This window comes from Coregonus lavaretus, assembly GCF_964263955.1.
Source record: "Coregonus lavaretus genome assembly, chromosome: 1".
Classification (NCBI taxonomy): domain Eukaryota; kingdom Metazoa; phylum Chordata; class Actinopteri; order Salmoniformes; family Salmonidae; genus Coregonus; species Coregonus lavaretus.
The window spans coordinates 21,300,334-21,372,422 of NC_139988.1; the positions used below are offsets into that span (position 1 = coordinate 21,300,334).

Here is a 72,089-nt window from a genome sequence, read left to right on the forward strand (position 1 = left end):
TAACCATGTTAGATGTGATGAATGGCAACGCCCCCTTTGAGGTGAATGCCTGGCGTATAATAGCACCAAGAGAAATAGCGTTTAAAACATAACTAAAACAAAGTTTGAAAGACATATTGATCTTGAATAAATACTGTACAAAATGTTTCTAAAAGCTATCAAACAGATATCGTCTACTATCCATGTATCCCATGCATTGCAGACATGATGGGATGGGTTGGTTCTCCCTTGACATTGCGTATTATGCGATATGAGTGTGATGCTTTAAGAGGGCAGTGCTTGGCTTACATGGTGTCCACCATACCACTGTATGTACTGAGAGGGAGTAGGGAAATTTCTCCCAAAGTGTGCACTCATGTACTCCTCCACATGCACATGCAGGTCTCGTGTAGCTCAGTTGGTAGAACATTGCGCTTGCAACGCCAGGGTTGTGGGTTCGATTCCCACGGGGGGCCAGTATGAAAACATTTATGCACTCACTAACTGTAAGTCGCTCTGGATAAGAGTATCTGCTAAATGACTAAAATGTAAATGCATGAAGGGAAGTGAACAAGTGCACACGTATGGCAGAAGGATAGAGAATTGGGGCACATAGAAAGAGTGAGGGGGTCATTTCTTGGTAGCGATGAGTGTCTGGTAGAGTGGCTTGACCACGATGTGTAGATGGAGGGAACCATCGACCAGGTACTCAGACATCTTGCGGTGCAGATCAGCATCCACCAAGAAGTCTCCAGTCTCCTCGGTGCTCTGGTGGAAGTTATAAACATGTCTCACCACCATCTTTCCCTGCTTCCTTGCCATCACCACCACCGTCTTCTGGAAGCTCACCCCGGCAAAGTCCGCACTTGACGTAGCGGGAGTAATAATGATTCGCAGGCGGCCTCCGTCAACGCGGGTCGGCTGCGTGGAGCCCTGTTCGGAGTACATTGGCCTCATGCTGAGGGGCAACCAACGGGGCGAGAACAGTGCGTTCCAGGTCACCCTCTTGTTGGCATCATGGCCGCTGGGTCCCAGCTGTGTCTGGAAGCTGGTGCTGCGGTCGTCCCTCATGGGGTTGTTGATGACCCAAGGACTCCCCCAGGCTGGGGAGAGGTAGTTCCTGGGCATGAAGAGACTGCAGTTCACGTCAAAGTACTTGGCCATGTGGAGGGGGGAGGCGGAGTGGAACTGGTAGGACTGGTAGAGGAGGTCCCGAACCGACTCCTGGTAGCGGGCCAGAACAGGAGACTGGGTCTGCAGGCGGAAGAGCTCCCGCGGGGGCATCATGGCGTAACGGACAGCTCTCAGAGCGTTCTCGGCTGTTAGAGCATCCGGTTCGTTCTGGTTGATCCAGGCTTCCAGTGCAGCGAAGAGCTCCATCTCACTCTGCAATTCAAAGTCACTTTTTAAAACATGATTGTTCCCACGGGCCCAGGAAATTCATTGTGCAGCCAGTAGTACATTAGACACAATATTTACTGTATACAAATAAACAAAGACACACAAGTTAAAACATTTTCAATGGTTCTGTACATAATCATAAGATGGAGTAGTACACAGGATTTACCCTGCTCCCAGATCGGTTTGTGCTGTATTGCCAACATAAACAGATCTGGGATCAGGCAGGCATTTGTGTGACAATGTGTGACAAGGAGTTGGCCAGACAGCTCAAGAGTGATTCTTCACGAAACCCAGACAAAAACAAGACCATGATTTTGGGGATTTTTATTAAATGTAATCCATAGAATAGTCCTTTTGACATTTGTATCTAAAAGCATAATTGAGAAATAATGTATCAAAGTTGGCATATTTATGACATTTTGGCCTTACCCAGGCCTCCTTTAAGACTCCATAGTGTTTCATCTGTATGTGCAACAAAGCAAGCATTGGTGTCATATTAAGTTTTTCTCGTTGCTCTGTAATATGAGTAGTATTTTGATTTCAATTACTTATTTTTTTACATTAATTTATGAATATTGTAAACTATAAACATGAATATTGATCAAATAAAAATGTGGATTAGGCAAATGTTTTAATATATTGTTGAACATAATATACTGTACGGGCATATCGTAGTTCCAGAGTGGGATCTCTGCTACTTTTAGAGTTATGATCCAATTTGAAAGCATTACCAACAGTGAATGTGAAAATTGATTCAAAATGGTCGCCCTCTGCTGGTGATTTGCAGGATGTGCAAAGATAGTAAAAGAAGGGCTGTGATTGGTAACATTAGCTAGGTTTCCATCCAATTGGCGACAGATTTTCATGTGAATATTCAAAAATCTGCATATAGAACATATGTGCATTTTCGCAACAGAGGTGTGTTTCCACTAAACAGTTTTTAAAAAATCAGTTACGAGGACATAGTGCACACAAAATGTACTTTTTCGCATATGTTTTCATGTACCGAATACAAATGTAAAGTTCAATGTGTTTCCATCACATTTTCAACAAAACTACTGATAGTTTTGTCACAAAAACTATTGCATTAAATAGCATATGTGCCTACTCTGGTGCGGGTAGCCTAGTCTACATGATGAGATTATTATGGATAAGATTATTATTATGGCAAGAATATTTGTATTTGTCAAACGGCGGTCAAGCATCAATCATCATGTCACCAGAATAAGACCCTTGATATTTATTGGAAAGAAGCATCAACATCACCGTGTACTTTCACCACACTGTGAAGACCATCATAATGTATGTAATCTGTAGCCTAATAAACTGCATGGTTTCCCGAAGCGTAGTGGGAGGACCACACACCATATCATCATGTGACTCCAAGTTTACTTTGATATGATATTACCGACACAAAAAGATCCCACCATGTCAAACAAACAAATGATCTGTCAGCATTTATAAAATTGTACCGAAACTTCCTGTTTCCATCACAGCTGTCATATATACGGTATGACTTTACTCGCATTAAAACAGTGGATGGAAATGCTGTTATTGCCTACCATGCCAATTTATCTGTATAAAAGGGGCCATAACCTTCAAACTAGCAGAGATCCCACTCTGGAACTTTGATATGCATCTAGATTATATTATGTTCAACAATATATTGTTGATTTGAAAAAAATTGTCAAATCCTAAAAATGTATATTTTCAATATTCATGTTTATATTTTTAAGTATTCATAAATGTATGTACAAACTTTTTATTGAAATTAAACACTACTCATCAGGGGTCGCATTAACCAGCATTCTCCGTTTTTCACACCGAAAAAAAATCTAAAACGCATACGAGATTTCTTGCTGCATTTTGTCATTTCTGCTCAGCTTAAGACTCATTTTACATTTACATTTAAGTCATTTAGCAGACGCTCTTATCCAGAGCGACTTACAAATTGGTGCATTCAACTTAGGATAGCCAGTGGGACAACCATCCCTTTTTTAATGGGGGGTGGGGGAGGGGGGGTAGAAGGATTACTGTTATACTATTCCAGGTATTCCTTAAAGAGGTAAGGTTTCAAGTGTCTCCGGAAAGTGGTCAGTGAATCCGCTGTCCTGGCGGAGCTTGTTCCACCATTGGGGTGCCAGAGCAGCGAATAGCTTTGACTGGGCTGAGCGGGAACTGTGCTTCAGTTGCACTTCTCCTCTCGGATGGACCAATCAAATTCCAGCATTCAAGGCACAGGCATTCTATCAGTAGACAGTGCTCTGACTGATGTAGCTACTTTTCTCAGATGACTTTTCTTGTACCTGTCCCCACGAGGGGGCTAAAGGGGGCTTAGCCCCCTCAGTTGAAACACTACCCCCTCAGTTTTAGTTTTACAGAGGTCAGATGTTTCTTGTAGTTGTTCACCAGGTTTGCACACATCTCAGTAGGGATTTTGTCCCGCTAGGCCACTCCAGGACCTTAATGTGCGTCTTCTTGAGCCACTCCTTTGTTGCCTTGGCCGTGTGTTTTGGGTCATTGTCATGCTGGAATACCCATCCACGACCCATTTTCAATGCCCTGGCTGAGGGAAGGAGGTTCACACCCAAGATTTGACGGTACATGGCCCCGTCCATCGTCCCTTTGATGTGGTGACGTTGTCCTGTCCCCTTAGCAGAAAAACATCCCCAAAGCATAATGTTTCCACCTCCATGTTTGACGGTGGGGATGGTGTTCTTGGGGTCATAGGCAGCATTCCTCCTCCTCCAAACACGGCTAGTTGAGTTAATGCCAAAGAGCTCCATTTTGGTCTCATCTGACCACAACACTTTCACCCAGTTCTTCTCTGAATCATTCAGATGTTCATTGGCAAACTTCAGACCCTCAAATCTAATCTTTGTTCATGCTTTCTCTTGTAAGGATGTAGGATCTTAGGATCTATATGCTTGGAATAATGCCCTGTAATGCTTGTTACTTAAGATTTATGCCCTGTATGTGAATCCACTTATTTTACAATGTAAATGAAATGTCTGCCTTTGATAAACAAAGCATTCAGAAAGTATTCAGACCCCTTTACTTTTTCCACATTTTGTTATGTTACAGCTTTAATCATCCTTTTTCTCCCCAATTTCGATCTTGTTTAATCGCTGCAACTCCCCAACGGGAGGTGAAGGTCGAGTCATGCGTCCTCCGAAACATGAACCGCCAAACCGCGCTTCTTAACACCCGCCCGCTTAACTCAGAAGCCAGCCGTACCAATGTGTCAGAGGAAACACAAGGAGTCGCTAGAGCGCGATGAGCCAAGTAAAGCCCCCCCCGGCCAAACCCTCCCCTAACTCGGACGACGCTGGGCCAATTGTGCGCTGCCCTATGGGACTCCCGATCACGGCCAGTTGTGATACAGCCTGGGATTGAACACAGGTCTGTAGTGACGCCTCTAGCACTGCACAACTCGGGAGGCCCATTACAGCCTAAATTGATTGAATTTTTTTCCCCCTCATCAATCTACACACAATACCCCATAATGACAAAGCAAAACAGGTTTTTATAACTTTTGGCAAATGTATTAAAAATAAAAAGCAGAAATACCTTCTTTACATAAGTATTCAGACCTTTGATATGAGACTCGAAATTGAGCTCAGGTGCATCCTGTTTCCATTGATCATCCTTGAGATGTTTCTACAACTTGATTGGAGTCCACCTGTGGTAAATTCAATTGATTGGACATGATTTGGAAAGGCACACACCTGTCTATATAAGGTCCCACAGTTGACAGTGCATGTCAGAGCAAAGACCAAGCCATGAGGTCGAAGGAATTGTCCGTAGAGCTCCGAGACAGGATTGTGTCGAGGAACAGATCTGGGGAAGGTTACCAAAACATTTCTGCAGCATTGAAGGTCCCCAAGAACAGTAGCCTCCATCATTCTTAAATGGAAGATGTTTGGAACCACCAAGACTCTTCCTAGAGCTGGCCGCCCGGCCAAATGGTCACTCTGACAGAGCTCCAGAGTTTCTCTTTGGAGATGGGAGAACCTTCCAGAAGGACAACCATCTCTGCAGCACTCCACCAATCAGGCCTTTATGGTAGAGTGGCCAGACGAAAGCCACTCCTCAGTAAAAGGCACATGACAGCCCGCTTGGAGTTTGACAAAAGGCACCTAAAGGACACTCAGACCATGAGAAACAAGATTCTCTGGTCTGATGAAACCAAGATTGAACTCTTTGGCCTGAATGCCAAGTGTCATGTCTGGAGGAAACCTGGCACCATCCCTACGGTGAAGCATGGTGGTGGCAGCATCATGCTGTGGGGATGTTTTCCACTGGCAGGGACTGGGAGACTAGCCAGGATCGAGGGAAAGATGAACGGAGCAAAGTACAGAGAGATCCTTGATGAAAATCTGCTCCAGAGCGCTCAGGACCTCAGACTGGGGCGAAGGTTCACCTTCCAACAGGACAACGACACAAAGCACACAGCCAAGACAACCAGGACTGGCTTCGGGACAAGTCTCTGAATGTCCTTGAGTGTTCCAGCCAGAGCCCAAACTTGAACCCAATCGAACATCTCTGGAGAGACTTGAAAATAGCTGTGCAGCGATGCTCCCTATCCAACCTGACAGAGCTTGAGAGGATCTGCAGAGAAGAATGGAGAAACTCCCCAAATACAGGTGTGCCAAGCTTGTAGCTTCATACCCAAGAAGACTCTATGCTGTAATCGCTGCCAAAGGTGCTTCAACAAAGTACTGAGTAAAGGGTCTGAATACTTATGTAAATGTGACATTTCAGTTTTTTATTTTCAATATATTAGCAAAAACTTATAAAAACCTGTTTTTGCTTTGTCATTGTGGGGTATTGTGTGTAGATTGAGAGAGAGAAAACAATTCAACACATTTTAGAATAAGGCTGTAACGTAACAAAATCTGGAATAAGTCAAGGGGTCTGAATACTTTCCTAATGTTCCAACTGTTCGCTGCTCTGGCACCCCAATGGTGGAACAAGCTCCCTCACGACGCCAGGACAGCGGAGTCACTCACCACCTTCCGGAGACATTTGAAACCCCACCTCTTTAAGGATTACCTGGGATAGGATAAAGTAATCCTTCTACCACCCCCCCCCCCCAAAATTGTAAAGTGGTTTTCCCACTGGCTATAGGGTGAATGCACCAATTTGTGAGTCGTTCTGGATAAGAGCGTCTGCTAAATAACGTAAATGTGCCCTTGAGCAAGGCACTTAACCCTAATTGCTCCTGTAAGTCGCTCTGGATAAGAGCGTCTGCTAAATGACTAAAATGTAAATGTAAATGTAATGTACTGTAGACCATTCTCAGACCAATTCTTGTTAGTCTACGTCAACTGATTGCCTAATGCTTGCGTGTATATTATAATTATTTTTATGGAGTCAGATAAACATTTTAATAGGTTAATTGCTTAGTCTTATTACAAATCACGTGAGGTATTTATAATATAATATACACTTTATACACACGTAAAACATTACTGCCCACTACATAAGCTAATTTAGCGTTGCATTTATGTTGTCATTTGATGAAAATGAAGTTATTTTCTGCTGAATGTGTTGCAATAATTTATTTTTTGTGAAGGAAAACTATGGTTGCACGCCCTTGATCACTCTATTGAAGAACATTTTTGACTTTCAATATAAAACGCATGTGAAATGGTTTAAAACGCAGATGTTTTGATGGCCTGCGTTATGAAAATGAGACCTCGTTTTGCTAATGCGACCCCTGCTCATAACAGAGCAAGCTGTAAAGCTTCATATGACAGCAATTTTTGCTTTGTATCATCTGCAGATTAAACATTATGCAGTCTTGAATGTCTGGGTAAGGCCAAAATGTCATAAATATGCCAACTTTCATTAATCATTTCTCAATTATGCATTTAGAAAGGACTATTCAATTTCTTGAAAATTCCCCAAATCATGGTCTTATTTTTTGTCTGAGTTTTGTGAGGAATGACTCTCAAACAGATCTGGGATCAGGCTACCCAGGAGTAGGCGTACCTGCAGGATGAGGTCTGAGCGCTGCAGCAGGGTCATGAGCAGGTCATTGCTGACGGTGGTCCACTCCCCACTCTGCAGCACAGAGGACAGGTTCCAGGACAAGTACTGCAGACAGCTGTCCCTCAGGGCCACGTCGCCAGTCTGCAGGGCGTACTGGTACCTGCAATGTTGTCAACAATAAGTCCAGACCATGTTTTCATGATACCAACCGATGCACTTAGGTAAGGGTACCTGCAATGGTTTCAACAATTATTTTAGTCAAGTATATGTTTTACAAGTTGAGCTAGTTGTTAACGAATGCAATCTTTATAGTAAAGACTAATGTATGGACTTCATAATGCATAGACTTCAGCTGAAAACTTTCTTCCTAGTTAAAAACAATTTACCTACTATATTTTTGACAGCAATGCCTTTAGTAAGTTCAACAAACTACATCAGACGACGCCTGACCTCCATTCTTATAACCATAACATATACAATACAACATAAAGGGGGAGGTTATATTTTCAAGGGAGATCTGAAAATACAGGTATCCCTAGGGAAAGACGTCTTCTGACCTCAGTGGGACTTCCTGGTTAAATAAACATTAATTAAATAAACGGTACAGTACCATTCCACCACGTGTCCAGAAGGGGAGTTTGTGGCCAGGTTCTGGGTCATGTACTGGGTGACCCCCTGCTGAAGGCCCTGGACGCGGTACTTGGTGGCCAGCTTGTGTAGATAGGTGGCCTGCTCCAGACACAGGGAGATCTCTCCACAATACAGGTACCTGGATAGAGAGAGGGGGAGATTAATATATATTCAGCAACTCTTAGTAGGACAATGGAACAACGAATATATGTTAAAACCAAGGCAGGGATACGCAGGGAGATCCTTCCATAATACTAGGAGAGAGGGACAGAGAGAGAGAAGAGCAAGGGTCAGATGATAGCAAAGAGTTCATTCTCTCAGAAACTAGGCAACTAGGCTAGTGATAAATACTATTTATGTTTGCACATTATGCAATCTATATCATAAGCCTTAAGCTGAAATAGTTCCTCTAACACACACAGGCAACATACAGTCTTTGTTCATCTAATATACACTGAACAAAAATATAAACACAACATGTAAAGTGTTGGTCCCATGTTTCATGAGCTGAAATACAAAATCCCAGAAATGTTCCATACGCACAAAAAGCTTATTTCTCTCAAATTTTGTGCACAAATTTGTTTACTTCCCTGTTAGTGAGCATTTCTCCTTTGCCAAGATAATCCATCCACCTGACAGGTATTTGTGTCTGTAATAAAGCCCTTTTGTGGGGAAAAACTCATTCTGATTGGTTGGGCCTGGCTGCCAAGTGGGTGGGCCTATGCCCTCCAAGGCCCACCCATGGCTGCACCCCTGCCCAGTCATGTGAAATCCATAAATTAGGGCCTAATGAATTTATTTCAATGGACTGATTTCGTTACAACTACTAATGACGGGTCGCCACTGATTGTTCTTGACACAGTGCCTTAGAAACTAGGTCAGTGATAAATATTGTTTACATATGCACATTATGCAATGTATATCATAAGACTGAAGACTGAATAGGTTCTTCCCCTATAACACACAGGCTTCATACAGTCTTTGGTCATTTCAATCAAATCAAAGTTTAGCAGATGTTATAGCAGGTGCAGCAAAATGCTTATGTCACTAGATCCTAACAATGCAGTAAAATGTTAAACAAGCACGCAAATAATTAAGAAAAAAAAGAAATTAAAAATAAAAATATAAATCAAGAATGTTGGAAAGAATCCAATTAACAGCCCAAAAAGCAAAAGTAATCAAAATGCAATGTATACGTATGTACACTGGAGGAAGTTATACATAGAGTGCCTTCGGAAAGTATTCAGACCCCTTGACTTTTTCCACATTTTGTTACGTTACAGCCTTATTCTAAAATGGATTCAATTGTTTTTCCCCCTCATCAATCTACACACAATACCCCGTAATGACAAAGCAAAAACAGGTTTTTATAAGGTTTAGCTAATTTATTGAAAATAAAAAACTGAAATGTCACATTTACATAAGTATTCAGACCCTTTACTCAGTACTTTGTTGAAGCACCTTTGGGGCAGCGATTACAGCATAGAGTCTTCTTGGGTATGAAGATACAAGCTTGGCACACCTGTATTTGGGGAGTTTCTCCATTCTTCTCTGCAGATCCTCTCAAGCTCTGTCAGGTTGGATAGGGAGCATCGCTGCACAGCTATTTTCAAGTCTCTCCAGAGATGTTCGATTGGGTTCAAGTTTGGGCTCTGGCTGGAACACTCAAGGACATTCAGAGACTTCCCTCGATCCTGACTAGTCTCCCAGTCCTTGCCGCTGAAAGACATCCCAACAGCATGATACTGCCACCACCATGCTTCACCGTAGGGATGGTGCCAGGTTTCCTCCAGACGTGATGCTTGGCATTCAGGCCAAATAGTTCAATCTTGGTTTTATCAGACCAGAGAATCTTGTTTCTCATGATCTGAGAGTCTTTACGTGGGCTGTCATAAATAAAATAAAAATAAATATGCCATTTAGCAGACGCTTTTATCCAAAGCGACTTACAGTCATGCGTGCATACATTTTCTTTTGTGTATGGGTGGTCCCGGGGATCGAACCCACTACCTTGGCGTTACAAGCGCCGTGCTCTACCAGCTGAGCTGAGGAGTGGCTTCCGTCTGGCCACTCTCCCATAAAGGCTTGATTGGTGGAGTGCTGTAGAGAAGGTTGTCCTTCTGGAAGGTTCTCCCATCTCCACAGAGGAACTCTAGAGCTCTGTCAGAGTGACCATCGGATTCTTGGTCACCTCCCTGACCAAGGCCCTTCTCCCCCAATTGCTTAGTTTGGCCAGGCGGCCAGGTCTAGGAAGAGTCTTGGTGGTTCCAAACTTCTTCCATTTAAGAACGATGGAGGCCGCTGTGTTCTTGGGGACCTTCAATGCTGCAGACATTTTTTGATACCCTTCCCCAGATCTGTGCCTCGACACAATCCTGTCTCTGAGCTCTACAGACAATTCCTTCGACCTCATGGCTTGGTTTTTTCTCTGACATGCACTGTCAACTGTGGGACCTTATATAGACAGGTGTGCGCCTTTCCAAATCATGTCCAATCAATTTAATTTACCACAGGTGCACTCCAATCAAGTTGTAGAAACATCTCAAGGATGATCAATGGAAACAGGATGCACCTGAGCTCAATTTCGAGTCTCATAGAAAATGGTCTGAATACTTATGTAAATAAGGTATTTCTGTTTTAATTTTTTATAAATTTGCAAAACTTTCTAAAAATCTGTTTTCATTTTGTCTTTATGGGGTATTGTGTGTCGATTGGAGAGATTTTTTTTTTTTGCCATTGTACAATAAGGCTGTAACATAACAAAATGTGGAAAAAGTCAAGGGGTCTGAATACTTTCCGAAGGCACTGTATATACACTGTACTAAGAATGATATGTACAGCAGTAGATATATTCAAGTGACCTATGTCAAGAATCAAGTATATATTACGTTACAGTCTCTCGTATTTCTCTGGTGGGAAAACCGTGCTCTGATCTCGCGAAGTTTATTGTCCACAGACTGTACATTAGCAAGTAATATACTAGGAAGTGGATTAGCCTTTTCCTTAATCGGACTAGTACTCCAGCTCAACTTCCCCTTCTCTAGCGGTGTCTTTTTAGAAAAAGGGCTCCCGAGATGAATGGAACTGCTTCGGGTAATCCAGACAAAGGATCCAGCTCCAAAAAAGTCACATTTGTGGTCATTAATCTCCGATCTGATGTCAACAAGTGCTTCTCGGTCATAGGAAATAATACTAGAAACCTTCTGATCAAAAAGTTAAAAAAACATTAAAATAAGCAAAAGACTGCAAAGTTGGTTAGGCGCTAGCTACAAGGCAACCATTGTCGACGCCATCTTGTTGATCTTTAACATACAAGTTAAGTTTTACTGAAGCAAATGACTGTCTGTTGTTCTTGACCCAGTGCCTTAGAAACTAGGCCAGTGATAAAGTGTTTACATGTATTGAAGGCCCATACCATTGTCTTGGGTCAGATAGAGTGAAAGCTTTCTGCACTGATCTGTTTGATAACCTGCAAATATTCATGGGATAGTTTGGGCTACAATATGCTGTCCTAACATTCGAAAATGTTACCAACGTGACATCGTCCACTGAGCCTCCTTTCATCCTCAAAAGAGTCAGCGTTAATCTGACGAGGGTCAGTAATATGCACAAGAATTAGCTAGTTAGCTAAGGTGTTAGCTAGCTAGTGTCTAATGTTAGCTAGTGTCCAGTTTCAAATCAATCCATATGAAACGAAAGGCAGGTATGCTAACAACGCCAGTTCACACACTCAATGCTGAATACTCCCTCTAGCTAGCTAGTGTAGTGAAGTGCTAGCTAATGCACAAATTTGTTCTCATGATATCTGTTCTGCCCTGATTAGTCCGTCAAGTTCTACAGCACATCTGACTGCTCTCTGTGATGTTATCACATTGACCAAATGTTACAAAGTAGTGAGGCACAGTGCAGCTGTCAGAATCTGATAAATGCTGATTTCTGAGAACAGTCCCATAACTTTGGTGCCATACAACTTCATCAACAAGCTGGCAAGCTAGTTACCATATGGCCATTCAAACAAGCTTGCACTAGTCTGCTAGCTGAAGTTTGCTCAGCTGATCAAGCATGGTTTGCCGTAGTAGCCAGTGTGTCATAGCCACCGAGAGCAGAGTTATTTTCAGAATTAGGAACTAGTGTTAGGCGGATGAGCAAAATGTAGATTTTTAGAGATGTGTTACATGGGCATCTATAGTCCAGACAGAAACTCTAGCCCCAACAAAATGTTCAACAGGTCAAAAGCTATTTATGGTAGGAGGCTATACCCTGCCGGTCGCTGTTCTACCTGATAATTATTTGCACCCACCTGGTGTCCCAGGTCTAAATCAGTCACTGATTAGAGGGGAACAATGAAAAAAATGCAGTGGCACTGGCTTCGAGGTCCAGAGTTGAATTTGGGGGCTATAGGATGTACCCAAAATACAGTAGCGAAGATATCCTTTTCTGCTGTTGAAGTCTAGTGTTGTCTATTGTCTAGCATTAGCCAGCCAGAGTAAGCCTCCACAATCAAGACTATGGTCAATACCCTATACCCTATAGAATACCCTATACCCTATAGGATGTGTACAATATACAGCACAGTTAGAGAGCCTTCTGCTGTCTAGTGTTGCAGTCAAAGAGATACAATTTCTAGAACAGGTTTTCCCGTGCAAGTCAATGGGTGGAATTATGTGGGAGTTCTATTTCTATGGTTGCAGTAGCCGGCCTGAGTGAGCCTGGCTTTACAGTAGGGCTGTGACGATACCAGTATTGCAATATTTTTGTAAAATGTGTCTCACGGATCAAGCCTGTATATCAGTGCAGCCGACCCCTTATTATAGCAAGCACCATGCCTGCTCCACTTTCTCATTGCTAGCCTGCACTGGGAGTCTGGGCTGCATCATGTTAGATCCCCACCACAGGCGGCCGGTGGAACCTTAATTGGGGAGGACGGGCTCATAGTAATGTCTGGAATGGAATTAATGGAATGGTATCAAACACAGCAAACACATGGTATAAAATGTTCTTCTACTTCTCTGCTTTTCACAACAGAATAAATATTAGGCATAGCTTGTATCAGTAGATAGAGCTTTTTTAGTTACCCATCAACTGCTCTCTTTTGAGATGCAGCAAGTCATGTCAGAAGCTAGTAGATTAATTATTTACCAACAACAGCTGCAAATTCCAATAAAACTACATTGCATTTTGAAGTTCACTTTGTCTATAAACACTATCATGAATCTGGCAAATACGTTTTGTGGGTCAGAGTGCAGTACTTATTTAGTATTAGCACAAACATACTGTATGTTAGCATGTTTCTCACACTTGCTTTAGCTATAAGGGAGCAGTGTTGACAAGGCTACTGTTGCCTGGCAGCACATTTGCTTGGCGGGAGAGAATGTCTTCATAGCTCAACAAATTCCCATGATTTGTGAATCTGTTTCGGACCGAACACCCAGTGCTAAGATTTCGAATGCTTCCCCGGTCTGGACGACCTGGAATGATAATGAGACAATTTCTAATGCTCTAGGTTTGTCCTCCTTCTCAGGATCATGCTCCGTGCTCTATATATCTCAAATGGCTAGTTTGCCTGTCTCTAAAGACAAGGGCAGGCTGTACCCCTCTGAATGGATAGAGCAGATTAGGAATAGCTCCTACCAACAAAAAGTTACAGCTGTTTGTCTGAGTTTCGAGTGACAAAAAGTGGCTAGCTAATGTTTTCTAACAGCTCTCTGTGTCATCATTGAGCAGCCTGAACGGAGCCGTTGCTATGAATACTCACAGACGCCGAGGGTAAAAATTATGGTGAGGGTGGAGAGTGACCACAATTACTGGACACAACCACACAAATATTGACAACACAACAACTGAACCACACAACTACATACCACAACCACACAGCTACTGACCACAACTACTGACCACAATTACTGACCACTACACAACTACTGACCACAACCACACAATTACTGACCACAACAGAACTACTGACCACAACCACACAACTACTGACCACAACCACACCACTGCTGACCACAACCACACAACTACTGACCACAACTACTGACCATAACCACACAACTACTGAACACAACTACTGACCACAACCACATAACTTCTGACCACACAACTACTGACCACTCAACAACTGACCACAGCCGCATAACTACTGACCACAACCACACAACTACTGACCACAACTACTGACCATAACCACACAACTACTGACCACAACCACACAACATCTGACCACACAACTACTGACCACTCAACTACTGACCACAGCCGCACAACTTCTGACCACAATCACACAACTACTGACCACAACCACACAACTACTGACCACAGAACTACTGACCACAACACAGCTATTGACCACAACCACACAACTATTGACCACAACTACTGACCATAACCACACAACTACTGAACACAGCTACTGACCACAACCACAACTTCTGACCACAACCCCACAACTACTGACCACAACCACACAACGTCTGACCACAACCACACAACTAGTGACCACAACCACACAACTAGTGACCACAACCACACAACCTCTGACCACAACCATACAACTACTGACCACAACCACACAACTACTGACCAGTCCACTACTGACCACAACTTCTGACCACAACCACACAACAGCTGACCACATCTACTGACTACAATTGAGCCCTTGTTACGAACAACCGTATATGTAACATTTCTTAAAATTAACTTCAAACATTATTATTTGATATGCTGAAAAAAAACGTATGTCCACAACTATGAATGGATGGACAAGCGCTTTCGTTTTCTGCTGCCGATGAAAATCTCAGAAATAAAATAAAAACCAAACTAAAGGAATGGAAGAACAGACAACGAAAGACATTGAGGGCTGCGGGGAAACCCTGTATTAATCGTAAGGGGCAAGAAAAAACTGAGAAAATGTATCCAAAAGAGGTACGTGGAAGAACCGTATATCAACCAAGCTAGCGTTGCTAGCTAGCTAACGACGTTATGTAGTTCTGTGTTGGCTCGCTTGTGTAACTAGCTGCAGTGAAACATGGCTATACATTAAGAAAGTGGTTGCTAGATTAGTCAGGAGAAACATATCATTTACATCTATCTATCCACCTGATGAGTCATGGCTATTGGTAACATTACACTGTTTCCTGCATTAGAGACGAGTGTGTGCCTATACTGTTATGTGCAGAAGTTATTGTGGAAAGTTGACAGAGGAGCGCAAGTTGCAGCTTTTCAGCGGATTCTATATAGTCCCATACGAGAAGCAGCTAGCTTTGATTCTCTCAGGCTTAGAGCAGGTGAGCTCCAAAATGACTGAATAGCCATAATATTGTACACTCGTTGAACGTTGAAGCAGATGACACACCACCAGAAGTTACAATCCTACTGCGCTGGTCTAAAGAGGGAGTGTATGACCATTGCTCATGTAGACTTTAGCTAGCAACGGAGCCGGAGTAGAGTAGAGGAGACGAAGCGGTGAGTAGGCCGTAGAAAAGACGTGTAAACAGAGAAGATTACAAAACTGTTCTACCAGTTCAACTCTTTGAGGGGGGGAGAGCCTCATAAATGGCGTCCCTTGAGAAAGCAAGAAACAGATGTATGTCAGGAGAAGTGCAGTATTATCATAAGGAGACGTATACTTGGATGACAGGAGGAATGGAGGGAAAAAGAGAGGCAGAGGAGGTCTGAGAGTGGGAGGAAGATTGTGAGCTTGAGTCTGTAAAGAATGGCAGGAAAAAGGGAGAAGGTTTGTTAAAGAAGAATGGTAGGAAATGTAAGCAAAGTGAGCTGAAGACAGGAGGAGAAATAGAAGTGAATGAGGGTGAAGTATTGGAGGTGGTAGGTGTGGTGAAGTACTCGGAGCCCGAGGCTTGCACAGAGGGTCAGGATAAAGATGAGTCTGTGACAGTAGGAGTGAAGTCTTTGGAAAAAGTGGACCCTTGCCTTTTGGCTGATCCATTTGTGGTTTCAGGATGGGTGAAAAAAGCGTTGGGTATAGTGGAATCGGTGAGGGTAACTAGAAGTGGTCTAGTGATTGTTTGTGTTTCTGTTGGTCAGAGGGAGAAGGGGCTCAGAGTTAAACAAATGGGGGAAATAATTGTGAATTGTTTCGCTCTCAAGAAAAGGGCGCCATTGAAAGGAGTGATTACTGGGGTAGCAGTAAATGTAAAAGTTGACCAACTGAAGGGGAAGATTCCCGGTGTTTGTGATGCTCGTCGTTGGTGCGACGCAAACAGGGTGGCGAGAATGGGGAAACAGAAGAGTCATTGTCTGTTCTTTTGAGTTTTGAAGTTGAGTCTTTGCCTGACAAAGTGAAGTTAGGGTATAGAAGTTATCCTGTACGAGCTTATGTGCCGAATACATTACGATGTTACAGGTGTCAAACTTATGGGCATGTGGCAGCAGTGTGTAGGAGGGAGGTTCCAAGGTGTGAGAAGTGTGCAGAAGGGCATGAGACAAAAGAATGTGTAGCATTGGGGAAAGTAGTGGTATGTGCTAATTGTAGGGGTGCCCATGGCGCTGGGGATCAGAAATCTCCTGTGTGAGAGAGGCAGGTTGAGGTTTCCAGGGTAAGAGTAGTGAAGAAGTTGTCATATGCTGAGGCAGTGAAGAAAGTAGAGGAATATGGGTCAAGGGTGGGGGAATGGTGAGAGTAGTAGATATGTACCAGTAGGCCAACAAGTGGGAGGGATAGGCCAACAAGTGATATATGTTTCAGTAAGATTGGATTTTTAGCGTCATCAGAAGAGTTACAGGGAGTGTTAAGTGGTGATGTCCCATCATTTCAGGTTGAGGGCATGAGGTAGGAATGAATATATTTAAATAGCAGTGTAGGGTGGTGTTAATTATTTATAATATTTTTGAATTTGTGAGTGTAGTGTTAGATGGCAGGGTATTTCTTTATTTTATTTTATTTTTCAAGCAAAATATAAGGGAGTTGTACTCCAGTCTAGTAGGTGGCGGTAATGCAACAAATTGGATGCCAACCGCCGTTAAACCTCATCGAAGAAGAAGAAGAATTACTCATGTAGTGTAAGCTAGACAAGGATATTCAAGCAGATTGTCTACCATCATTGTTACTGTTAGTTATGGGTTAATGGACCTGTATAGATGTTACATTGTTTTAGCTTATATTTCTTAGTTATTATTATAATATTATTAATGCTAGGCTTGTTAGGGACATGTAGAGCTACTTCATACTGTACATTCAGCAAGATGGGTATAGAGAATTATACAGGCATCAGTTTATTTTTGTAGCTTGATGAGATATTAGTGCCTGACTAGTACATGAACCCGGGTCTTATTGACTGTCGAGTGGGATGGCGCCCTGATGAGAACATCATCAGAACTGTCAAGGCTCTTGGTGTAATGTGTTGATTGACAGACACAGGGACTGAGGTCCTGGTCAGGCAGTAATGATACAATGTTGCAAACCTGGAGTGTGTGTGTGTGTGTGTGTGTGTGTGTGTGTGTGTGTGTGTGTGTGTGTGTGTGTGTGTGTGTGTGTGTGTGTGTGTGTGTGTGTGTGTGTGTGTGTGTGTGTGTGGTCTCAGCCCAGGAATGAGCAGGGGGACTGTCATAATAATAGGGGGAGACAGTTGGGAGAGTCGGAGGGATCAGACATCTCACTCACTGACTGATATGATAGAATGTTACAAACCTGTGTGTGTGTGTGTGTGTTTACAATTCAGCACAAAGTCAAGTGAAGAAGGCAGCTTCAGGACCAGCCTAAAAGAAAGCAAACTTTTCAATACACCTTACAACAGGGAGGCCAGAGACTGACTGTCTGCAAGAAGACATTTATGTCAGCACATCAATTGATTAACAGCCGTCTACAGATATGATTAGGCTATATATTATGTCTACAATTCTTACTTAAATCAGAATATGCTGATCAGAACTTAAGTTAATGTATGTGCTTTCAGTGGCCTGACTATATCCACACTGGGCAGAAATATGTTCACAATGTGGCCCTGGTTACTTGACCAGCTAAACTACACATCACCTTACTGATGTGGTCAAACTCTCAGTTACTTTATAAATCTCGCTCTGTCTCCCTCGCTGTCTGTCTGTCTTTTAGATGGGTTCCCTAACTCCAGCACACTGCTTTATACCAAAAGTGATGATAGAGCATTTGGTTGAAAAACGAATTAGAATTGTATCCTAAATATTGTTTCTGCTGTCCTTTATAATTTTAGCTGATGATCCTTGGAACATACTGTACACACCAGGCAGAGCCACAGCCAGTATGAGGGATGGAAGTCCTGCTCAAACCACTACCCCAGGGCCTACGAGTCTCCTCTTCCAGTAAAGAAAGAAAAATGCAGAGATCTGATGACCATGCTGGACTACCTGTCAGCTGCTGCACATATTTTTTACGAGACACTAGAATGTGAAGTTTCCCCGGAGGAATAGGCAAGCCCAGGTTGTAGAATCTTGTGTGCATGACTTTCTACAGTAACAGTGTGTTTAGCCAACCTTCATGTAACATTCTATCTCTATAGCAGAGGTCCACATTCTTTCCAAATATGTTGCATTCATTTAATAACATTGGTTTAGGCAAACTTGCCTTTCAAGCCCTCAACTTGTTGTTATTTGGCAAGACTTAGTCTTGTTCAATGTATGAGTTTTGTTATCTCTTACTCTGAATTACGTGGTGGTGAAAAGTGTATTTTGTTATATGCATGTCTGCCCTGTCACACTCCTTACTGTTTGTTTTGAGCTGGACTCATTGATTGCAGAAGTGGGAACACCTGTGGGTATATATATATATATATTTTATATTATTTGTATTGCCTGGCAGGTTGGCATTCCTTTTATAAGAGGACAGCCAGCGTGAGCCTCTCCCTGCCACCTCTTGCATCCAAGAGTGAGTAGCCAGATGAACCACAGCCCTTGCACCCGACTGTAGTCTTCACCCCGAGCATCTAGCCACTGACTCAGTGACCCAGCATTGTCAGACGCAGGTGAGAAGCAGATGTGATTGAATACCACATACCTTTCACAAGGAGCAACACCAGACGAACTGGGAGCTTGTATTGTATTGTATTGTAATATATTGGATATGTTTTATATTATTTGTATTTGGAATAAATTGTTTTTACTGTATTTATATGACTTGCATTCTTAATGACTTGAGTTCATTGTATTCATAAAATTTACAAAATGTATCCACATAGAAAACAAAGAATATTGCTTTAATTCATTCAATGTAAGACTTTTTAACATAAGGTGGACATCGATTAAACTAATACAAACTCAACATAATGGGAATAGACTGAAAAAGTGCAAAGAATTGTAGATAATGTGACATATAGTGTTCTTCCATAAATATAAATTGTCATTGGAGATATACTGTTTTTCCACATTCCAAATATTAAGGCAGCATTAAAAATGTTTCAAAAACATAACAACTAAAACATACCAATACTAGTACATTTTACATTTTAGTAGGAATAGTTAAGTGTGATTCATATACATTTAAGCTATAAAACTTCAGATGTGGTACACAAACAAAAAAAATAAGAAATGATTGATTATCTGAAAATGGGGAATGATGCACATGTATGGTTCTTTGTCTGTAGGTAGATTAAGCTATAAGAACAACTTTAAAACATTCAGGCTATCCTAACTTCAAATTCTTTAAGATCTTTATCAACTATAACTATATACGTACATTTGCATAAATAACCCACCAAGAGTAAGTTAGAGACACTAAACCAACTTTTACATGTTTAGGCTATACTAACTTCAAATTCTTTAAAACTTGCATCAATTATAACTATTGTGGCATACAGCAGGTCAGCCACCAGGGGGAGACTCGTCGAGGCCTGGTAACAGATGGAGTATACATCACGAGGCGGTGGCTCCATCTGCTGGACGTGCCAGGTCTCGACGGGCTCCCTGGACAGGACTAATTGGGGCTGATTGGGAGCTGGTGAGTAATTAAGGGCAGATTGCTCACCAGCTGTGTAAGGCCCATAAAGCTGCCAGAAGGGCAGCACATGAGAGAGGACTGGGGGAATTAAGGTAACGTCTGTGTAGTTGGAGACGGTATCGTGGAGAGGGTCTCATGGGGGAGACCTAACCTTTTCTTTTGATTATTTTATTAAGAAACACCCTTGAAACTGAGCTACTCATACTCTGTCCGTGTCTGATCTGTGTAAACGTCTTGACCCAAACCCCTGATCTGCCACAATAAATTAACATAAAGTAGCATAAAATAACACACCAACTCTTGAACCGTTCAAGCTAGAGACACCAAACCAACTTTCACATGTTCAGGCAATCCAAACTTTGAATACTTAAAAACTTTTACTAACTAATAACTATATACATTTGCCTAAATTAGCCTAACATAACACACCAACTCTTGAACCATTCAGACTACATACACCAAACCAACTTTCACATGTTCAGGCAATCCTAACTTATAATAACCTCAAATTCTTAAATAGTTTATCGTCTAAAACTATATAAATTAGCATAAATTAGCATAATATAACTCTCCAACAGTAACTCTTGAACCGTTCAATCTAGATACTGCAAACCTATTTTTCATATGTTCAGGCTATTCTAACTTTTCATCAACCTACTTTTTCAACTATAACCAGTCGCTACAATTACCACTGCAGACCCCATAACTACTATAATGTTTTTCAAAACCATACATACTTTAAAACTGCTTTGCTTTAAATAGTAAAGTATAACTTTTTTAACTTCTACCACTACTACAAAAATAATTTTAAAGAGTTAAAGCAAGTCCCATCAATTGTACTTCATGTACAATTACCATCTAGTTATAATTATTATTACCTGATGAACTTGTCGAAGACGGCAGCACACTCAGCGGTCTCCAGGAGGACCAGGGTGGTGCCGTTACGGCTGAGTAGCAGCTCCTCGAACACAGGGCTCTGCAGGGACAGCATCAAGGAGTGGGCCTGGATCACCTTTACCTGCTCTGCTCCCACTGTCTGGAAAAAGAGGAGGAGGAGGAGGAGGAAGAGAAGAAGATTACATTTTTTAAAGTCACAGACATGGTGATTTGTCACTTTCCTTTATCCTAGCCCCCCGAGACACATACAGTACATACATATACAGAGAGGTTCAAGGACAAAGTCAGCCACCAGATTTTTCCCAGGATTTAAACAAGCAACCCTCCGGTCTCTGGCCCGACCTCTTTAACTTTCTAGGCTAGTTTTCTACCTGCACCCTGAGGGCCACATCGCTGCCGTTCCCCTGAGCCAGCAGGGCCTCCAGACGCTGCACCAGGGCCAGAGAGTGGCTGATGGTGTCCCCGCCACCATTCTGGATCTCATCAGCCTTCATTATGCCTAAAAAATGAAGTTTTAGGGTTTAAAGGGCAATGACATTCTATGGTTTAACTTCTTTTTGCTACAAAACCTAAAAATGTACCGTATTCACATTCAGACACTGGTATGATGCTGGAGATAATTCATATGAGGTTTAAAAATTGTGTAATTGTCCTTTAGCAAGGGCACAGACGCAGGAGATGGCATGGGCCCCCTCACCATGGATTGGGAAAGGAGAAGGAGGGGGAAGGGATGGTTGTTAAATAAAGAAACGAGACAAAGCCCAATCTATGCCCCCTCAACCTTCACCATGGCTATTGGGAGGATGGGGTAGAGTCCCAATCCATGGGATCAATCATCACAGCTGTGCACACTGTCTGGGTGATTGTAGGTCAGTTTTAATTAAACTTGATTCATGTGCTGCTAATGTAGGCTGTGATACATGCCCTGACCAGATTTAAATGGGACCCAGAGACTGTATATTATTTGAATTGAGGATCTATTTGAGCTTTTATTAATTTGTTCCTCTTTTTCTGTTGGTCAAACTTCCTTTTACGGAAGAAAAAGAAACAAGAAACACCGGAACTATTGTGTAAATTTACACTTTAACTTAATGTTTCCAGAAATCTCAACCAGTACTGATTCACGCAGACATGAAGATGACACTGTAAATTACTATAAGACTACACTAATTGTCGAAAACAGGGATGGGCAACTGGCGGCCACCCTTTTGTAGCCCGCGAAGAAAACTCAGTCTGGGTCTCAACTTATTGTAGTAGAATACATAAGGTGGAATTTCAAAATTTGGTTGTGCATCAACAGTTTTTCTCTTGTTATGTCAGTCACTGACATTCAAGTTTCAAGTTTTATTAGTTGTACAGTACCAGTCAAAAGTTTGTACACACCTACTCATTCAAGGGTTTTTCTTTATTTTTACTATTTTCTACATTGTAGAATAATAGTGAAGACATCAAAACTATGAAATAACACATATGGAATCATGTAGTAACCAAAAAAGTGTTAAACAAATCAAAATATATTTTATTTTTGAGATTCTTCTAATAGCCACCCTTTGCCTTGCTGACAGCTTTGCACACTCTTGGCATTCTCTCAACCAGCTTCATGAGGTAGTCACCTGAAATGCATTTCAATTAACAGGTGTGCCTTCTTAAAAGTTAATTTGTGGAATTTCTTTCCTTCTTAATGCGTTTGAGCCAATCAGTTGTGTTGTGACAAGGTAGGGGGATATACAGAAGATAGCCCTATTTGGGAAAAGACCAAGTCCATATTATGGCAAGAACAGCTCAAATAAGCAAAGAGAAACGACAGTCCAACATCACTTTAAGACATGAAGGTCAGTCAATATGGAACATTTCAAGAACTTTGAAAGTTTCTTGAAGTGCAGTCGCAAAAACCATCAAGCGCTATGATGAAACTGGCTCTCATGAGGGCCGCCACAGGAATGGAAGACCCAGAGTTACCTCTGCTGCAGAAGATAAGTTCATTAGAGTTACCAGCCTCAGAAATTGCAGCCCAAATAAATGCTTCACAGAGTTCAAGTAACAGACACATCTCAACAGCAACTGTTCAGAGGAGACAGTGTGAATCAGACCTTCATGGTCAAATTTCTGCAAAGAAACCACTACTAAAGGACACCAATAAGAAGAAGAGACTTGCTTGAGCCAAGAAACACGAGCAATGGACATTAGACCGGTGGAAATTTGTCCTTTGGTCTGGAGTCCAAATTTGAGATTTTTGGTTCCAACCACCGTGTCTTTGTGATCTCCGCATGTGTATTTCCTACCGTAAAGCATGGAGGAGGTGGTGTTATGGTGTGGGGATGTTTTGCTGGTGACACCGTCTGTGATTTATTTAGAATTCAAGGCACACTTAACCAGCATGGCTACCACAGCATTCTGCAGCGATACGCCATCCCATCTGGTTTGGGCTTAGTGGGACTATCATTTGTTTTTCAACAGGACAATGACCCAACACACCTCCAGGCTGTGTAAGGGGTATTTGACCAAGAAGGAGAGTGATGGAGTGCTGCGTCAGATGACTTGGCCTCCACAATCCCCCGACCTCAACCCAATCGAGATGGTTTGGGATGAGTCGGACCACAGAGTGAAGGAAAAGCAGCCAACAAATGCTCAGTATAGGTGGGAACTCCTTCAAGACTGTTGGAAAAGCATTCCAGGTGAAGCTGGTTGAGAAATGCCAAGAGTGTGCAAAGCTGTCATCAAGGCAAAGGGTGGCTACTTTGAAGAAACTAAAATATAAAATATATTTTGATTTATTTAACACTTTTTTGGTTACTATGTGATTCCATATGTGTTATTTCATAGTTTTGATGTCTTCAATATTAGTCTACAATGTAAAAGAATATGTAAAAATAAAGAAAAACCCTTGAATGAGTAGGTGTGTCCAAACTTTTGACTGGTAGTGTATGTACAGGATACAGATGGTATACACCGCCCAGGATCCTTGGAGGATCCTTCTCGACAATGCAACAACAATAAGAAATAAGAAAAGATAAGAATATGAACATAAAGTAAATATTACAAACATTTTAGCATAAGTATAATACAGGAAGGCACAATTTATAGTCCAATATTTACACTTGTTTTGGGGAAGGGGGAAATGGGGGCAAGTGTTGAAATTGTGCAGTATTTAGCAATCATAATAAAAGTCTGGTAGCAGCAGTTGTGATGTGTGTGTAGCATGAATGTTTGTGTGTGTGTGGATGAGTTTATATCTGTGTGTGCGTGAGTTAGTGCATGTAGCTAGCTAACAGTAGCTGCTAGGGGTAAGTCATAACCTACATTTGTGTTTTGTTTTTACATATTGGTAGCCAGAGTCGTTCAAGGAATTCGGGACATGGGTGACTAGTTAACGTTAGCTTGGCTCTCTCTGTGTGTTCGTGCCGTGAAAGGAGGGGTTTCTTCTTTGTCTGAAAGCAATGGCTAGCTAGTATGCTAACTATTCTAGCTAACTAACTGGCTGAATAAGTTGACGACGGACTCGCTCAAGCTGTCGGGACTAACCCACAATGTTAGACACGGACACGAACGATCTGCTTGGCGTGTTGACACACTGGTGGTTTGTTGTGGCCGAGTATTGGTGCTAAACCGTGTTGTTGGAGTCCGGCATGGTAGCTGGCTGTGGCGTCTTATGACTAGGTGCCCTGGACGATTTTCACGGTAGAATACTGTACCAAGTTAGCTGAATAAACTATGTTAGTCTATTCCTAGAAAACATTGAACCGCTGTAGTTTACAACAATTATAGTTTCTGAGGTGGAAGTTGGGAGAGTTATATTTGGGTGTTGTGGTGAGGGAGGCCCCGCTCTCTCCTTTCCCAGATGTTTAGTTCATTTCATTCCGATCTCCTTTGCATTATTGTAGCCATTTTCTGTAGCCTGTCAACTATGCCTCTGTCTATCCCTGTTCTCTCCTCTCCGCACAGGCTATACAAACGCCTCACACCGCGTGGCTGCTGCCTCTCTAACCTGGTGGTCCCTGCACGCACCACCCACGTGGAGTTCCAGGTCTCAGGCAGTCTCTGGAACTGCCGTTCTGCTGCCAACAAGGCAGAGTTCATCTCAGCCTATGCTACCCTCCAGTCCCTCGACTTCTTGGCGCTGACGGAAACATGGATTACCACTGAAAACACTGCTACTCCTACTGCTCTCTCCTCGTCTGACCATGTGTTCTCACATACCCCGAGAGCATCTGGTCAGCGGGGTGCTGACCCATCTGTCTATCTCCTCATTTGAATTCCATGCTGTCACAGTCACTAGCCCATTTAAGCTTAACATCCTTGTCATTTATCGCCCTCCAGGTTCCCTTGGAGAGTTCATCAATGAGCTTGACGCCTTGATAAGTTCCTTTCCTGAGGATGGCTCACTCCTCACAGTTCTGGGGGACTTCAACCTCCCTACGTCTACCTTTGACTCATTTCTCTTTGCCTCCTTCTTTCCACTCCTCTCCTCTTTTGACCTCACCCTCTCACTGTCCCCCCCTACTCACAAGGCAGGCAATATGCTTGATCTCATCTTTACTAGATGCTGTTCTTCTACTAATCTCACTGCAACTCCCCTCCATGTCTCCGACCACTACTTTGTATCCTTTTCTCTCTCGCTCTCCTCCAACACGGAAATGGAGGAAAAATAGACTCCCTGCGGACCTGGCATCTTTTCACTCCCTCCTCTCTACTTTTTCTTCATCTGTTTCTGCTGCTAAGGCCACTTTCTACCACGCTAAATTCCAAGCATCTGCCTCTAACCCAAGGAAGCTCTTTGCCACCTTCTCCTCCCTGCTGAATCCTCCTCCCCCTCCCTCTCTGTGGATGACTTCGTCAACCATTTTGAAAAGAAGGTTGACGACATCCGATCCTTGTTTGTTAAGCGGCACAGGTCCTAATCCAGGCACTTGTCATCTCCCGTCTGGACTACTGCAACTCGCTGTTGGCTGGCCTCCCTGCCTGTGCCATTAAACCCCTACAACTCATCCAGAATGCCGCAGCCCGTCTGGTGTTCAACCTTCCCAAGTTATCTCACGTCACCCCCCTCCTCCGCACACTCCACTGGCTTCCAGTTGAAGCTCGCATCCGCTACAAGACCATGGTGCTTGCCTATGGAGCAGTGAGGGGAACGGCACCTCTGTACCTTCGGGCTCTGATCAGTCCCTACACCCAAACGAGGGCATTGCGTTCATCCACCTCTGGCCTGCTGGCTCCCCTTCCTCTGCGGAAGCATAGTTCCCGCTCAGCCCAGTCAAAACTGTTCGCTGCTCTGGCACCCCAATGGTGGAACAAGCTCCCTCACGACGCCAGGACAGCGGAGTCACTCACCACCTTCCGGAGGCATTTGAAACCCCACCTCTTTAAGGAATACCTGGGATAGGATAAAGTAATCCTTCTACCCCCCCAAAAATTGTAAAGTGGTTATCCCACTGGCTATAGGGTGAACGCACCAATTGGTGAGTCGCTCTGGATAAGAGCGTCTGCTAAATGACGTAAATGTGCCCTTGAGCAAGGCACTTAACCCTAATTGCTCCTGTAAGTCGCTCTGGATAAGAGCGTCTGCTAAATGACTAAAATGTAAATGTAAAATGTTAAGTCAAATGACACTGCTGGTCCTGCTCACACTGCCCTACCCTATGCTTTGACTTCTTTCTCCCCTCTCTCCAGATAAAATCTTGCGACTTGTGATGGCCGGCCGCCCAACAACCTGCCCGCTTGACCCTATCCCCTCCTCTCTTCTCCAGACCATCTCCGGTGACCTTCTCCCTTACCTCACCTCGCTGATCAACTCATCCTTGACCGCTGGCTATGTCCCTTCCGTCTTCAAGAGAGCGAGAGTTGCACCCCTTCTCAAAAAACCAACACTCGATCCCTCTGATGTCAACAACTACATACCAGTATCCCTTCTTTCTTTTCTCTTGAGCGTGCCATCTCTAGCCAACTCTCCTGCTATCTCTCTCAGAACTACCTTCTTGATCCAAACCAGTCTGGTTTCAAGACTGGTCATTCAACTGAGACTGCTCTTCTCTGTGTCACGGAGGCTTTCCGCACTGCTAAAGCTAACTCTCTCTCCTCTGCTCTTGTCCTTCTAGACCTGTCTGCTGCCTTTGATACTGTGAACCATCAGATCCTCCTCTCCACCCTCTCCGAGCTGGGCATCTCCGGCGTGGATCACTCTTGGATTGCGTCCTACCTGACCGGTCGCTCCTACCAAGTGGCGTGGCGAGAAGCTGTCTCCGCACCACGTGCTCTCACCACTGGTGTCCCCCAGGGCTCAGTTCTAGGCCCTCTCCTATTCTCGCTATACACCAAGTCACTTGGCTCTGTCATATCCTCACATGGCCTCTCCTATCATTGCTATGCAGATGACACACAACTAATCTTCTCCTTTCCCCCTTCTGATAACCAGGTGGCGAATCGCATCTCTGCATGTCTGGCAGACATATCAGTATGGATGACGGATCACCACCTCAAGCTGAACCTTGGCAAGACAGAGCTGCTCTTCCTCCCGGGGAAGGACTGCCCGTTCCATGATCTCGCCATCACGGTTGACAACTCCGTTGTGTCCTCCTCCCAGAGTGCGAAGAGCCTTGGCGTGACCCTGGACAACACCCTGTCGTTCTCCGCTAACATCAAGGCGGTGACCCGATCCTGTAGGTTCATGCTCTACAACATTCGGAGAGTACGACCCTGCCTTACACAGGAAGTGGCACAGGTCCTAATCCAGGCACTTGTCATCTCCCGTCTGGATTATTGCAACCTGCTGTTGGCTGGGCTCCCTGCCTGTGCCATTACACCTCTACAACTCATCCAGAATGCCGCAGCCCGTCTGGTGTTCAACCTTCCCAAGTTCTCTCACGTCACCCCGCTCCTCCGCACACTCCACTGGCTTCCAGTTGAAGCTCGCATCTGCTACAAGACCATGGTGCTTGCCTACGGAGCTGTGAGGGGAACGGCACCTCCGTACCTTCAGGCTCTGATCAGTCCCTACACCCAAACGAGGGCATTGCGTTCATCCACCTCTGGCCTGCTGGCTCCCCTACCTCTGCGGAAGCACAGTTCCCGCTCAGCCCAGTCAAAACTGTTCGCTGCTCTGGAACCCCAATGGTGGAACAAGCTCCCTCACGACGCCAGGACAGCGGAGTCACTCACCACCTTCCGGAGACATTTGAAACCCCACCTCTTTAAGGAATACCTGGGATAGGATAAAGTAATCCTTCTAATCCCTTACCCCCCCCCCCCCCCCCCCCCCCCCAAAAAAAAAAAAAAAACAAACATTGTAAAGTGGTTATCCCACTGGCTATAAGGTGAATGCACCAATTTGTAAGTCGCTCTGGATAAGAGCGTCTGCTAAATGGCGTAAATGTAAACGTAAATGTATGTGCTAAGGTGCAGAGAGTCAGTGCAGGTGGTCAGTCCAGTTCAAGTGTTAAGCACGCTGATGGCTTGTAGATACCAACAGGCTCAGAGACAGTTTCTATCAGACCTCATGCTCCGATACTGCCTGCCCGACGACAAGGGAGTGAACAACTCGTGGCTGCGGTGTGTAGGGTCATTGATGATGCTGCAGGCTTTCCTCAGGCACCGTTTTGAGTAGATGTCCTGGATGGGTAGGAGCACAGTCCCAGTGATGTACTGGGTCGTCTTCACCACTGACTGGAGGGCCTTGCGGTCGTGGACTGAGCATTTCCCGTACCAAGCCGTGATTCAACCGGTCATTACACTCTCGATGGTGCAGCGGTAGTATTTGTAGAGGACTCGGGGTGGCATGCCAAATTTCTTCAGCCGCCTTAGGAAGTAGAGACGCTGTTGCACCCTCTTGGCAAGAGGGGTGATGTTGTTGGTCCACGGTGATGTGGACGCCGAGGAACTTAAAACTGCTGACTCTCTTTACTGCAGTCCCCTTGATGTGGATCGGGGCGTGTTCCCTCCTCTGCTTCCTGAAGTCAACAATCAACTCCTTTGTTTTGCTGATGTTGAGGGAGAGGTTGTTATTCTGGCACCGCAATGCTAGTTCACTTACCTCCTCCCTATAGGCTGACTCGTCGTTGTTGGTTATCTGGCCTACAAGCGTGGTGTCGGCAGCAAACTTGATGATGGATTTGGTGTCGTGCAAATAACGCAGTTGTGGGTGAACAGGGAGTACAGCAGAGGGCTGAGGACACACCCCTGGGGGGCCACTGTGTTAAGAGTCAGTGTGGAGGAGGTGTTGTTGCCAATCCTCACAGCCTGTGGACTGCCCATCAGGAAGTCCAGAATCCGGTTGCAGAGGGTGGTGTCCAGACCCAGGGCTCTGAGCTTGGTGTCGAGGTTGGAGGGAACAATAGTGTTGAATGCTGAACTGTAGTCAATGAACAGCATTCTCACATAGGTGTTCCTCTTGTCCACATGTGTTACTGCTGTGTGAATAGTGATGGATTTCAGTACTTCAGCATGACGTTTTCTGCAGGTTTCCTCATGGTTCTATTTAAAGTAATTTTCTCAGAACATAAAGAAAACGTTACATAACATTCAAAGAACGTTCTAATAATATTATCCTGGTGGCACAGTGGACTTAATCCATGGATAGAGAACAGAAAATTATAGGTCTTTATCAATAAAACGTCACAATACGGTGCAGAATGTTCGATTTGGCTGCTGGGGGGCAGCTCCACTAAACTATTGACAACTAGCTATATGCCGTTTTCAAGGGATTGTTAAATAAATGTTAGCTAAAACTATTTGGTTTTAATATCATCACCTCTTGAAGAGCATAGTCTACACATTTCCATTAATTCCACATTTAGCTCTATCATCAGAGTTATACAGCAAGTAACTGCATGCTTTTCATGTTCAGTAAACATCAATTGATCATGTAATTTCAGATACATGAGGGTAGCCTATCCATTTGGCATGTCATTTAGCTTGCTTCATCAGAGATTAGGCTTTTGGAAAGAGCTTGACATCAGCAAGTCCTCGTCAACTTGTCAGTCGGACTACTGTCATCACCACTATAGATGGCAAGCAAATCAAACAATATTTGGATATAGCCGTCTAGTTTATTCCCTGAAAGGTAGCTTGTTAACTAGCCATATTGACGTGATCTGTTATTATCTAGCTATCCAATTTGACGTGGTCAATCAATCAATGTAGTCTATCATGTCTGTTAGCAGTAATGGTGATGAAACACTTAAAAACAATGTTGAAAAGGGGATAGTGATACCTAACTTCGCTAGAAAGGCCTACGTTGGTTAGTGAAAAAAGTACATTAGGTCTACTTACTATATGTTTAGCCAACTGTACAACGTTTCTTCCGGTAGCTTGCAAAGCAAACATTATCAGCAAATGCGCCCTTCTGATGCTTGACAGGCAGAGCCCATAAAGGATGGAAAATTCCCTAAACCACTCATACTTTTCAGGTATAGTTAGATTGTATTTTATATCACTCAAATATCCAATTAATGGTGGCCAATATTGAGAGATATCTTGTGGCTACCCTTACATATCTGAAATTACATGATCAATTGATGTTTACTGATCATGAAACGCATGCAGCTACTTGCTGTATAACTCTGATAATGGAGCTAAATGTGCACAATTGTTTTGCCTGGAATAATCAGACATTTGTAGTTCTGACTACGCTCTTCAAGATGTGATAATATTACAACCAAATAGTTAACTGTATTTAACAATCCCTTGAAAACGGCACACAGTTGTCAATGGTTTTAGCAGAGCTTAGGGTCTCCCTGCCCCCCAGCAGGCAAATCGAATGCTCTGCACCTTATTGTGACATTTTATTGAAAATAACCTATAGGTTCGCATCTCCTTGATGGCGTGTCACAATAAAAAATTAGTGTTTCCATGATTAATGCCTAAGGAAATTAATTTCCAAGTGTCCTATCTGTGCTTGGAGTTCAAAAAAGCTAACCCAAAATAAGCCAGCAGTGTTATTAAAAATCTTATTGAAACATTCAGTGAAAGTTTTAAATACGTTTTTTAAAACCTCCTAAGAAAACTTTCTCAGAACCAGAGTAAAACTTTCTCAGAACATGCAACCTAAAAAATAAACGTTCCCAGAACAGCCACTTCTGTTCTCAGAATGTTTAAAAAAGGTCTGTTTTACCGGTCAGGAAACATATAGCTTCATTCCCACAACCAATGTGAAACCAAAAACATACGTTCCCACAACTTCCAAGGAACCAAATGTGCTAGCTGGGTAGGGATCAAACACTCCCACTGTTACATTTACTATGCCCCCAAGGTTTATATGCATCTACATTACATTGCACTGAAATGTTTTGTTATCTCAATTCAACCCCCAGTTGCTGTCATCCTACCCAGCAAAGTGAGCGGGGACAGACAGTGGTGGTGTTGGGTGGCCTTACCTCCAGTGACGGGGCCGGTGTGGAGACAGAGAGACAACAACAGCGTGCTGATCAGGTTGGTCTGGGCCAGGGGCCCTCTGGGTCTGAGAAGGGCAGCAGGCATCTCTCCTCCTTTTCCTCTTCTCTTACAGAAAGTACTTTTCTTCTGTCTCACTCGTCTCCCCTTCTCCTCTCAATCTTTCTCTATCTCTTCCTCTTTGTCTCTTCTTCTCTGTCTCTCTCTTCTCCCCTTCTTAGCTGGGCATGTGGTATCCTATGGTTGTCCTGCTCCGTCTGTCTGTCTGGCCTGATGCTGAAAGAGGAAAGAGGGGTCTGTAAGTGGGACACTGGCTCTTCTAGGTCTAGGTCTATAGACTCTGGCACACATCCGCTAGTTCCAGACTGCAGGATTCTGCACGTGCACAGATACAATAGAACCCTCCATCGATTGGTGGAATGAATCTGTATCCGGCCCGCCCGGGTAGGCCATTGTCATGACGACCGCTTTGATTTTTGTAGTTCTTTCTCTTCTTTGGGTGTATTGCTGCTCGGCACATGTCATTGATCTGGATCTGTATAGCAGACCTTGGGCGGTCCTAGCTGCGATGTGAAGGAAATAGATAGAGTATATTAAGGATGTGCAAGGATGGAGATTATTCACTGGCAAAGGAACTACTGCATCAATTGATGGTAACATGTCATGCTGTGGTGTACAAACAAATCTATGTGCCTGAGTGTGTTAGTGCGTGTTTGTTAGTGCGTGTGTTAGTGCGTGTTTGTTAGCGTGTGTGTGTTAGTGTATGCATGCGTGTGTGTGTGCGTGCATGTGGCCTGCTCTGAGCCAACCAAAATATCCAAATTCTCTGAATAATGTACAGTATATCTGATTCAATAATTTAATCAAAGCTAGTATGCTGGCAACATCAGGATACTGTACAAATGGGACAATTGAGGCCATAGAACATATTGATTAGGTTTGGTAGTGTTAGTCTGCACATTTGATTGTATATGTGTTTGTGTGTCAGTGTGACCAGAAAGCTCAGTCCCTATGCGTGACATAGCGACCCAAGCCAATAATGTATCTAAGGCTTCAGGCGAGATCACGTTTAATTAATTAGAGAGACAATAAATGAGACAATCAATGGTCAATCGTTCCATCTGTTTGTGTAGAGCAAACATCTTTTGGAATGTGACCTATACACAGACAAAACACAGATCATATGGGAGAGTGGGGTACATTAAGCCAAAGGGGTAAGTTGAGCTACCCGTGTTTCTAGGAATCCATACACCAAATTAATAATTTGACCAAATATTTAAGAAGAGGTTATAATTTAATGGAGTCTATGAAGGAACAAACTAAATGGAAAAAGTGCTAAGCAAGATAGGTCCAAAAAACAGATTTTCAGCAAGTCAAATTAATTTATTGTGTTAGAGGTTTCATGATGCTTGTATCTAAACTAAAGTAGATCATGTTTACGATTGTCTATATATAAGTTGCGGTCTCTATAAGCTTCAATATGAGGTCCTAAACATAGCATGAAAGTGCATTCTGAGCTAATATAGTCAAGATGTTTGCCTTGGGGTAAGTTGAGCCAATGGCCATGGGGTAAGTTGAGCCAATGGCAAGTTGAGCAAATAGATTATTTCTTTCCAAAGCGTAATGCAAGGCATTAGCGCTGGGATATGAGGTAACAACAGGGCCTGGCCTAAAATTCAATTGTGACTGTGTTGAATTGTGTTTGGGAAGTAAAGATAGACATGGTTTTAAAAAGGTAGTGGTAATATTTCATTTGGTACAGAAATTTGTAGGAGGCTTAACTTACCCTGTCCAGCGGCTAAACATACCCCATAACCGGGGTAACTGTACCACGAGACCACTTTTTTTGGACAAGCTACATTTTTAGAACTGTTATGTTTACATGAATTCTGATTATTTCCAGGGACACAAACATGCTGAATGTAGATATCTGTTGGGAAGAATACTATATTTCCCTTGAAGGAGTGATGCTGAATGTAAAAAATGGCTCAATTTACCCCACGCTTCCCTAGGGAATAAAATGTATTAACGTTAGGTTTAGGAAAGAGGGTGAGGTTAAGGTAAGGGTTAGATAAGATAATTACTTTATTATCGCCATGGGGATATTTTGGTTGCGGCTCTGTGTATACATAACACATAATCAACGATAGACAAAGGACATATACAGACAATATATAGGGTTAGGGAAAGGCATAGAAATTTACATTCGGTTGGCATAGAGCCGGCTGCCGCCATTCATTTTCTGTTGGTTAAACATGCACTGGCTTTAATGTACCCCAAGATCCAACAAAGACCCAAACTTCAACATGATAGTCCAGGCAGAATATAATCAATTGCTGGCTGCGGAAGCAGCAGAAGCAGAATGTCAGTGGTCCAGTATCATGTCAATGTTGACCCTAGTCTATTCTGGCTGTCCTGGGGTGATTATTGATTACGGATGATAAACCTGTCAAAGTCAATGACCATCCCAGCAGGAAGTCACATTGTCTTTTGGGTTTTTATTTAGCCTTTTAGGAGAGCAGAGATGAGAGGGGGCAACATTGTCTGGCTGGGATCCCAAAGAACAAAGGCCTGGTTGGCAGAGAGTGCATGGACTTTAACAACGTGGGCAAGAAGTACTCTGGGATGGGCCTCAGAGACAGCTCTCCTCTTTCTTCCCTCTCCTATTTTATTCCCTCTCTTTTCCTAATGTGTGTTCAGAAACACATTTTTGTGCCAGAACTCGTTTGACAGAAAATACACAATAAATCCACTGGTTTTGATTATACATTTTGCCAATCATCTAATAATTGCATCCTATTGCCACAAGAGGGCAGGCTCACTTCACGTCAAACACAAACCTTCTGATCATCTGTATGAGCGAAAGGAGTCACAGCACAGAGGCTATGAGGCTGTCTAACTCGTAATGGAAACAGTCTGAAGATAATGATGTCCATCTGTGATTCTTCACCAGATAAAGATATCTATTCTAGTGCTCCCTTCCCTTCACCCTGATGATAAAGTAATCCTCTGTATCTTTGTTTTGACTGTGTTTGTGTGTGTGTCTGATTGCTTGTTTTGTCCTTTTTAAACCCCTGCTAACTCAATCCGTGTTAATGAACTAAATACTAAATGAATTCTGTGTACTGTAAGATGTTCTTACATAACCAATCACATTAGTGTATGTACACATTGTAGGTTAACAGATTAATTCATTCGCAAAACAAATCAGCTCATTCCACCTAATGGCTCCTGTCAGTCAGAGAAATCACTTCTGTGCCAATTACTTATTTATCCTCGAAACCCACCGAAGACAAGAGATGCATCCCAAAAGTAGGGTTGTGACGATACCAGTATCGCGATACTCGATTTTCCATGTAAAATATTATGTGATATACGTTTTTTTAAATGACTGTGGATGACAAGATAATGTTTGTTCCAACATTAGGGCTGTTTTCCAAAATAATTTAAATCTGCTTCATGTTTTGTTTCCTTGCCATGATACCACTGTGTATCGTGATACTGGTGTCGTCACAACCCTACCCAAAAGATAACCTTACATTTTAGCAGACACTCGTATCCAGAGCGATTTACAGAAGCAATTAGAGTTAAGTGCCTTGATCAAGGACACAGAGACAGATTTTCCACCTAGTCGGCTCGGGGATTCAAACCAGCGACGTTTCAGTTACTGGCCCAACGCTCTTAACTGCTAGGCTACCTTATCCCTATGTAGAGCCCTGGTCAAAAGCAGTGCACTATATACAGTGAGGGAAAAAGTATTTAATCCCCTGCTGATTTTGTACGTTTGCCCACTGACAAAGAAATGATCAGTCTATAATTTTAATGGTAGGTTTATTTGAACAGTGAGAGACAGAATAACAACAAAAAAATCCAGAAAAACGCATGTCAAAAATTTTATGAATTGATTTGCATTTGAATGAGGGAAATCAGAAAGATTTCTGGCTCCCAGGTGTCTTTTATACAGGTAACGAGCTGAGATTAGGAGCACACTCTTAAAGGGAGTGCTCCTAATCTCAGTTTGTTACCTGTATAAAAGACACCTGTCCACAGAAGCAATCAATCAATCAGATTCCAAACTCTCCACCATGGCCAAGACCAAAGAGCTCTCCAAGGATGTCAGGGACAAGATTGTAGACTGGAATGGGCTACAAGACCACCGCCAAGCAGCTTGGTGAGAAGGTGACAACAGTTGGTGCGATTATTCGCAAATGGAAGAAACACAAAATAACTGTCAATCTCCCTCGCCTGGGGCTCCATGCAAGATCTCACCTTGTGGAGTTGCAATGATCATGAGAACGGTGAGAAATCAGCCCAGAACTACACGGGAGGATCTTGTCAATGATCTCAAGGCAGCTGGGACCATAGTCACCTAGAAAACAATTGGTAACACACTACGCCGTGAAAGACTGAAATCCTGCAGCGCCCACAAGGTCCCCCTGCTCAAGAAAGCACATATACAGGGCCGTCTGAAGTTTGCCAATGAACATCTGAATGATTCAGAGCAGAACTGGGTGAAAGTGTTGTGGTCAGATGAGACCAAAATCGAGCTCTTTGGCATCAACTCAACTCGCCGTGTTGAGAGGATGTTAGGTTGGGTGGGGGACTCAGGTGCAGAGACGGACACACGAACAAAGAGGGTGAATTAGGATGTAGTTTATTCAGCGTGTTTTGGCAGAGAGAAGCAGTTCGAGGTGGAGTAGCTTCAGGCCGGGGTAGGAGCTGAGTGGGGTGGAGAGCCAGTAGTCCTGAGAGCTGGATGACAAGGATATCAGACAACAGAGGAGCAGGTTGCGGCGTGGGAATGGCAGGCAGGCAGCAGGAACAGACGGGATCACAGGTGGTGTAGGAACGAACTGGCGCTGGAGAGGTGTCCAGCCCGGGTAGATAACTGCTGTTTGATTGATGACAATGAGCCGCAGCTGGAGGTAACGGAGCATGATAGAGAATGGCCACGCCCCCTGACCTAGATCCTCTGACTGGTCTGCACAGCAGGGGGAGACAGACACAGACAACACACACACACAGGGAAAAAAGGAAAAGGGAAACAAGCGGAAACAGGACCAACAGTGCCGGACCGTAACAGTACCCCCCCCTCAACGGGCGCCACCCGGCGACCCACCCGGCTTGTCAGGGTGGTCCCTATGGAAGTCAGCCACTAGCTGTGGATCCAGTATAAATCGTCGGGGAATCCAGGACCTCTCCTCGGGACCGTATCCCTCCCAGTCCACCAGGTACTGAAGCCCTCTACCACGCCTCCGGACGTCCAGCAGTCTCCGCACCGTGTAGGCTGGATGGTCGTCAATAATACGCGGTGGCGGAGGGGGATCCACAGGCGGACACAAAGGGCTGGAGGAGACCAGCTTCAGCTGGGACACGTGAAATGTAGGATGGACTCTCATGGCCTGGGGAAGCTTCAACCGAACAGCCGAAGGGTTGATGATGGAGTCGATCTCGAAAGGACCCAAATACCGGGGCGACAGCTTACGGGAGTCAGTGCGCAGGGGGATGTTGCTGGAGGAGAGCCAGACTCGCTGACCAGGCTGGAACTGGGGAGCGACTACCCTGTGCCTGTCCGCCACCCTCTTGTTACGCTCTGCTGTCTGTAGAAGGGCCTCACGGGTGTCCACCCACACCTTGCGGCAGCGACGAAGGTTATCCTGAACTGACGGGACGGTTAACTCCTTTTCCTGAGACGGGAACAATGGCGGTTGGTACCCCAAAGCCGCCTCAAATGGTGAAAGGCCGGTGGCAGATGAGGTGAGGGAATTGTGGGCATATTCGACCCACGGGAGGTGTTTGGCCCAGGTGGACGGGTTTTGGGATGTCACACAGCGTAGAGCAGCCTCCAGGTCCTGATTGGTCCTCTCAGTCTGGCCATTGGACTGGGGATGGAAACCTGATGAGAGACTGACAGAGGCACCCAGAGCAGAACAAAACTCCTTCCATACCCGAGAAATGAACTGTGGACCTCTATCGGACACTATGTCCACAGGTATTCCATGGGGACGGAATACATGTAGGACAAAGAGGTCGGCTGTCTCACTGGCAGACGGTAATTTTGGTAATGCAACAAAATGGGCAGATTTAGAGAATCTGTCCACGATGGTGAGTATGGTGTCATTACCCTCAGACATAGGAAGCCCAGTGACGAAGTCCAAAGCCACGTGAGACCAAGGACGACTCGGGACTGGGAGAGGCCGCAGCAGGCCCGAAGGAGCCCGGTGGGAAGCCTTATTTTGGGCACAGATGGAACAGGCCGCCACGTACTCCCGGACGTCAGTCTCGACGGATGGCCACCAAAAGTGCCTCTTCAGTAGCGACAGTGTACGGTTCATACCAGGGTGGCAGGAGAAGCGCGAGGTGTGGATCCAGTTGAGCACTTGTGGCCGCACGGCTGCGGGAACATAGAGAAGGTCGGGGGGGCCATCGGCCGGTCCAGGTTCCGACTCTTGTGCCGATCGGACGAGGGACTCGATTTCCCAGCGAACAGCCGCCACCAAACAGGAAGCGGGCAGAACAGGTTCAGGATTGCTGGAGTCTTCATTGTCTGTAAACTGGCGAGAGAGAGCATCAGGCTTGACATTACGTGTGCCAGGACGATATGTTAAAATAAACTTGAACCTGCTGAAGAACAGAGCCCATCTGGCCTGACGGGAGTTTAGCCTCTTGGAGGACTGGATGTAAGCCAGGTTCTTGTGGTCTGTCCAGACTATGAAGGGTTGCTCTGCTCCGTCTAGCCAGTGCCTCCACTCCTCCAACGCCAACTTGACAGCAAGCAACTCCCGGTTACCCACGTCGTAGTTCTTCTCAGCAGGGGTCAATCTCCTGGAGAAAAAGGCCACAGGATGGAGCTTCTGGTCCGTGGGGGAACGTTGTGACAGGACAGCCCCCACCCCCGAATCAGAGGCGTCCACTTCCACAATAAACTGCAAGCTAGTGTCTGGATGAATAAGAACAGGTGAGGTGGTGAACAGTTCCTTCAATGTACTCACGGCTGACTCGGCCTCAGGCGTCCACAGGAATGGCACCTTTGGGGAGGTGAGCTTGGTCAGGGGGGCAACCACTCGGCTGAAACCCCTGATGAAGCGGCGATAGAAGTTGGCGAAGCCCAGGAAGCGTTGTAGCTGCTTCCGAGACGTGGGTGTGGGCCACTCCACAACCGCTCTGATCTTGTCAGGGTCTGGTGACACTTGTCCCCGCTCGATAATAAAGCCCAAAAAGGGGACGGACTGCCGGTGGAACTCACATTTTTCTGATTTCACATACAGTTTATTCTCCAGGAGGCGTTGGAGAACCAGACGGACGTGGGAGACGTGTTCATCCTGTGACTTAGAGAATATAAGAATGTCATCCAAATAGACAAACACAAAACGGTGTAGAAAATCCCTCAACACATCGTTAACCATGGCCTGAAACACTGCTGGGGCGTTGGTGAGACCGAATGGCATGACTAGGTATTCAAAGTGTCCGAGAGGGGTATTGAACCCAGTTTTCCATTCGTCTCCCTGCCTGATCCTAACGAGGTGGTAAGCGTTACGCAGGTCGAGTTTGGTAAACACGGTGGCACCATGAAGGGGTTCAAAGGCTGAGTTGATGAGAGGCAGGGGGTATGTATTTCTGACTGTGATGTTATTTAGTCCTCTGTAGTCAATGCAGGGGCGTAATGTTTTGTCCTTCTTCTCTACAAAAAAAAACCCAGCACCAACAGCGGAAGATGAGGGACGAATGATGCCAGAGGCTAGGGAGTCGCCTATGTAGGTTTCCATAGCTTCTCTCTCCGGACGGGACAGATTGAAAAGCCGACTGGACGGCAAAGGGGCTCCAGGCAGTAACTCAATAGCGCAATCGTATGGCCTATGAGGTGGTAGTGAAAGTGCCTTGGACTTACTGAATACCTCGGCCAGGTCCAAGTACTCCTCAGGGACTGAAGAGAGGTCTGGGGTTTTGACAGGGGAAGCAGGGGAACCTACCGAGGGCGGAATAGCCGACCCAAGGCAAGCAGAATGGCAGTGAGTGCTCCAACTGTGTATCTTGTGGTTTTGCCAGTCAATATGGGGATTGTGAAGGCTAAGCCAAGGGAAACCGAGGATAAGGGGGGAGGCCGAGGAGGAGACTACTTTAAACTGGATGGTTTCTTTGTGATTGCCGGACAGCATGAGAGAAACGGGGACAGTTTGGTGGGTGATGTTGGCAAACTGACGGCCGTCTATAGCGGTTACTGTAATAGGCTTAGGCAGGGGCTTAACAGGGATCTCAGCCTGAGTAACCAGGTTAACGTCAAGGAAACTATCCTCAGCACCAGAGTCAATGAGGGCAGCTAATGGGAGAGACAGATTCCTGAACTGGACTGTAGCTGGGATAACTAGACGGGGTGCTGTGGGCATTGAGTCAGGTGTAGCACTCGCAAGTACGCCCACCTTTACTTGCGAGCTTGGTCTTTTGGGCGAACCGGACAGTTAACCAGGAAATGAGTGCGGTCCCCACAGTAAATGCACTCACCAGCCCGCACGCGCCGTTCCTTTTCGGCAGGGGACAGACGAGCACGGCCCAGCTGCATGGGCTCGTCTAGTTCCGTGGAGGGATCCGCTGAGGTGTGTGGGCGGTGTCCGAGTGGTGGTGTTGCTCGGGTTGCAGAAAGCGAGGGGGCCCCGCCTGTGGTGCGGACCCGACCGCCCCTCTCCTGTCTCCTCTCCCGTAGCCTGTTGTCTATTCGTGTAGCAAGGGAAACGAGAGAATGAAGGTTAGCAGGCTCATCACGAACAGCTAGTTCATCCTTGATCGTGTCACTCAAACCGTTAACAAACGCTCCCTGAAGAGCTTCGTCATTCCACTTGGAATCGGCTGCCAAGGTCCAAAAATCAATGGCGTATTCAGCCACGCTACCCGTGCCCTGTCGTAGCTTCAACAGTCTCTTTGTGGCGGTCCCGGCATAGTCCGGGTGATCAAACACAATTTCCAATTGAGAGGAAAAATCGTCAAACGACAGGCTGGCAATCTGCTGAGTAGAACAAGCCGCTTCTGCCCAAATCAAAGCTTTGCCCCTCAGTAACCCCAGAGCGTAATGTACCTTTGAGGATTCCGTGGAGAAGGACAGGGGCTTCTGTTGGAACACCAAGCGGCACTGAAGCAGGAAACCACGGCACTTGTTCAGGTCCCCGGTGAAAGGTTCGGGTGAGGTTGTAGGGGGTTCCCGAAGGGCAGGAGCGGAAGCCGAGCCTGGAGCCACTGTAGGAGGAACAGGTGGAGGAGAAACAGAGGGAGGAAGGGTAGTGAGTGTTACCAGGTTAACTACCTGAGAGGTGAGATGAGATACTTGATCCAACAACTGCTGGTTGTTATCCAATAGAGTCCGGATGAGTTGGTCGTGTTGTCCCAATAACATTCCCTGTGAATGGAGGGCGCGTTGTACGCCATCACCCGTTGTTTCATGTGGCATCTCTGCTGAGTCCATGTTGGCCAGTTCATTCTGTTAGGTTGGGTGGGGGACTCAGGTGCAGAGACGGACACACGAACAAAGAGGGTGAATTAGGATGTAGTTTATTCAGCGTGTTTTGGCAGAGAGAAGCAGTTCGAGGTGGAGTAGCTTCAGGCCGGGGTAGGAGCTGAGTGGGGTGGAGAGCCAGTAGTCCTGAGAGCTGGATGACAAGGATATCAGACAACAGAGGAGCAGGTTGCGGCGTGGGAATGGCAGGCAGGCAGGCAGCAGGAACAGACGGGATCACAGGTGGTGTAGGAACGAACTGGCGCTGGAGAGGTGTCCAGCCCGGGTAGATAACTGCTGTTTGATTGATGACAATGAGCCGCAGCTGGAGGTAACGGAGCATGATAGAGAATGGCCACGCCCCCTGACCTAGATCCTCTGACTGGTCTGCACAGCAGGGGGAGACAGACACAGACAACACACACACACAGGGAAAAAAGGAAAAGGGAAACAAGCGGAAACAGGACCAACAGTGCCGGACCGTAACAGAGGAGGAGGAATGCTGCCTATGACCCCAAGAACACCATCCCCACCGTCAAACATGGAGGTGGAAAAAATATGCTTTGGGGGTGTTTTTCTGCTAAGAGGACAGGACAACTTCACCGCATCAAAGGGACGATGGACAGGGCCATGTACCGTCAAATCTTGGGTGAGAACCTCCTTCCCTCAGCCAGGGCATTGAAAATGGGTCGTGGATGGGTATTCCAGCATGACAATGACCCAAAACACACAGCCAAGGCAACAAAGGAGTGGCTCAAGAAGCAGGACATTAAGGTCCTGGAGTGGCCTAGCCAGTCTCCAGACCTTAATCCCATAGAAAATCTGTGGAGGGAGCTGAAGGTTCGAGTTGCCAAACGTCAGCCTCTAAACCTTAATGACTTGGAGAAGATCTGCAAAGAGGAGTGGGACAAAATCCCTCCTGAGATGTGTGCAAACCTGGTGGCCAACTACAAGAAACGTCTGACCTCTGTGATTGCCAACAAGGGTTTTACCACCAAGTACTAAGTCATGTTTTGCAGAGGGGTCAAATACTTATCTCCCTCATTAAAATGCAAATCAATTTATAACATTTTTGACATGCGTTTTTCTGGATTTTGTTGTTGTTATTCTGTCTCTCACTGTTCAAATAAACCTACCATTAAAATTATAGACTGATCATGTCTTTGTCAGTGGGCAAACGTACAAAATCAGCAGGGGATCAAATACTTTTTTCCCTCACTGTAGGTAAGGCATTTGGGATGCCATCAAGGTCTCTCTGAGTACATTTTTATGGGATGTGTCAGCCAAGAGGAGTGTCATTGCAGTGGTATGAGTCTGATAACATGCAGGAACCCGCACTGTAAACTCTTAGGCTCGCGTCTCTATTCCTTATATTGTGTACTACTTTTGAGCAGGGCTCAAAAAACCAACACTCGATCCCACTGATGTCAACAACTACAGACCAGTATCCCTTCTTTCTTTTCTTTCCAAAACTATTGAGCGTGCCGTCTTTAGCCAACTCTCTTGCTATCTCTCTCAGAATGACCTTCTTGATCCAAACCAGTCAGGTTTCAGGACTGGTCATTCAACTGAGACTGCTCTTCTCTGTGTCACGGAGGCTCTCCGCACTGCTAAAGCTAACTCTCTCTCCTCTGCTCTTGTCCTTCTAGACCTGTCTGCTGCCTTTGATACTGTGAACCATCAGATCCTCCTCTCCACCCTCTCCGAGCTGGGCATCTCCGGCGCGGCTCACTCCTGGATTGCGTCCTACCTGACCGGTCGCTCCTACCAAGTGGCGTGGCGAGAAGCTGTCTCCGCACCACGTGCTCTCACCACTGGTGTCCCCCAGGGCTCAGTTCTAGGCCCTCTCCTTTTCTCCCTATACACCAAGTCACTTGGCTCTGTCATATCCTCACATGGCCTCTCCTATCATTGCTACGCTGACAATACACAACTAATCTTCTCCTTTCCCCCTTCTGATAACCAGGTGGCGAATCGCATCTCTGCATGTCTGGCAGACATATCAGTATGGATGACGGATCACCACCTCAAGCTGAACCCTGGCAAGACGGAGCTGCTCTTCCTCCCAGGGAAGGACTGCCCGTTCCGTGATCTCGCCATCACGGTTGACAACTCCGTTGTGTCCTCCTCCCAGAGTGCGAAGAGCCTTGGCGTGACCCTGGACAACACCCTGTCGTTCTCCGCTAACATCAAGGCGGTGACCCGATCCTGCAGGTTCATGCTCTACAACAATCCAGGCACTTGTCATCTCCCGTCTGGATTACTGCAACTCGCTGTTGGCTGGGCTCCCTGCCTGTGCCATTAAACACCTACAACTCATCCAGAATGCCGCAGCCCGTCTGGTGTTCAACCTTCCCAAGTTCTCTCACGTCACCCCCCTCCTCTGCACACTCCACTGGCTTCCAGTTGAAGCTCGCATCCGTTACAAGACCATGGTGCTTGCCTATGGAGCAGTGAGGGGAACGGCACCTCCGTACCTTCAGGCTCTGATCAGTCCCTACACCCAAACGAGGGCATTGCGTTCATCCACCTCTTGCCTGCTGGCTCCCCTTCCTCTGCGGAAGCATAATTCCCGCTCAGCCCAGTCAAAACTGTTCGCTGCTCTGGCACCCCAATGGTGGAACAAGCTCCCTCACGACGCCAGGACAGCGGAGTCACTCACCACCTTCCGGAGACATTTGAAACCCCACCTCTTTAAGGAATACCTGGGATAGGATAAAGTAATCCTTCTACCCCCCCCCCCCCCAAAATAAATAAATAAATAAATAAAAATAATAATAATTGGAAAGTGGTTATCCCACTGGCTATAGGGTGAATGCACCAATTTGTAAGTCGCTCTGGATAAGAGCGTCTGCTAAATTACGTAAATGTGCCCTTGAGCAAGGCACTTAACCCTAATTGCTCCTGTAAGTCGCTCTGGATAAGAGCGTCTGCTAAATGACTAAAATGTAATGTAAATGTAATGTAAATGGATAGGGTGCCATTTGGGATGTAGCCTTACTGCAATATCACTCAGATATGCCTTAACTAGGAACAAACAGCAAAGAACTCAGGTATTTGGAGATGAAGCTTGTCTTAAAGAGATAGTTCCCACAAATTACAAAATTACACATTAGTTAACTTACCCTGTAAGCAGTCTATGGACAAGGTATGACAGCAATCCATGCTTTGGTTTAGTTTCCCTGGCAGTGGCTGGCACTGTTTCCAAACACGTTAGCATTTGGAAACATTGCCAGGGGAACGAAACCAAAGCATGTATTGCTGTCATAGACTGCTTACAGAGTAAGGAAACCAATATGTAATTTTGTAATTTGGGTGAACTATCCATTTAACCAGGACATTTTCCGGCAGGACATCAGGTTTACATATTCACGTCCTCCCATACTTCTTAATCCCCAGTCTCTCTCAACAGACGTACAGTACCAGTCAAAAGTTTGGACATACCTACTCATTCCAGGGTTTTTCTTTATTTTTTACTATTTTCTACATTGTAGAATAATAGTGAAGACATCACAATGTTGAAATAACACATATGGAATCATATAGTAACAAAAACGTGTTAAATAAATCAAAATATATTTTATATTTCAATTTCTTCAAAGTAGCCACCCTTTGCCTTGATGACAGCTTTGCACACTCTTGGCATTCTCTCAACCAACTTCACCTGGAATGCTTTTCCAACAGTCTTGAAGGAGTTTCCACATATGCTGAGCACTTGTTGGCTGCTTTTCCTTCACTCTGCGGTCCAACTCATCCCAAACCATCTCAATTGGGTTGAGGTAGGGTGATTGTGGAGGCCAGGTCATCTGATGCAGCACGCCATCACTCTCCTTCTTGGTCAAATACCCCTTACACAGCCTGGAGGTGTGTTGGGTCATTGTCCTGTTGAAAAACAAATGATAGTCCCACTAAGCCCAAACCAGATGGGATTGCGTATCGCTGCAGAATGCTGTGGTAGCCATGCTGGTTAAGTGTGCCTTGAATTCTAAATAAATCACAGACGGTGTCACCAGCAAAGCAGCCCCACACCATCACACCTCCTCCTCCATGCTTCATGGTGGAAACCACACATGTGGAAATCATCCGTTCACATACTCTGCATCTCACAAAGACACAGCGGTTGGAACCAAAAATCTCAAATTTGGACTCATCAGACCAAAGGACAAATTTCCACCGGTCTAATGTCCATTGCTCATATTTCTTGGCCCAAGCAAGTCTCTTCTTCTTATTGGTGTCCTTTAGTAGTGGTTCCTTTGCAGCAATTCGACCATGAACGCCTGATTCACGTAGTCTCCTCTGAACAGTTAATGTTGAGATGTGTCTGTTACTTGAACTCTGTGAAGCATTTATTTGGGCTGCAATTTCTGAGGCTGGTAACTCTAATGAACATATCCTCTGCAGTAGAGGTAACTCTGGGTCTTCCTTTCCTGTGGTAGTCCTCATGAGAGCCAGTTTCCTCATAGCACTTTGTCACGATCGTTGAGAGACGGGTCAGACCAAGGTGCAGCGTGATATGCGTACATATTTATTAAGACGAATAAACACTTGACAAAATAACAAAACAACGAAAACGTGAAGTCCTATGGGCTATACACACAACAAGCCTAACAGGAACACAAACAAGATCCCACAACTAAGGTAGGCAACATGGCTGCCTAAGTATGATCCCCAATCAGAGACAACGATTGACAGCTGCCTCTGATTGGGAACCACACCCGGCCAACATAGAAATACAAAACTAGATATACACATAGAAATTCACACCCTGACCAAACCCACTACAGACAACCTGGCTCTCAAGGACAGGGCGTGACACACTTGATGGTTTTTGTGACTGCAAAGTCAAAGTTCTTGAAATATTCTCGATTAACTGACCTTCATGTCTTAAAGTAATGATGGACTGTCATTTCTCTTTGCTTATTTGAGCTGTTCTTGCCATAATATGGACTTGGTCTTTTACCAAATAGGGCTATCTGCTGTATATCACCTCTACCTTGTCACAACACAACTGATTTGCTCAAACGCATCAAGAAGGAAAGAAATTCCACAAATTAACCTTTAACAAGGCACACCTGTTAATTGAAATGCATTCCAGGTGACTCCTGCATGAAGCTGGTTGAGAGAATGCCAAGAGTGTGCAAAGCTGTCATCAAGAAAGGGTGGCTACTTAGAAGAATCTCAAATATAAAATAAATTGTGATTTGTTTAACACTTTTTTGGTTACTACATGATTCCATATGTGTTAGTTCAACGTTTTGATGTCTTCACTATTATTCTACAATGTAAGAAATAGTAAAAATAAAGAAAAACCTTGGAATGAGTAGGTGTGTCCAAACCTTTGACTGGTACTGTACATCTCTACAACTAGCAGAGCAAGGTCTAAAGTCCCCAACCTCTACGAGTATGTAATAACTTGTCACCATACAACAAAGGCTCAGCAAACAGGCTCTGATGAAGGCATCCTACACCGAAACCTAAGCCTGTTTCTTCGTCCCATGAATAAAAAAAGACACAGAGTGCTCCTTTTTTCTGGGATTGTCACTTGTTGTCCGTGGATTAGGAATTATTTTGTAACCATATCACAAAGCTTGCAGTAGCTCTGTTTATAAAAAGGTATATTTTTTCACCACTAATCATCATTATCAGCCTCCCCACTGATGAATTATAAATAGACAGTCACAACTAACTTCACTTGGTACAGAGATCAGAAGGTTGAATTCTTGAAAAGCTGTTCATGTAACAGAGAGAGCAGAGAGGACACAAGGAGTGCATCATCGCTTGGAAGCTGTGGCTAAGTGACAGTTTGGAAACAGGGGTTAAGGATGGTAGCCAGGACGGGCTGATCTGTGTCATAATTTGTCCCTGTGCGTGAGTGAGTGAGTGAGTGAGTGAGTGAGTGAGTGAGTGAGTGAGTGAGTGAGTGAGTGAGTGAGAGAGAGAGAGAGAGAGAGAGAGAGAGAGAGAGAGAGAGAGAGAGAGAGAGAGAGAGAGAGAGAGAGAGAGAGAGAGAGAGAGAGAGAGAGAGAGAGAGAGAGAGAGAGAGAGAGAGAGAGAGAGAGAGAGAGAGAGAGAGAGAGAGAGAGAGAGAGAGAGAGAGAGAGAGAGAGAGAGAGAGATTGCCCAGAGCATGCCTTACTCCCATATGTTTTCTTGCTTTAAAGGGGAAATCTGCAGTTGACTCAGGCCAGGAAACAGAGTCCCAAAGACATAAATATGTTTTGTAGTGACAGGTTTCTGAAGGGGTATCTGGCTGTGGTGATAAAGGTTGATTGTTACTCAGCCTGACCAGTAGCCGACAGACGTTAGCCTCTGCATCCGTGAAATTATCTGTGTCCCAAATGGCACCATAGGGCACTGGTCAAAAGTAGTGCACTATACAGGGAATAGGGTGCCATTTGGTATGCAGCAGTGAAATTGTCTCCTGAGAATGAGACAGACTGTTGACTACTGCCGCAGAATGGCCTATACGTTCCAAAAGGCACCCTATCCCCTACGTAATGCACTAAATTACACCTATGGCCCCTGGTCAAAAGTAGTGCACTATATAGGGAATATGGTGCCATTTGAGCAGTGGCGGCTCCTGAAAAAATTCTCAGGGGGGGCAATTTTTCTGATGATTTAGGTGACCTACACACATTTTTAAAAAGATATGTCCAGCAACAACATGAAGACAGGGGCAGCATATAAGTCAATACCAGAAGCATTTATTGACTGATCTCAAAAGTGTTGGCTTACAAAATCAAAATAAGTTATCACAGTAAAAATAATCAAGGGTGTTCTTTCACATTCCTCAACACTGCATAAACAATATGCATTTCCATAAACAAATGAAATATCAGCTGAAAATACAGCATCTTGGTATTTGTTCAGATTGCAGGATCAACAAGAGCTTTTACCACATTTTTTGCCTCATGGTTGAATTGGAAATATGTGCACCTGAGCATAATTCACAACAAGCAAGCAGGAGCTTTTGATAGAGGCTACTGAAAACATTGATGCAAGTTATTGGTAATAAGACATTTTTATAGACTTCCATATTCTGCCCTCTTGTATAGATTTGTGAAAATGAACAGTGATAGACATTTTGCCTGAAAACAGAATTTGAAAGTAATTTCTAGAAAAGGTAAACACAGCTATCTGTATGGCTTTGTAAAAATGAACAACCATATTCTGGCCAATTGTATAGATTTGTAAATATGAACAACCATATTCTGGCCAATTGTATAGATTTGTAAAAATGAACATGAACAGATTATTTTTTTAAATACTTTTTTTTAAATGAAAAATAACTATTTTAAACAACATCAACTGTGAACTGATTTGGGCGTGTGTGTGTTAAAGAGACAGACAGGGAGGGACAAAGAGAGAGAGAGGCTACATTACTTGTACTGAAACTGTTCTCTTCTCTGTTTCAATACAGCAAAGCGTTCAATGACTTTCTCATTGAAATCAGGCATGCTGAGGACTAGTTCCCTCTCCATGGAAAGCATGGCCAGTGCATTCAGACGTTCCTGGCCCATTGAATTTCGCAGGAATGTCTTAACTCGTGTCAAAGTTGAGAAACATCTCTCAGCTTCAGCTGTTGTCATGGGAGTAGTTATGAGGATGTTCAACAGAGTCACAGTCTCAGAGAACGTCTCCTGGAGGTTGTAGCTCATGAGAACCTGGTACAGTGCCAGTGCACCACAGCATCCCTTGAATTCAGGATTCTCATAGATCAGAGATAGTTCTGTCTTGAGCTTTGCCTTGCTCAGCATGGGGTATGCATTCACAGTGGCATTCAGAGCCTCATCAGGAAATGAATGGCAGTACCTTTCAAACATGTCTGCTTGCAGTAAGGTAGCACTCACAAGGTGGCCAGAGAAAGATAAGCTTTCTTTGGTGTGATCCAGGATGGTGTTGCAGACCTCTTCAGACAGCCTCTGCTTCTCCTCTTCTCTCAAAGCTGTTCTGGGTCTTTTGGCTCCTGTTGCTTCTTGCAGCTGCTGTTGAGAGGAGTCCCTGAAGGCAAACAGACCAATGTGTTTGTTGGCTTTGTACAGTATTGTTGTCTATGTGATGCACAGGTATATGCAATGTATCCATGTATAGTACAAATACTTCAGTTCCACTTAAAATGGGCAGGGATGCATAAAGTCTTTAGTGTTTAAGTTAGCCTTTGTGTCTCACATAGCCTGGATGTTCAGCACAGTATACAGTGGTGCTCATAAGCTTATGATCCCATGCTAAAGTTGACTAAAAAGAGGAATAAAAAAGAAAAGAAAATTGGTGTCCTTAAAGGTTGGATTTTCCAACTTTTTTAATTAAGTCATTAAGATCAATTTCCAAAAAATGATTTTTTTATTTTTGTATTCCTCTTTTTAGTCAACTTTAGAATGTGTTCATACACTTATGAGCACCACTGTACAGTACACATAGTATATAAAATAAGCTAGATTACACCACTGGCCATATATAATGAGAATAATGTAATTTCAAACACAAATGCAGTCTCCTTTCATGCATACATTTTCAAATAAAGCTCTGCTTTGAGAAAGATCGAATGATATTGTTTAATCTTACCTTATGGCCTGCACACTGCTTGTGAAGCTGTTGAGGGCACGTTTGATAAAGACAGCATCGATGTCCTTCTTCTGTAGCTTCTGGTACAGAATGTCGACGTGGGGCATGATTTTGTGAAAAAGCCGCAGGAAAAAAAAAAAATCTTCATCATGTAGCATCCTCACGTAGCCAGATGCCTCTCTCACGGTGGGCTGGTCAAATGAACCCAATGAACCCGTCCGAATGGCTTCAAAACATTCTATGAGGTCGTCTCGATTCTCGTAGACAGTGTTCACGACTCTGCTTAGTAGAAACCTGTTGAATTATTACATTTGGTCTGGGAGGTCCTAATTGTTTCGTTGCCAATTTATCTTGATTTGTTCGCCGACAAAAAGGAACTTCTTTCAAAGAGACAATCGAGTTGCACTGAAGGCTAGCCATTTTGACAGTAGTAGTGAATTGATTGATGAGGCTACCCGCTTTTTTCTTAGTTACGTTCATGGTTATGTTACGTATGACGAAAGCGCGTAAGTGCAAGCCCTCAGAAACCCATAGAGATTGTATTGAAAGCTCTGATATTTGAAAAAAAATGATTTTACATTAGAGGCTATGAGAGACTTCTGGGCGATTTTCAACCTGACTGAAATCGCCCCAAAACGGGCGGGGACATTTGAAGCACGACTTTAGCCTGATTGGACATTTAGTGGCAGATCAGACGTCTAGATTAGAACACTGATAACTACTGTTGCCGTGATATAATTGATTAGAAAAAAAATCCCTTCCTTTTCCCGTTTGGCAGTGCGTCGCCCATATCGCCCTAATGAACACACCGCCCCTGCATTTGAGACACATCCAATGTGACCTGGGGGAAAAGTCATTAATATGATGGACACGGCAGTGGCTGTGCAGATATTGTGCCAAACCATACACACATTAGTCAGTCTCATGGACTCTGTCAAGTATGTATTTTAGTTGATAGTTATTTAGGGGCAGTGTTATTTGTCAGGAGAGCAGAGACAGGGTTAAAATGAGACAGAGGTTTAGTCCCAAATACCCCCCTATTCCCTAAATAGTGCACTACTTTTGACCAGGGCCCATAGGGCATCATGAAGTCAGAATTTCATTGAAGTCATCATTTTGAAGTCTTAGTTAAGTAGGACAAATATAAAATAATGCATTGAGGATTTTTGTTTTGCAATGTGTCGTGACTCAATGGTAATGTAAGACAGGCAGTGTTTAGAGTGGGCCGTTCAGATAAAGTAAGGCAAAGACATACATATGGTGAAAAATGTTATACAAATAGTATTTCCATTTCTATATTTTGGTGACAACGTATTATATTGCAATATCTTTTGAAAGTTTGCATGAAGGGTACTCTGCATAAAGGATTCCTTGTGTCGGTTGTATTTGGTTTATCATGATGTAACTTCTCTGGAACTGTACCTAATGTATTTTGTCATGCCTGGTTTGACTAACCTGCTGTATTTTGTCATGCCTGGTTTGATTAACCAAATACAGCAGACACAAAAATGTAGTTCCAATCAAGACACTAAGTAATGCACTCACTTATATTTTTATTTTATTTGATCTTGTATCACACAATGTACCACTTGTGTATTAAAGCTTTCCACAAATGGTTTTACATGGAACCCAAAAGGGTTCTACTTTGAACCAAAAAGGTTATCCTATGGGGACAGCCGAAGAACCCTTTTGGAACCCTTTTGTCTAAGAATGTGGAAGTGGTGAGTGGCGTCGACCAGGTATTCTTACAGTAAGCCTAACCATGGGATATACCCTGGATGTAGAATTTGGAGTCATCATTTTATTGAAGTCAGCATTTTGATGTCTTAGGTAAGTTGGACAAATATCAAATAATGCATTGAGGTTTTTTGTTTTGCAATGTGTCTTGACACAGAAACACAGACATTGTTCAAAGTGTGGCATTCAGATAAAGTAATGCAAAGACATACCTTTGGTGGCACATTTTATACAGATTGTTTTGTCCATTGTTATACAAATCCATTGTTACAAGGTGACAATGCAATATATTATGCTACAACGTATCCATTGCTATATGGTGACAATGCAATACTGTATCTTTTGAAAGTTTGCACAAGGGTTCATTGTAACTCGTTCCCTGTGTCCGCTGTATTTGGCTTGGATTGTCACAAGTGTAGAGAGGAGTAGGCAGTCACAGGTTTAGAACTACTGAATTTATTAAAGCACCATAGCTTAAAGCAGGACGAAACCCACAGTGCAAAATTTTAAGTACTCAGGAAACAGTAGGCGAGATTCCTCTCAGGAAAACAAGCAACATATACAATGACTGACAAATGACAGAGGGAGTATATATACAGGGATAGAGTGGGGATTGGAACCAGGTGTGTGTAATGATGACGAGACAAGTCCGGGGTTGACGAGTGAAGGGAGTTTTCCAGCAGCAGGTTCGGCAGCAGCTAGAAGGCCGGCGACGCCGAACGCCTGAACTGAAAGAAAAAAACTACTTGAGTTATTAAAACCAGATATAAACTACGTAAAATTACAATAGTAACAACATTCATTTGCTTGCTAACAAACACTGAAATGAAAGCTAGACAGTGAATGAACATTAAACATTTGAAAAACAAAACCATTTCACAGCAAAACAAAGGCTTCAGTCTTAGAAAGCATCAGACATTGCAAAGATTATGGATAAATACCCCCCCTCCCCCTGTTTTATATAAGATAATAATTTTTCTTCACACTTGTATTAAACCTACACTAAAGACACTTGTTTTGATAAACATCTGAGGGATGGGGCTGAAGATATGTAACCATACACATTTATAGACGGAGCTATGGACTGACCATCCATGAGATTGAAATAATAGTTTTAACCAGAGCCATATACAGAGCCTAGTGAAGGTCTACACACCCATTGCACCCATTACACCCATTCACATTTTGCTGCCTTAAATTATATCTAAAAATGGATTCAATTATATTTTTTCCCCCTGATCTACACAACCTACTCCATGTTTTCAAAGTGAAATGTAAACGAAGATGTCTTGATATTTGAATATATTGTGTTTTCAATTATTGAATCTTATTCGAAATGATTCACCGCTGTAATGGCTGCCAAAGGTGCTTCCACCAAGTATTAACTCTGGGATGTGAAAACATACTCAATCATTATTTTGTATTAATTTGGAAAATGTCCTATAATTTCTCTTTCACTTTGAAAATGTGGAGTAGGTTGTGTAGATTGGTAGGGAAGAAATCCAATTGAATCCCTTTTTACATTTAATTTTAAGGCAGCAAAAATGTGAAGACTGAGCAACGTGTGTGTAGACTTTCACTAGCGACTGTATGGTGCAGCTGTCTAAGGCACTGCATCTCAGTGCCTGAGGCGTCACTACAGACCCCCTGGTTTGATTCCAGGCTGTATCACAACCGGGATCAATAGCTTATTGGGATCAATAATAAATACAAAAAAATACAAATACAAATAACAGGTGTGTTCTTGCTTTCAACAAGCACACTAATAAATAAATATATCTTGCACACGGTGTCCTTATAACACACCAGTAGTAAGGGAAATGTACCACAGTTTTTGTAGGTTTGTGACAAACTGGCTGGATTGGGTCAACAGTATTTTTTTTATAGTTTATGATTTTCTAATTTAAAAGCTGAGTAAGTAAGTTATGTAAAAGGTCAATAAAATTGTTTTGCTATGGTCTATATCTTGCCATCTCTCTAAGTTAATTACAATACAAGTGTTGGCATGCACAATACATTCAAATGCACTTACCTTCTAGGAAAGAAAATGTATCGTTACCAACCATATACTAAGGGAGTGAACGCTATTTATAATAAGGGTTACATGGAGAAAATCGGACCTCTCTGAAATGAAAATGGATGGCCCTCCCTTCAGCAAAATATATATTACCTAAACCCTCCCTGAACGCTTGAAAAAAAAAACAATTGACCCTCCCCTATACCCACAATAATAATTAAAACATAAAGTGGACAGCAGAGAACATGTCTACTGTTTACTCTCACTTCCTGGACAGACCAGAGCCTTAGATATGCAGTTTTAGAAACTGTTCTTCATCCTGTAAGCATTACATTGCAACGTAATAATTTTAATTGTGCACAAGGCTGCGGGCCAGAAGGTTGTGGGTTCGCAGACCACCGTGGACAAGAGTTGGGGTGGAAAGATCTCCTTAATAGGAAAAGCGTTGCATGAATCTATCATTGTGTTTGCAGGTACGAGAAAAAATAGCCTTTTATAAACATTTCATGCAATTCTATGTCATTTTACATTTTAGCCTAATCTTTTTTAATACCACACAAATTACCATAATTACAGGCTAAGAATGGACAGAGAGATAGGCCTATGTGTTCATCTTATCATATTTCTCCAATGCCAAGTCAGTGTGTCTTGTTTGCATCAAAACTGTCCCTGTTAACAAATAATTAAATCTGAGACGTCATTAGGAAGCATGGTACTTTCAAAAGTTAGGCCTACCTTTCCACCTCAGACAGAGCAGGCCCACCGATGCAGAAAAATGTCAGCTTTAACTGTTGGCTACTCTTCTTCCGTGGCTTAACCCAACGAGAGAAACTAACAAGGGGCAAGACTGTGCTTTTGCCATTTTCTTTAATAAAAATTAAGTCTATGGCATAAGCTCTCATTCCCTCAATTCAAGTCTTGGTTTTAACTTAACAGCCCTTCACTGACACGGAGGTAGGCTATTTAAAGAGTGCATGGTGGGTAGAGGAATTGACCGACAAATCTATGGATAAAGCAGCTTACAGCCTACTTTTGTCTGTCAAACAGGTAGGCCTACCTCTTATTTCTTAGATAGGAAGAAATAGGCTCCAACACAAAGCCCTCTTGTTGTTACTAAAGCCTATTTAAAATGAAGACGGTTTAAATGAATTACGTCTACTTGAATTTGCCGACTTTCAGCACCATGAGCTGTCCATTTCCAATTGATAGTGCCGCTGCTGCTTCAAGTTTCAGCACCACAATGTAAGTTACTTGAATCTGGCTTATTGTGAGGTCAATAACTCTGATAAATAGTCCTACATCATGGGTAAGAAACATCTTGTTATTAATAAAATAAATGATAGTAGTAGCAAGCTATCAAAGTTGACCTCAGTCCTCCTTCTCATCTTCGCACTCCTTTTCAAACAGAACAGAACAGAACATAGGCTACAGGCTAATCCGAGCGCAATAATTTTTCGGGGGACTAAATTATTTTCGAAAGAAGCCTTTGACTCTCCTCCTGAACTGCCACCGTAGGCCTACACAGCACAGCCATTGGTTAGGCAGAACACTAAATAGCCTATAGGTGCACTTGATATTGCGCGCCCAGTGGAGAATCAGATATAAGGGGCGGCATTGGGTATACATTGAGATATAGCCTAATAAACAACTAATTCTAAAACACTAAGAAAAATTGAAATTTCATCAACTACAAATTACATTACCCTTCTCTGGACTAGGTTTAAAAAATACTAAAACCTCCCCTTGACTGAAATTAAAAAAGCATGAACCTCCTCCATTTTCCTCCAGGTACCCATAATGTACATTTCGATCCATACCTACGTTTTTTTGCGATTATGTGCTATTTGGTTGTTTCGCCTTTGTTGGTTGAATGTACTTGTTGTTGCTTTCACAACCTTCCTCCCTCATGTAGACTGCAAAGTCAGTCGAACATGAAAAATAAACATGTACATACATATGCGTGACAGGCAGGATTGCTCAGAGAGTCTGCTCTTTTTTACCCATTTCTTTTGGCTTTGTTGGTCGCTGTTGTGGAGGGGGAGGAATGGAGGGAAATGGGCAGGGCATTCGAAGAGGTAAGGGAAGCTCATTGGTAGTTAAATAGTAACAAGTAAAAAAGATAGTAAGAGAGATGCATAAAAGAGTTAGAGTAGCATATTATAAAAGATAGTAAAATATCAAATAACCATTACATTTTTTTCCTTTCTTTTTTTTACTTGTTATTGACCACATCCCAGTGGGTTCAGTTGTAGGTTAGGAATTGTTCATTGTCTTGTCTTGGGGTTGCATGGGGGAAGGGTAGGGTTGGGGTTTGGATACAGACCCATTTTAGCGTAAGAGGTAGGGTAAGGGTTTGAGTTAGGTGGTGCTCAGTATGGTGGAGAGAGGGATGTCTTTGTAGTAATGCTTATTCGATTGATTTTGTCAGTGATGGGTTGTCTTACTTTGTGGATGTATATCTGTCCCAACAGGTCCAGGTGCTCGTTGATTGTTTTCAGACCAGAGATTTAGTGAAGGTAGGTGACAGGTATGCCTCTACGGAGGCGGTAGGCTGCGCTCTGGATTATTTGTAGCTTGTGTTTCTGTTGTGTTGATGTGGTTATCCTGGCTGGGGAGGAGCACTCGAAGACAGGCCTGATGTACCTTTGGTACACTTTCAGTACCATTTGGGTCTTCTGGGCATAAATGTAGTTGTTGTAGGTAGTTGCGGAAGGCTTGTACTTTTTCTTTATTTTTCTCCAGGAGCTAGCTGTTTTGGACTAGGGCTAGTGTTGTGTTGTGGACCTCGTTTGCATTGTCTTTTTATTTTTTGCCAGAAAGTGCGGGGGGGTTGGAGTCTTTGTCCAGTAGGTGGTAGAATGTGGGCCATTTCTTCTGGTTGTGCAGAGTGAGCTGGTGTTTGATGTGGTTCTGGAGCCTGTTGACTTCTGTTTTGAGGTGATCTTGTTTTAACGAATTGTCTCCTTAGTTTAAATTTTTCTTTGATGAGTTTAAGGAGGTGTGGAAGCTGTTGTGATGGTGGCTTGGTGGTGGTGAGTGGTAATGTATCCTCTCTTGCCTGGGAGAGGCTCTTCCCCAACCTCTCTGCCAGCTGATCCTGGGGGTCCTCTGGGGCTTCTGTGATGTTATGTGTTTTCCTTCACACACATTCTCTGAATTGTTCCCAGTCAGCTTTTTTCTAATCATGTTTCTTTTTTGGGGTAACCTAGTGGAGCTGAAGGGAGAAGGAGGTGGGGATGGGGAGGTGGTCAATCCCTACATCACGGGTAGGCAACCCTGTTCCTGGAGTGCTGCAGGATTTTGTCCCAACTAGGCCCCACACCAAACCAACTGAGCTAATTGATCAGTTCAGTGATTGACTAAATTCAACACACATGGTCTTCCAGGTTGGTTAAATCAAAAACATGAAGTGCATGCCCTACATCGTGGCTGACAGAGAAGTTGAGGACTTTTGAGGCCATGTCGGGAGAAGAGGATGAGGTTAAGGATGTTGTTGGAGAAGTTATTGTTGTGGATGTGGGTGGGATCATCATTGTTGAGGATGCTGACTTTCCCGGAGTGGTTGGTGGTATTACAGTTAAGATGTGTGTGTTTTGCATTAAAATCTCCCATGATCAGGGTAGGGTTGCCAGTTTGGGTGAGGCTGTTTTAAAACTTTCTCAGATGGGTCTGTTTCAGGCGGGCAGTAGACTGATGCAACCACTAGTTTGGTGCGATGGTTGATGTTGATTTTGGCCGCTACATATTCATTGTTGGCTTCAGCTTCTGTGAGGTTAAAAGTGATTTAATTGTATTCAATATCTTCTCTCACCGTGACAGGTGTCACTTAGCTGTGATTAGTACCAGGTGCTACCTGTTAGTTTGGGGCAGAGTTTCCCTTCTAAATGCCCAGTGTTTCCCTGTGTCCAGCAGATCCCTTTTTATCCGTGTAAAGGTTGGTGTGAGCTGGGAGGACGAGAGCAGGTGTGGTGGCCTAGTCCAAATTTTGTGGAACAAGTTTGTAATTGTGCTTGTGGCTTGAGTGCCCATCTCCCTCCAGATCCGCTCTCCTTCTCCATGGGCATACCTTCCTCAACAGTATATACTTTTGTAAATTGTTATTGAAAACTGATATTTAATCATATTATTGGATAGCTTGTTTTTTTAACGATAGCGCTGAAGATGATGCTTGATATATGCGGAGCGCTCCGATTATCGATTGTCAGTTGATGGTGATCTTGAGCACTGCTGTTTGCTGCTACAGGAAATAAAAATAAGCTTTCTATTACAAGATCTGCCTAGTTATTTTCCATGCTCCCCCCTGATGTTTTAAGAACCTGTATTTTGTTAATGTTTAGTTATTTACTTATCAGAGGAACTTAACTCTGTATAAGTGCAGTAGTGGCTATAATCTTCCTGTCAATATCCTGGTGAAGTATTAGTTGATCTTTGACATGCAAATTCCCGGCATTGCAAATATTGATTTAAACATTTGAAAATATCCCTTCCCTCATCATATATCTATATAAATGATGCACAGTTAGTACCTTCCTCCACAATCTGCCATAACCATACCCATCAAGACAAGACCACAAAGTAGCTCCAAACTGGTAAGAACTAATAATTAGTTTTTGAATCAGCGTATTAATACAGATTGGTGTTTCAAGGAAATGTCAGGGTGTGATCATATAGCACACATTCAACTTCTTGGAGATCTGTATTGTGTGGATACATTTTGGGTGCTATTGTCCGTCTATAGGTATAGCTGTGTCAGGTTTTTATAAACCACAAGATGTATTATTATGATTATTACGATATTAGGGCTCTATTCAATCCGTATCACGGAAATTCAGCGTTACAGCGGGATTGAAAATTAAAAGGTAATTTTCTCGCATTAGCAGAGACTACATACAAGGTAAACGCTGCATCTGTCGGCTCAATAGGACATTACATTAAAATGTCAGCGATACAGATTGAATAGAGCCCTTATTATGAATAGTATTATTTATTATTATTATGACCAGTGTCTAGGACTGGCTAGGTGACGGTAATATGACGGCACCTTTACTCATTAGCAGAGACACACATTTTGATTTATTTGACATGGACAGTGCTTAGTAGTCAACATTTCAGTGTTCATACCAATGTACATAAATGTGGCAGAGTTAGCAAAACAGCACATTTTGGTCTAGTGTATATATTTCCTTCAGTTAATGCTTGTTGTGTTGTTCGTTTTTCCAGAAAAACGCTCATGGGTACCGCAAAAACCTTAATCTCTGTGCTCTTCTCCTGTACTGCAGCTTCTCCAAAGTTAATCTGACCTCAGATCAGGTTACTCAGGTTGAAAAAGGATTAAGTACCATGAGCGAATTCGGAGCTGGCCTCGATAAATTACTGGATAATTCACATGAACTACTTAGATTTTTGCCTTAATTCCAAACACTGTTTACAGAGGTGAACAGAAAACTAGACTTGATCTCACTGAAAATCGACAACCTTCAAGACGAGATGGAGTGGGTGACCTACACGAGCATGAATGGCAAAGACGAGAGCGCTATCAAGAGTTGACCAAATTCTTGGAACAAGCTCCTTTAGCAGAGAAACTAAAAAAGACCGGTTTAGCTGAAGCATTCACCAGATTCTATGACAACACTGGAACACATAGCAGTGTCTCTAACTTTTACCATACCTAACAGAGATAAACAAACAGTCTCAATAAGAATCTACTACAACTTGTCATTCAGAAGTCAAATGGCAACATCAAGATCCTGTTGAGATATTCTGCCTACTTTATGAGTCTGATGGTTAAAGGCTTGCAGTTGAATGTGTATTATGACGCCATGAAGGGCTATGATGGTGCTGCTACGGCGAAAGAGGGTGTTGCAAGGTTGTCCACCATGCTGACAGCGATGAAGGATGCTGTGATTGAGTGTGCTGATGACTCAACAACATGGGCTAAGAAAGATGCAGAGATAAATTGGGGCACAGAAATTCTCAGGCGATTACGAGCTAGTCAATAAAATCAAGACAAAATTGGACCAGATGTATAACTGGAACGATTGGACAGTTATGGTGTATGACACAGAAGCTAAGAATTAGTTGACCAGTGGAAACTCTGTAGATCTTACTGTCCAAGACAAAGCAAAAATTCACCTCATCCAACTGCATCCTGGACTTCCTGACGGGCCGCCCCCAGGTGGTGAGGGTAGGCAACAACACATCATCCACGCTGACCCTCAACATGGGGCCCCTCAGGGGTGCGTGCTTAGTCCCCTCCTGTACTCCCTGGTCACCCATGACTGCGTGGCCGCGCACGACTCCAACATCATTATTAAGTTTGCTGATGACACAACAGACGACGATAAGACAGCCTATAGGGAAGAGGTCAGGGTGTTGCCAGGACAACAACCTCTCCCTAAACTTAAGCAAGACAACGGAGCTGATCGTGGACTATAGGAAACGGAGGGCTGAGCAAGCCCCCATCCAAATCGACGGGGCTTTAGTGGAACGTGTCGAGAGCTTCCTTGGTGTCCACATCACTAAGGAGTTAACATGGTCCACCCACACCAACACAGGTGTGAAGAAGGCACGACAACGCCTCTTCCCCCTCAGGAGGCTGAAATGATTTGGCATGGGCCCTCAGATCCTCAAAAAGTTATACAGCTGCACCATTGAGAGCATCTTGACTGGCTGCATCATAGCTTGATATGGTAAATGCTTGGCATTCGACCACAAGGCGCTACAGAGGGTAGTGAATATGGCCCAGTACATCACTGGGGCCGAGCTCCCTGCCATCCAGGACCTCTATACCAGGCGGTGTCAGAGGAAGGCCCTAAAAATTGTCAAAGACTTCAGCAACCCAAGTCATAGACTGTTCTCTCTGCTACCGCACAGCAAGCGGTAGCGACGCATCAAGTCTGGAACCAACAGGACCCTGAACAGCTTCTACCCCAAGCCATAAGACTGCTAAATAGTTAACCAAATAGCTAACCGGACTATCTGCATTGACCCTTTTTGCACTAACTCTTTTGACTCATCACATATGCTGCTGCTACTGTTTATTATCTATCCTGTTGCCTAGTCTCTTTACCCGTACCTATATGTACATATCTACCTAAATGACCTCGTACCCCTGCACCTCGACTCGGTACTGGTACCCAGTGTATATAGCCAAGTTATCGTTACTCATTGTGTATTTATTCCTTGTGTTATAATTGTTTTATTTTCTTTTTCAATTTCCACTAGAGGGCGATTAGGTCATTTGACTGCAGGAAAGGGCTACAAGTAGAAAATTTAACAATACCCCAAAACCATTACTTATCTGAAGTTGGAACCACATTTCAAAAGGGCAAAACATTATATTTCATGCTGAGTCAATTCGATCACGATGAAATGGACAGGGTTCGGTGATAAAGGTAACTTACTGGACATTGTTCGGACGACACTGCTGTTGCAGAAACAAGAAAACAACTGAGTGCTCTAAAGTATATAGTGACCGGTTAGATTATTTTGTACGCTACATATTTGACCTAGAGAAGGAAGCCATCTCATCCTGGTTGTAGTATCTGGTGAACACTGGTAAAAGAAAGAACAGTAAAACATTCGAAGCCTACGTTTCCTCACAGTGGATGTTGTACAACAAAAATGGTTGTGGCCCACTCAAGGCTGAGAAACTGTCTAACAATTACTGTGAGAAGCCTTACCACAGCACTGACAAGCAGCAGGTACAACTCAAATGTGCAGATGGCCACCAGCCTTATCCAAAGACTGTCATCTGCTCTAAAGGAAAGTGGAGTCATTTGCCTGTGTGTTACACTGCACTCATTATTGGGGCAGGGATCATGGGATGCAAGTCTGAGGGGGGAGCAACAATCTGCTAGCATCCTGCTCAAATGGATGGACCGTCAAAGATGGCAGGACCAGTGTGACTTCTAATTGCACAAAGCAGCCTTGTAAGTCATTTACTCTACCCAGCAATTGTAACAGATGCACAAGTCACATTGTTTGAGGAGGAAACCAAGTGTGTAGCAAGGGTGAATGCAAGGATGTTTGCAGTTTTCTTTCCTGTGGAGGCAATGCCAAATGCACCAACACCAATCACGTCTGCTTGGATCGGGGACCGTCGCAAGCGTTGGGGCTGCCGGGAAAAGGCTCTACGTTGGGAGAGCTCTTCAGGAGTACCATACAGTATGTGAACAAACCTTATTCTATACGAGTTAGAAAATAAGATCAACTCATATTCAAAACAGATTTGTTTGCAGCTGTCTTCCATCTATCATTGGCCAGTTCATTTAAAGGGGAAAAACACAACCCAGTCATAAAACATAACACAAATTAATAAGGCTCCTCTTAATAAGTGCTCATGTGCTCCTGTTACAGATGCGGTCAAATCCCCAGAAGGAAAAGTAGTTTGAAGGCCTGATGACAGCTATCAAGAAGGATGGATTGAGATCCCCGGGGGAATGGCCAACTGTAATTAGAAACACAATTGGTCAGAGCTCAAGACTAGATCATACCAGGTAATACACTGAACACCAAGCCAAAGGGTGGACTAGGAATATGTATGTAGCACAGGTGGCAACTTAATTGGAGAGGACAGCTTCATAGTAACGGAATAGTATCAGACACATGGTTTCCATTCCATTCCAGCTATTATTGTGAACTGTCCTTCCCACAGTAACATATAGTCAAGAGTACATAGATATTTCAAATGGGTGGTCCCAGTGGGAATCAAACCTACAACCTTTGGCATTGTAAGTGGTGTGCTCTACCAACTGAGCCACACAGGACCACCGTGAATACCAAATAATGTCATGAGCATGTCTCTGCAGTTTCTTGTGGACCCCTGTGGCGGTACAGGAGTACAATGGAGATTCAGGGGAGTGCCAGACAACAAATCTGTGATGGCTGGAACCTCAACATTTCTTGGGGGTCTACCAATATATGTGTGCAGGTGAGTACTTGTGCCCATCCTTTAATACGTATGACATGTACAGTGCCTTCATTTTGTTGTGTTACAGCCTGAATGGATTACATTTTTTTTTTAAATAATGCTCACCCATATACAGTGAGGGAAAAAAGTATTTGATCCCCTGCTGATTTTGTACGTTTGCCCACTGACAAAGAAATCAGTCTATCATTTTAATGGTAGGTTTATTTGAACAGTGAGAGACAGAATAACAACAAAGAAATCCAGAAAAACGCATGTCAAAAATGTTATAAATTGATTTGCATTTTAATGAGGGAAATAAGTATTTGACCCCCTCTCAATCAGAAAGATTTCTGGCTCCCAGGTGTCTTTTATACAGGTAACGAGCTGAGATTAGGAGCACACTCTTAAAGGGAGTGCTCCTAATCTCAGTTTGTTACCTGTATAAAATACATATGTCCACAGAAGCAATCAATCAATCAGATTCCAAACTCTCCACCATGGCCAAGACCAAAGAGCTCTCCAAGGATGTCAGGGACAAGATTGTAGACCTACACAAGGCTGGAATGGGCTACAAGACCATCACCAAGCAGCTTGGTGAGAAGGTGACAACAGTTGGTGCGATTATTCGCAAATGGAAGAAACACAAAATAACTGTCAATCTCCCTCGGCCTGGGTGTCAAGGATGTTGTAAGTGGGTGTGGTGGTGGAATCAGGCGCAGGACGCAGAAGTATAGTTCCAAAGACTTTAGTGAAATCTCGAACCGTGCAAGCACTAAATAGCCCGAAGGCGAAACTCCGCGCGCAGGCGAAACAAAACGGGCGCACAGACAGGTGCGACAAAACTCTCCAAACTATGGAGGACAGCTCTACCGAGCAAATAGTCAAAACATCCAGCAACAAAGCACGACAGTGAAAACAATCACACACAACACTAACACAAACCCAAGGAGAACTTATAGGACACTAATTCACTAAACGAAAACCGGTGTGACAACAATTAGACAAAAGCAAACGAACATAGAAACATGCAACGGTGGCAGCTAGTGTTCCGGAGACAACGAATGCCGAAACCTGCCCGAGCAAGGAAGAGAGGCAGCCTCGGCCGAAACCGTGACAGTACCCCCCCCTTGACGCGCGGCTCCAGACGTGCGCCGACTCCGGCCTCGGGGACGACCAGGAGGACGCGGAGCAGGATGCGTCGGGTGCCCACGATGGAATTCCGTCAGGAGAGACGGGTCCAAAATGTCCCTCCTTGGCACCCAGCACCGCTCCTCCGGGCCGTACCCCTCCCACTCCACTAGATATTGGAGACCCCCCATCCGACGTCTCGAATCCAAGATGGACCGCACGGAGTACACCGGTGCCCCCTCGATGTCCAATGGGGGCGGAGGAGTCTCCCTGATCTCACTTTCTTGGAGTGGGCCAGCTACCACCGGCCTGAGAAGAGACACATGGAACGAGGGGTTAATACTTTTATATTCAACAGGTAGTTGTAATTTGTAACACACCTCGTTCAACCTTCTCAGGACTTTAAATGGCCCTACAAACCGCCGACCCAGTTTCCGACAGGGCAGGCGGAGGGGCAGGTTTCTGGTAGAGAGCCAGACTCGATCACCAGGTGCGTACACCGGTCCCTCACTGCGGTGGAGATCGGCGCTCGCCTTATGACGCCGGAGGGCCCGCTGCAGGTGGACGTGTGCAGCGTTCCATGTCTCCTCCGAGCGCCGCACCCACTCATCCACCGCAGGAGCCTCGATCTGGCTCTGCTGCCAAGGTGCCAGAACCGGCTGGTAACCTAACACACATTGGAAAGGGGTTAGGTTAGTGGAGGAATGGCGTAGGGAATTCTGGGCCATTTCGGCCCAGGGAACGTACCTTGCCCACTCCTCTGGCCGGTCCTGGCAGTATGTTCTAAGAAACCTACCCACATCCTGGTTCACACGTTCCACCTGCCCATTACTCTCCGGGTGGTAACCCGAGGTGAGGCTCACCGAGACCCCCAATCGCTCCATAAAAGCTCTCCAGACTCTGGAGGTAAATTGGGGACCTCGATCAGACACAATATCCTCGGGTACCCCGTAGTGCCGGAACACATGGGTGAATAGTGCTTCGGCGGTTTGCAGGGCAGTAGGAAGGCCCGGCATGGGGAGCAAACGACAGGCCTTAGAAAACCGGTCCACAACGACCAGTATAGTGGTATTCCCCTGTGAAGGAGGAAGGTCAGTTAGGAAATCCACCGAGAGGTGAGACCATGGTCGTTGTGGAACGGGCAGGGGTAGTAACTTACCCCTAGGCAGATGTCTAGGCGCCTTACACTGGGCGCACACCGAGCAGGAGGAAACATAAACCCTCACATCCCTCGCCAACGTGGGCCACCAGTACTTGACACTAAGACAGTGCACTGTCCGGCCGATACCAGGGTGTCCAGAGGAGGGTGACGTGTGAGCCCAATAGATCAATCGATCCCGAACCTCGAGCGGAACGTACTTCCGACCCTCCGGGCATTGAGGTGGACTAGGGTCGGTGCGTAACGCTCGCTCGAGTTCAGCATCGACCTCCCACACTACCGGTGCCACCAGACACGACTCCGGCAGTATGGGAGTGGGCTCCACGGACCTCTCCTCCGTGTCATACCGCCGAGACAGTGCGTCTGCCTTACCATTCTGTGACCCAGGGATGTACGTGATCTTGAATGTGAAACGGGTCAAAAACATATTCCACCTCGCCTGGCGAGGGTTCAGCCTCCTCGCTGCCCGGATGTACTCCAGGTTACGGTGGTCCGTCAAAATGAGGAAAGGGTGTTGAGCCCCCTCAAGCCAGTGCCTCCACACCTTTAGGGCCTGTACCACGGCTAACAGCTCCCTGTCCCCTACGTCATAGTTTCGCTCCGCCGGACTGAGCTTCTTGGAATAAAAAGCACAGGGGCGGAGTTTAGGTGGCGCGCCGGACCGCTGCGAAAGCACTGCTCCTATACCGGCCTCTGACGAGTCCACCTCTACCTGAAATGGCAAAGAGGGATCCGGATGCGCCAGCACCGGGGCCGAGGTAAACAGGTCCTTCAGCCTCCCAAACGCCCTGTCCGCCTCGGCAGACCACTGCAGACGCACCGGACCCCCCTTCAAAAGAGACGTGATGGGAGCTGCCACCTGTCCAAAACCCCGGATAAACCTCCGGTAGTAATTCGCAAACCCCAAAAACTGCTGCACCTCCTTCACAGTGGTTGGTGTTTGCCAATTACGCACGGCTGACACCCGGTCTACCTCCATCTTCACCCCTGACGCAGACAACTGATACCCCAAAAAGGAGACCGACTCCTGGAAAAACAGACACTTCTCTGCCTTGACATACAGGTCGTGCTCCACCAGCCTCCGCAACACCCTGCGCACCAGGGCCACATGCTCGACTCGGGTAGGCGAGTACACGAGAATGTCATCTATGTACACAACCACCCCCTGCCCCTGCATGTCCCTGAAGATCTCATCCACGAATGATTGGAAAACTGACGGAGCGTTCATCAACCCGTATGGCATGACAAGATACTCGTAATGGCCCGAGGTGGTACTAAAGGCTGTCTTCCATTCATCGCCCTCCCTGATGCGCACCAAGTTGTACGCGCTCCTGAGATCTAATTTAGTGAAGAAACGCGCCCCATGCAATGACTCAGTCATGGTCGCAATCAGCGGGAGTGGATAACTGTACTTCACCGTGATCTGATTGAGACCACGGTAATCGATGCACGGGCGTAACCCACCATCCTTTTTCTTCACAAAAAAGAAACTCGAGGACGCAGGGGAAGTGGAAGGCCTTATGTATCCTTGTCTCAGAGATTCGTCTATGTAAGTCTCCATAGCTTTCTTCTCCTCCTGAGACAGAGGATACACATGGCTCCGTGGGAGCGCAGCTCCTGCCTGGAGGTCTATCGCACAATCTCCCTGCCTATGGGGCGGCAACTGCGTCGCCCTCGACTTACTAAACGCAATAGCCAAATCCCCATACTCAAGGGGAACGTGCAATGCGGGCACCTGGTTTGGACTCTCCACCGAGGTAGCCCCTACGGAAACGCCCAAACATCGACCCACACACTGAGCAGACCACTCCATCAGAGCTCTCTCCTGCCACGAAATAGATGGGTTATGGGTACTCAACCAGGGCATGCCCAGCACCACCGGATACGCAGGCGAGTCGATCAGAAATAGCTGGATCATCTCCTGATGACCCCCCTGCGCACACATCCTAAGTGGCGCTGTAACCTCCCTGATCAAGCCCGCACCCAACGGACGGCTATCTAGGGCATGAACGGGGAAAGGAACGTCAACAGGTAGAAGGGGAATCCCTAAGGCTAAACAAAATTGCTTATCAACAAAATTCCCAGCCGCGCCTGAATCTACCAGCGCCTTATGCTGGGAATGAGGTGCTACCTGTGGAAAACGCACAGGTATACAAAAGTGTGCAACAGAGAGCTCTGGGTGAGTGGGGCGCCTACTCACCTGGAAGGACTCCCCAGTGCGGGACCTGTCGTCTTCCCCCCTAGGAGGCCATCCCCAGCACCTAGCCGCGGTGTGTCCTCCCCGACCACAGTTGGTGCAGGAGATGGACCCCCTCGTATTCCGACCCCTCCTCTCTCTAGCGCCAGCGCCACCGAGCTCCATGGGGCACGGCTCGGAAGCGCTGGAGGGTGAAATGGACGGACCCCCCTCGGGACGTCCGCGGGTAGCTAGCAGGGTATCCAGCCTGATGGACATGTCGACCAACTGGTCGAACGAGAGACTGGTGTCCCTACAGGCCAGCTCCCTACGGACGTCCTCACGTAGACTACATCGATAGTGATCGATGAGGGCCCGCTCATTCCACCCTGCATCCGCCGCTAGAGTGCGGAATTCTAAGGCGAACTCCTGGGCACTCCTCCTCCCCTGCCGGAGGCCGAACAGACGCTCCCCCGCCGCTTTCCCCTCCGGGGGATGGTCAAACACCGCCCTGAAGCGGCGGGAGAACTCGTCGTAGGTGATGGTGTTAGCGTCTATTCTCCTCCACTCTGCGTTGGCCCATTCCAACGCTTTACCGGAAAGGCAGGAGATCAGGGCGGACACGCTCTCGTGCCCCGAGGGCGCCGGGTGCACGGTGGCCAGGTAAAGCTCCACCTGGGGAAGGAATCCCTGACACCCAGCAGCGGTCCCATCGTAGGCCCTCGGGAGCGAGAGTCGAACTCCTCTGGGTTCCGGAGCGGGAAGAGGCTGACTTGCCGATGGCGCGGGCAGGGACGATGGTAGTGGAGGTGTCCCTCGGGTCTCCCAGCCTCTGATGGTGGTGATCACCTCCTGCAATGCGGACCCCATCCGCAGGATCTGGTCATCTAGCTGGCGGACCCTGTCCTCCAGCGTCGCCTGCGCTGCTTCGGCTCCTGCTGATTCCATTTAAAGGTGTGTGATTCTATCAAGGATGTTGTAAGTGGGTGTGGTGGTGGAATCAGGCGCAGGACGCAGAAGTATAGTTCCAAAGACTTTAGTGAAATCTCGAACCGTGCAAGCACTAAATAGCCCGAAGGCGAAACTCCGCGCGCAGGCGAAACAAAACGGGCGCACAGACAGGTGCGACAAAACTCTCCAAACTATGGAGGACAGCTCTACCGAGCAAATAGTCAAAACATCCAGCAACAAAGCACGACAGTGAAAACAATCACACACAACACTAACACAAACCCAAGGAGAACTTATAGGACACTAATTCACTAAACGAAAACCGGTGTGACAACAATTAGACAAAAGCAAACGAACATAGAAACATGCAACGGTGGCAGCTAGTATTCCGGAGACAACGAACGCCGAAGCCTGCCCGAGCAAGGAAGAGAGGCAGCCTCGGCCGAAACCGTGACACTGGGGCTCCATGCAAGATCTCACCTCATCAGCCCAGAACAACACAGGAGGATCTTGTCAATGATCTCAAGGCAGCTGGGACCACAGTCACCAAGAAAACAATTGGTAACACACTAAGCCGTGAAGGACTGAAATCCTGCAGCGCCCGCAAGGTCCCCCTGCTCAAGAAAGAACATATATAGGCCCGTATGAAGTTTGCCAATGAACATCTGAATGATTCAGAGGAGAACTGGGTGAAAGTGTTGTGGTCAGATGAGACCAAAATGGAGCTCTTTGGCATCAACTCAACTCGCCGTGTTTGGAGGAGGAGGAATGCTGCCTATGACCCCAAGAACACCATCCCCGGCGTCAAACATGGAGGTGGAAACATTATGCTTTGGGGGTGTTTTTCTGCTAAGGGGACAGGACAACTTCACCGCATCAAAGGGACGATGGACGGGGCCATGTACCGTCAAATCTTGGGTGAGAACCTCCTTCCCTCAGCCAGGGCATTGAAAATGGGTCGTGGATGGGTATTCCAGCATGACAATGACCCAAAACACACGGCCAAGGCAACAAAGGAGTGGCTCAAGAAGAAGCACATTAAGGTGCTGGAGTGGCCTAGCCAGTCTCCAGACCTTAATCCCATAGAAAATATGTGGAGGGAGCTGAAGGTTCGAGTTGCCAAACATCAGGCTCGAAACCTTAATGACTTGGAGAAGATCTGCAAAGAGGAGTGGGACAAAATCCCTCCTGAGATGTGTGCAAACCTGGTGGCCAACTACAAGAAACGTCTGACCTTTGTGATTGCCAACAAGGGTTTTGCCACCAAGTACTAAGTCATGTTTTGCAGAGGGGTCAAATACTTATTTCCCTCATTAAAATGCAAATCAATTTATAACATTTTTGACATGCGTTTTTCTGGATTTTTTATTCTGTCTCTCACTGTTCAAATAAACCTACCATTAAAATTATAGACTGATCATGTCTTTGTCAGTGGGCAAACTTACAAAATCAGCAGGGGATCAAATACTTTTTTCCCTCACTGTACACATAATAACAAAGTGAAAATGTGTTTATTTATTTTTTGTGAAAGTGAAATACAGAAATAGGATGTATGTTTTGGAAGATTTTTATTCTGTACAGGCTTCCTTATTTTCACTCTGTCAATTAGGTTAGTTTTGTGGTGTAACTATAATGTTGTTGATCCATCCTCAGTTTTCTCCTGTCACAGCCATTAATACACTCTGTAAGTGTTTTCATTGTCACCATTGGCCTCATGGTGAAATCCCTGAGTGGTTTCCTTCCTATTCTACAACTGAGTTAGGAAGGATGCCTGTATCTTTGTAGTGACTGGGTGTATTGATACACCATCCAAAGTGTAATTAAAAACTTCACCATGCTCAAAGGGATATTCAATGTCTGCTTTTTTTTACCCATCTACCAATAGGTGCCCTTCTTTGCGAGGCATTGGAAAACCTCCCTGGTATTTGCTCGACTGAGGGACCTGTATGTGTTGTATTTGTGGGGTACAGAGATGAGGTAGTCATTCAAAAATCATGTTTAACCCTATTACTGCACACAGAGTGAGTCAATGCAACTTATTATGTGACTTGTTAAGCACATGTCTACTCCTGAACTTATTTAGGTTTGCCATAACAAAGGGGTTGAATACTTATTGACTCAAGACATTTCAGCTTTTCATTCTTTATTAATTTGTAAACATTTCCACTTTGACATTATGGGGTATTGCTTGTAGGCCAGTGGAAAAAAATCTAAATGTAATCTATTTTAAATGCAGGCTGTAACACAACATTTGGAAAAAGTAATGGGGTGTGAATACTTTCCGAAGGCACTGTAAATTACTACATAAATCACTACTGGTTTACTACACATCTCAATAGCAATAAAGTCGTAAAACCACTAGGTTTTGTGTAGTAGTGATGAGTAGTGATTAAGTAGTACTTTTTCATGAGGGGAGGCAGACATTCCAATGTCCTCTACTTGAGTGAGAAATAAAAAGCTGCTTGTCCCTCTCAGGGCAACATCGAGGAAATGTAAAGACATTAACTGATAGAATACCTGATATTGGAAGTCAGAGAACTGCGACCTGTATGGAAAACATCTTAAAGAGATAGCAAAGTGTAATTTCTGGAAAATATCCTTTAAAGTCTTACATATGAAATAAATTAGACTGAGCATTTTAAATTATTCAATCCATGACACAGTAAGTTCCTGTAATACATGGCTGTGTCACGGTCGTTGAGAGACGGGTCAGACCAAGGTGCAGCGTGGTATGCGTACATATTTATTAGAACAAATAAACACTCGACAAAAACAACAAAAGCGGCGTAACATGAAGCTCACTATGGCTACACACAAACAAGCCAAACCAGAGTCAAGATCCCACAACTAAGGTAGGCAAAATGGCTGCCTAAGTATGATCCCCAATCAGAGACAACGAGTGACAGCTGCCTCTGATTGGGAATCACTCCCGGCCAAACCTAGACATACACATACTAGATCTCCAACATAGAATATCATCACATAGATCTCAAACTGAAACTCACACCCTGACCCAACCAACAAGAGTTCTCTAGGTCAGGGCATGACAGGCTGTTTTTTAATAGAGCATTCATCACCCCCCAAAAAATATTTTCTACTTCTTATAGAGCCCCATAATGCACTAAGGCTGTTATGATATGGATACAAGGGTTCATCAACAATTCAACCACATTATTTCCATGTGCATACAGTTCAACTGGGCTCCAGAGTGGCGCAGCGGTCTAAGGCACTGCATCTCAGTGCTAGAGGCGTCATTACAGACCCTGGTCTGATTCCAGGCAGTATCACAATCCGGCCGTGATTGGGAGTACCATAGGGCGGTGCACAATTGGCCCAGCGTCGTCCGGGTTTGGCCGGAGTAGGCCGTCTTTGTAAATAAGAATTTGTTCTTAACTGACTTGCCTAGTTAAATAAAGGTTCAATAAAAAAACTGAGCTCTCAATGTTTTCTTTACTTCATGTTTGACATTTAGCCAGTTATATAATCGGTCAGGGACAGGGAAGGGGGCGATTGCAGTTCAACTGTTTGTCAGCAGCAGAACAAATTCAAACCAAGTAAAAACTAGCTAGCTCGTTTTGACAGCATAGCTAAATACCTGATTCATCTGCATTGGGATGATCAGCTGACCCCTGTAGTCATTCTAGCTTGCTTAGAATGTGTGATGAGGGAGTGTGTTTTTGCAGAAAATTATGCTGATGCTAAAAATGAATAATGAGGACTGAACTATTTCACACTATTACTCTTAAAGGACAAACGACTATAGCAGTGATTGAGGCTGTCAGAAACTACACACAGCATTGTTTGAATTTTGTTTTTGTTCCGCCAAGATATCAAATGCAGTTCTTGCTTAGCCATGGAAAAAAAACTAAAAAGTGGGGGTTGGAGCGTGTGTGTGTGTGTGTGTGTGAATGTATGTGTATGTGTGTGAGAGAGTGTATGTGTGCGTGTGTGTGCCTGACTGTGCAAGATATCAGCAGGGTTTTGGATCCAGGATAACGGAGAGATGGAAAAATACAGAGTACAGGCCAGGTTCCTAAGGTTTACATCTGACCATTAGAGGCAGAGAGAGAGAGAGGTTGCATCCCAAATAGCACCCTATTACCTATATAGCCACTACATTTGACTAGGGCCCATTGGGCTCTGGTCAATATCAGTGCACTATGTTGGGAATAGGGTGCCATTTGGGACATAGACGGCATGCTGTGAGTGTGAGGAGATGGGGCCATAAAACAGCTTGTTAAATGTGACCTCTGTGAAAAATATAAAATATAATGACTTTGAAAGAACAGAACTCTTAATTCATTTCTGTCTGATTCATTCTTACTTGAACACACACACACACATACACAAACCATTCCTTATTAAAGAATGACGTCAACCCCTACAGTGAGGCTGTGCCTCCGTAGCTGTTGGCGGTAGCAGGCAGTGACTGAGTAGATTGAAACTTGACTGTGATGGGGCATATCTGCAGAGAGATTAGTAGTAATCATAAAACTGTACGTTCAGAATCAGCAGCCCTCGCATCCTCCCTCTTGTGTGTTTGTGTCAAGACCCCCCTAACACATCTTCTTCCTCCCACGCACCACCCAGCCCCGGGCCATCAGCTCTGCCTGATTGATAGCAACCCATGCCTGTGCACGATCAATGGCTCTGGGGTTCATTATCTGCTTGACTGAGCCCGTGGTGCAAGGGGCAAGATGCAGGGCGGTAGAGGCGGTAAACATATAGTACATACAGTGATTATGAGGAGACCCCCC

The 72,089-nt window shown here is 44.7% G+C and overlaps 1 protein-coding gene and 1 pseudogene across 2 annotated transcripts; one reads left to right on the plus strand and one right to left on the minus strand.

Annotated features, from left to right (window-relative positions):
• Positions 1–609: 609 nt before the first annotated feature.
• btbd17a (BTB (POZ) domain containing 17a) lies at positions 610–31,297 on the minus strand (the record flags this gene model as incomplete). Its single annotated transcript, XM_084156785.1, has 6 exons — positions 610–1,365; positions 7,378–7,537; positions 7,988–8,146; positions 20,812–20,969; positions 21,202–21,329; positions 31,195–31,297. The coding sequence occupies 6 exons, from the start codon at positions 31,295–31,297 to the stop codon at positions 610–612; spliced, it is 1,464 nt and encodes a 487-aa protein (XP_084012911.1).
• Positions 31,298–56,191: 24,894 nt separating this feature from the next.
• On the plus strand, positions 56,192–61,408 carry LOC311124869 (annotated as a pseudogene). Its single transcript has 4 exons — positions 56,192–56,273; positions 58,439–58,968; positions 60,490–60,775; positions 61,366–61,408. The product of its transcript is annotated as an uncharacterized misc_RNA (transcript).
• The last annotated feature ends 10,681 nt before the right edge of the window (positions 61,409–72,089 follow it).